At 33.7% G+C, this 71863-nt stretch overlaps 7 protein-coding genes across 10 annotated transcripts; 5 read left to right on the top strand and 2 right to left on the bottom strand.

Moving 5' to 3' along the window:
- The first annotated feature begins 12308 nt into the window (after positions 1-12308).
- LOC142527021 (protein NRT1/ PTR FAMILY 5.4) lies at positions 12309-17880 on the top strand. Its single transcript, XM_075631722.1, has 4 exons — positions 12309-12643; positions 12724-12941; positions 13169-13689; positions 16689-17880. The coding sequence occupies exons 1-4, from the start codon at positions 12577-12579 to the stop codon at positions 17593-17595; spliced, it is 1713 nt and encodes a 570-aa protein (XP_075487837.1). The 5' UTR covers positions 12309-12576; the 3' UTR covers positions 17596-17880.
- Positions 17881-24324: 6444 nt separating this feature from the next.
- Positions 24325-25892, top strand: LOC142526611 (uncharacterized). The gene has a single exon (XM_075631113.1). The coding sequence runs from the start codon at positions 24645-24647 to the stop codon at positions 25536-25538; it is 894 nt and encodes a 297-aa protein (XP_075487228.1). The 5' UTR covers positions 24325-24644; the 3' UTR covers positions 25539-25892.
- A 544-nt stretch (positions 25893-26436) lies between these two features.
- On the bottom strand, positions 26437-29775 carry LOC142526610 (putative ADP-ribosylation factor GTPase-activating protein AGD11). The gene is made up of 9 exons (XM_075631112.1): positions 29651-29775; positions 28965-29045; positions 28586-28670; positions 27995-28070; positions 27751-27914; positions 27436-27667; positions 27175-27291; positions 26988-27083; positions 26437-26761 (listed from the first exon to the last, which is right to left on the bottom strand). Exons 1-9 carry the CDS (start codon positions 29697-29699, stop codon positions 26480-26482), a joined length of 1182 nt encoding a protein of 393 aa, XP_075487227.1. The 5' UTR covers positions 29700-29775; the 3' UTR covers positions 26437-26479.
- A 2932-nt stretch (positions 29776-32707) lies between these two features.
- Positions 32708-36970, bottom strand: LOC142527460 (E3 ubiquitin-protein ligase DIS1-like). 2 transcript variants are annotated; one of them, XM_075632276.1, is made up of 5 exons: positions 36794-36970; positions 35836-36006; positions 35456-35697; positions 34562-34948; positions 32708-33240 (listed from the first exon to the last, which is right to left on the bottom strand). In XM_075632276.1, the coding sequence occupies exons 3-5, from the start codon at positions 35663-35665 to the stop codon at positions 32920-32922; spliced, it is 918 nt and encodes a 305-aa protein (XP_075488391.1). In that variant the 5' UTR covers positions 35666-35697; positions 35836-36006; positions 36794-36970; the 3' UTR covers positions 32708-32919. The 2 variants fall into 2 exon arrangements, with proteins under 2 accessions (XP_075488391.1, XP_075488390.1); XM_075632275.1 differs by lacking the exon at positions 35836-36006 and having other exon boundaries at positions 36794-36968.
- A 6775-nt stretch (positions 36971-43745) lies between these two features.
- Positions 43746-54707, top strand: LOC142526749 (uncharacterized). 3 transcript variants are annotated; one of them, XR_012815344.1, is made up of 11 exons: positions 43746-43920; positions 44026-44180; positions 45256-45540; positions 45790-45919; positions 46901-47008; positions 47120-47222; positions 47296-47421; positions 51119-51312; positions 51779-51903; positions 53249-53700; positions 54379-54707. XR_012815344.1 is itself a non-coding variant. In XM_075631319.1 (10 exons), the coding sequence occupies exons 1-9, from the start codon at positions 43868-43870 to the stop codon at positions 51867-51869; spliced, it is 1245 nt and encodes a 414-aa protein (XP_075487434.1). In that variant the 5' UTR covers positions 43746-43867; the 3' UTR covers positions 51870-51903; positions 54379-54707. The 3 variants fall into 3 exon arrangements, 2 of the variants coding, with proteins under 2 accessions (XP_075487434.1, XP_075487435.1); XM_075631319.1 differs by lacking the exon at positions 53249-53700; XM_075631320.1 differs by lacking the exon at positions 53249-53700 and having other exon boundaries at positions 54358-54707.
- A 2148-nt stretch (positions 54708-56855) lies between these two features.
- LOC142527246 (annexin-like protein RJ4) lies at positions 56856-59586 on the top strand. The gene is made up of 6 exons (XM_075631988.1): positions 56856-57012; positions 57674-57819; positions 58361-58582; positions 58687-58899; positions 59016-59105; positions 59238-59586. Exons 1-6 carry the CDS (start codon positions 56940-56942, stop codon positions 59436-59438), a joined length of 945 nt encoding a protein of 314 aa, XP_075488103.1. The 5' UTR covers positions 56856-56939; the 3' UTR covers positions 59439-59586.
- Positions 59587-68043: 8457 nt separating this feature from the next.
- Positions 68044-68676, top strand: LOC142526069 (polyphenol oxidase latent form, chloroplastic-like). Its single transcript, XM_075630342.1, has 2 exons — positions 68044-68052; positions 68332-68676. The coding sequence occupies exons 1-2, from the start codon at positions 68044-68046 to the stop codon at positions 68674-68676; spliced, it is 354 nt and encodes a 117-aa protein (XP_075486457.1).
- Positions 68677-71863: the final 3187 nt, after the last annotated feature.

Here is a 71863-nt window from a genome sequence, read left to right as displayed (position 1 = left end):
AATTTTTATTTTATTTTCTAAAAAAAATAGTGTGAATTGATGATGACACAGATTTCCATAATACAGATTTTGGATATATGGTCTTTTGTAAATTTTTTAAAAAAGACTTAAAATTTATAAGCAAGTTATATAAATTTAATAAACTAAATAATTTGATTATTTTTAAAACTCAATTCCATAAAATCCCATGAAATCATACCCATTTTGAATGGATTTCAATTAGTTAAATGAAATCCTGTGAAATCCCATCAAATATAAATCACATTTTCAAATCTCATTTGTCAAACATTAAAATAATATTTTCAATTCTAAACCCCAAAAAATTCCATCCAACTCCATACTGCCAAACACAGTGAAGAGGGTTCACAGTTACATGACTATACAAATATAGATAATGCAATAATCGGATAAAATCATAAATATTATTAAAACGAATATCGTTTTGACATAAGAATCAATAAAACTCAAATCACATTTTGGCTCGTTGACCACCTGCTCTGACAATGCATATTAAATCACTTTGTTCAAGATCTCCGACATCATCTCTCGACCATAGCTCAAGGATTACCGATCAAATTGCTCACGAGTTGGCACGTAGGAGTTTAATTTGGGCAACAATGTAACTTTTGAGGATGCTATTCCCCCTTTTTTTCTGAAAATTTATGTAACAATCGATTTCAAGATCTGATTAGTGCAAGTTAAGGTTTTTAAAAAATGAAGAAGGGCTAGGATACAACAAGCTAGAATTATTCTTCTAAAAAATCTTTCAAGTTGACATGATGTTTAATATGAAGAAATCATATATTAATGGTGGATCCGAGTTTTGAACTGTGACACTCTTATACGATAATGACTGAAAATGAGAATTAGAAATGATTTATGACGTGTCACACTATACTTTTACAACAACTTTAATTATGTTCGTAAAGCAATGATAAATACGAAATAATTGCTATATGAACTCATTACGCAGTCGCACTACAAACTTGGAAAAGCACAACTTTGAATATATTCATATTCGACAATCCACTGATGAACTATTTAAATAACACAAGCTCACTTATGTCAAACTCACATGCATTAAAAAAATAAAAAATATATATTAAATTTACAAAGAGAAATCATGTGGAGAACTGGATTACTTACTTTTCAAAGATATTAAATGTACAATAACTCATATATGTTATTTATAATACTTGTGAAACATCGCGATAGGAAAATATGTTGATATTGAAAGTTTATTCAAATAGAAATGTAAATACTCTGCACCCAATTCTTCAATATATAACTTGCCGTGCGAGGCACCAATAATATCCCCATGGGAGATTAGCTCAAAGAAAAGTCATCTCGAGCTCTCGCATATATATGGGGACGTTTGTATTGGTGTGTGGCTTAAAAAGATTAGAATTGTATAATTATCATCAGTTATAAAATTTGGTAAGATGTCAATCACTCGTTCCTACACCATCTAAAGAATAGCGACATATCAAGTGCTTCGATCAATTATTTAGTTCGGATATTAGTCGATATGCTACTAGCACAAAAGAAGACGGTAAATAGTGAATAGAGTAGGTCTCTTGTGAGACGGTCTCACGAATGTTTATTTGTGAGACGGTCAACCCTACTAATATTCACAATAAAAAGTAATACTCTTAGCATAAAAAGTAATATTTTTTTATAAATGACTCAAATAAGATATATGTCTCACAAAATACGACATGTGAGACCGTCTCATACAAGTTTTTGCCTAGTGAATAATATTTATGCTTTGATTGCATTCCACCCCTTTTAGTCTGATACTGTTTTGTCATCTGAAAATTTTGGCTGCAACCTGGCAGACATGTTTGATCTTTGAACTCGTGCTTCACTTGGTTGCCTCTAAAGTTGGAATAATATGGTCCCTTAATGTTATAAATTCCATCGGGTGGATCCAATCAAGGACGGATCCAGATATTAAAGTTGAGGTGGATTTGAACTTAATATAATAAGTTAATTTATTTATATATATATATATATCAAATATGAGATATTAATATGAACATAGTTAGCAAAATGACCTTGGTATTTTTTTTAAAAAAAAACCTATTGTTCGTAGCGTATTCGAAATAGGAAAGTTAATTTTCAAAAAAGAAGTTTAATCAATATAATTTTTCAAAATTTATATATTATTTAAATTAATATGTAACCCGTGTAATATAAAACAAGTTTCAGTTAGATTCAAAATTTACATTTTAAAACTATTTTTAATATATTTTAAATGTACTTTCAAAATTAAATTCTATTAAATAAAAGAATTGATAAAATAAATTTATCACTTTTATGAGTTATTTGCGACAAACCCTCTTTGAAATATCGAAAATCTGCATTTATTCACTGTGAAAGTTAAATATGTATTCTAGATATTAACTTTTATGAGTTATGTGCACAATGATATCTTTTTAAAAAATTAGACTGTGCTTAAATCTCTATATATATTTAACAAAAAAAATTTAGACTTGGCTCGAATCTCTGTAACTCCTTGTAAAAAAAAATTGGGCTGAGCTACAGCCTAGGACGGGTCAAGCATAGGTCCGTCCCTGGATCCAATAGATCTAATCGTTTCCTCCAACACAAAATAAATAAATTATAATTTTGTATGAAATTAATTTTTTTTTTTAAATGGTTTTCAAAATCTACGCCGATTCCTACATGAACAATTTCACATGCATGTACATACAAATTATTTTTTTAACAAGAGACAAAAATATTGTAAGTCCACTTGTCATATATATATATATATATATTTAGGTCCAGTTCGCCTTATTCTATTTCCAGAATTAAGTTTCTACATTGAATTAATTTCATTTGTTAACGTTTTTTTAATGGAATATTAGTTAACTTTTTAAATATCAATACTAGTGGATAAAATAAACTTTTTAGGTAAAAATATATTTTGATATTTAAGAAATTTTATTCTAATATCAACTTTTATCAATTTTGTATTAAAAAGCTTACGTGAATTTTTTCTATCTGGGAAAGAAAAAACAAATAAACATTGTTATGTCTGGAAATTTTAGAGAGTTAATTGTATCGCTTTGATCAATGAAAACTAGGGAGAATTCGTTATTAGGGAGAAAATTAATGATAATATTTGATTATGTTAACGAAAGGGAATATGATTTCGTAAAATTAATCGAGAAACATTTGTTAGGATAAAACGCTTATTATTAGGTCAAAAATATTAGAGTAGATGTCATGCAAGCCAACGATTGGCTAGGGAATTTACTGACTCAAGTGAAATAAACAATCTTTATTTTAATATAATTAAAATTTTATGGTTTTGTTTTATTTTATCTGTATAACCATACAATCAACATAGATAAAGTTCTTGATTATACTTTAATATAAATAAATCGTAATTCGATCTTGAAACTCATTTGTAAATAATATATATTAAATTTGTTCCTAGTCGATTCAGTTGCCTAAAATAAGAATAAATGCCGCTTGAGTTTAACACTAATATATGTGATGTTGTGTATCGTGTTTCATAGTAAGGGCATAGAGATGCCCATTATGCAGATGAGTAATCATACGATGATTGTGCCGAAAAACCCTCCCTCAAACTTTCAAAGTGTTTATCATTCATCGAGAGGAAAATTCTGTGGTTGTGATTGTACATGATTAGTCCTTACGACCCGGGACAACACTGAGGCTCTACATACTATGGTTGTGCTTTGACTCGTTTACCGACTCCGCGAGGGTCACAAGATGGCGAGGTTGGGCGCAATTGCGAAATGTGTAAGAGCTAGTGCATTGTAGTCGGGGATTCACCGCTCACATACGGGTGTGGATATCCTATGTGTTATAACGAAATAGTGCATTAAATTTCTTGCCAAAGTATGGGATAGGGGTGGGCGTCGGTCGGTTCGGTCCGATTTTTATCTATAACGGTTCGGTTTTTCGGTTTTCGGTTTTTGGTTTTGAATATATATGGCCCAAAACCAAATCATTTTATTGCGGTTTGGTCCGATTTTTGTGTAATACGGTTCGGTTTATATGGTTGGTTATATACGTTTTTATAATATTTTGTTAAGACATAAAATTATAATTCACTTGATGCTTGATGTATGCAACACATAAAAAATAAACAATGATAGTAGATGAGTAGAACATATACGATTACAATACACTTATGACTTAACAATCTAAGCTTCAATAACAATTTGAAATACAATTTCAAACAGTAGCTCTTCAATAATAGGATTTACAGTCATTAAATTCTAATTTTCAACTCCAAAATGCACATAGATTTTGCATCTCAAATCTCAATACATTTAACAATATGAGCTTCAATAACAATTTGAAATTCCAATTGTCAATATTGGACGTATGACTAATTTCCATTTATTAGCCCATTATACAAAAGCCATATATTTAAATATAATATGGTCGGTTCGGTTATTTCGATTTTCTGGGGATCAAAATCGTAAACCGAACCGAAAAATCGAATTTTTTTAATTGTGAAACCGTAACCGGTCGAAAAACCGATAAAACCGAACCATTTAAACCGAATTTTTTGGTTCGATCGGTTATTTCGGTTTTAACCAAACTATGCCCACCCCTAGTATGGGATGTGCATTAGGGAAAGAGTTCTCTAGTTGTGCATATGATGACACTATGAATATTTCATGATTTTATCACATAGCTATTGAATCCAATATGCAACCCTCGATGGACCAAATGTTGCAGATTCGATCAGAATATATGAGATGAAGGGATCGTACTGTACGTTAATCATAACCGACTGGTTCTTGCAGGTACTATCAGTGATACTTAGGGAATCATGAGGCGATGCTACTAGACACTCTTACCATGATTCGATGGGTTTAATCAAAAAATGATTTCTGACATTCTCATGACCAAATATTGGTGCATGAAATGGGGCAAATTGGGGTAAGCCCGAATAATGAAAAATGTCATGAATCACAAAGAGTTGTGAACCCACAGCTAGCTGTATCCCTGAACCATTGAGAGTCACACAAACACTGGGTCATTTTGTTCCCGTTGAGAGAATAAATTCAAGAACTTGAATTTATAAAAAAATTATAATATAGTAAATTCAACGAGTTGAATTTATGAAAATTAAGTTTTGAGAGAATAAATTCAAAGAATTGAATTTATGATATTTAAAATTTTGGTTAATTAATTAAATTAGTTGGACTAGTCCAATTAATTAAACAATCAAATTAAACTTAATTATGGAATCTAAATATTATGAAAATTAGGTCATGAAGGCATGGTTTAAGTAGGATGTCACGCCTCGGGACGGGGGTTGGTTGACACCGGCGTTGCTCTCAAATTTACATTCGAAAACAACAAGCCTCAGAAGTACAAAATTCAGAAATCAGTCTTTTCATTCATAATACGAAATAATTCATTGTTTGATACAAACTCGAATCACTAATGTTTTACAGCGGAAATGTAAAACAGACATAACATTGCTTCTACAGATGCAGCGGAAAAACATAATTTAAAACTGAGAATAACAGTCTTCTTCTTCATCATCCCCAAAACGAATTCTGCTCCTTTTCTTCTAACCTTTCTTCATCGTTTTTATCTGAGATGTTTTGATGGGTGAGTGATATGGTTGTCACTCAGTAAGCGGGGGCGGGAATAACTCTAAGTTTTCAAAACCATTTTTAAAAGAAACAGTAATACGAATAACATACAGAAATTCTTATTTTCAGAACATAAATCGGTATTCAATATTCAGTATTCAGTAATCAGTATTCAGAAATCAGAAATTTAACAAGTAAGCACTGAGCACGTTCGTGAATTTCATGGCTAAACTGATATTAGTCCCCTATATGTTCTCTCCTCCAAGGGATGAGGCCGGTAATCAGTAATCAGTAATGTTCAGAATATATATTTCTACCATTAGTTCACTAGGTTTCAGTGCTTCAAAATTCAGATATCAGAAATCGATCATACAGAAACTTTGCTTTAAAACATAAATCATCAAACTGGATTCAAGATACTATACATAAGCCCACTTACTGTAATTTGCTAGAGTTTCGGTTGAAGTCTACTGGAATCTGGTTCTTCTTGCTACTGGATTTTTCTGCTCGAACAAATGTGCTCTCTTAACTCGAATTTTTCAAGTGATAACTCAAGATTTGTGTAACACCAATTCAGAGGTTTGAGGGTGTTATATATAGGAAAAATTCTGACTGTTAGCTTCCCAATTAATGGCTATAATATGCCATTAACAGCCTTGATTCCATGTTAAATGTTTCAGTTACAAGTCATATGCTGAACCAGTAACTGTCTGCTGGATTCTAATCTTCTGCTGCTGGATTTTTATCTGTTGTCTGCTGCTGGATTCTAATCTGCTGGAAAAGTACCAGCTTCTGAAATATTATCTTCTGCTGGAAATTTTGCATTGCTACTGAAATGCTGGAAATTCGGGTTCTCACATAGGAGACTTGAAACCATAGCTTCCACTCACTCCAAAAATTCGAAAATCCTACTCTCATAGCCTCCAAAAATTTCAATCACCACCTTGAATAATTTCAAGGATTTTGAGCTGCCTCTCGTTTTAATAAATCTCAACGCAAAATCTCTTCTAATTTTATAGTGCAAGTTAAAAGAAAAATAAATAATCCAGTCGTGGACCTGATTCGAGGATTAAAGAAAAGAGTTTTGAAAAAAGTTCTAGGGATTTACAACAAGAGCTACGTCCGCTAATACCGGAGTAGTTGGTGCCAAGTGAAAAATTCACTAAATGTATATTACTAAACATCCTGTATATATTTATTTAATTTAAACCACACGAGTATCCAAATAATTAGTAACATGTTGTCAAACCAAATATTCATGTATCAAATTTGGTTTATTTTACGTTGCTTCATATCTAAATCTATTTGTTTTAAAATTTTATAACTTCCGCTGCATTTTGGACACGAGAAAAACGATAACCCAACAAAAAATTATAGTTGTTAGCCAAGACATAACTTTATTTTCTTATACGTGTAGCAGCGTAGAGTGCACCTAATTAGGTACTAATTGGTAGGGCTGCTTGGCCTATGAGTCGAGGGAAGTGCATGTCTAGCTTTGGTGTTGTCTCATGTATCATAGAGATCAGTCTTATCATTTCCTTACCATCAATCATGTCTCAGTAGAGACAGTATTATCCGTTAAAATCTGACGTTACTATTTTACGGCCAACCTGACCAACCAAAGCAAGCGACACAACGTTAGTAGCTTGACACACGAGAGCTTCCCATAAGGTCTTCCATCACAGTACTACTCTTACTAATGCATGTTTAACCCAACATTCTCCCCAAAAAATACATAAATATGCTATTGGGAGACTTGAACTCACGATCTCGCTGTGATATCAATTGTTAGGATCAAGTGTTTACCACGAGACCAAAAGATATGGTTCTTAGTCAATACACAACTTTATTTTTTTATGCTTGTGGCAGCGCAGCATGCACCTAATTTAGTGCTTATGGGTCGGGCTGTAGGCACATGAGCTTGGTAAGGTGCATGTTTATATGTTGATGTTGTTTCATATATATCTCTTAGAGATCAGTCTTATTAATTTTCTGATGCCGACCTTGTCCCCAACAGAGACATTATTATCATTTCAGATCTAATATCACTCTCTTGTGACTCACATGATAACCAACTAGATCAAGCGACATAACGTCAGCAGCTTGACGCACTAGAACTATCAAAAAAGTCATTTATCTAAGTATTATTCTTACTCATATACATTTGACCCAATAATATTTTGAAAAATAATCTACGCCTATGTATTTATAAGTGATCAAGCTAAAGAATTAATTATTTAAAATCATATCGGTCAATATAAAAATTATTAACAAGAATTACAATCCAACTCAAACGACAGCCAAATGAAAGAAATTTTAATTTAATAAATTACGTATTTCACATACCAATCAAAATTAGCCCATTCAAGCAACATCCTTTCGTGACGAATATTATTTACCCAAAAAAATATAATAATGTATTAATTAAATTTGCATGCCATTAGTGGTAGTGGATTTAGCACTTTTGGACCCTAATGTGCGTCAACAGAAAAAGAAGTATAAAACAGTATTAATTTAATTGTCTTAATTAAAATTATAGAATGATTGATTTGATATGAAATGAAATGCTAGATTGCACTATAAATATCAGGTGCATGTATCTATCGCCACCACAAATATCTACAATTCACAATAAGAAAATAATAATAATGATAATATCTCCTAAATTAACTCGTACTATTTTATATCATGAAAGACAAATTCTTGAAAAAAATTTCATAATTGTTCCGATGATCGAATCATTTTATATTGAGTTAAGTGTGTATAAATGAAAGTAATATTTATTGAGTTAAAGTGTGTATAAGTGAAAGTAATATTGAAATAGACGAACTTCTAAAAAGTTCTCATGTGTCAAGCTACTAACATTTCGTTGTTTGCTTTGGTTCGTTAGGTAAGCCTTAAAATAGCAACGTCAGATCTTAACAGATAATATTGTTTCTGTTGGGGACAAAACTAACAGTAAGAAAATGATAAAACTAATCTCTAGAGAATATGAGATAATATCAGCAGATAGACATGCACTATCCAGGTTCATAGACCTAACAGTCTGACCCATTAACACCAAAGTAGGTGCACTCTGCGTTGCTACAAGTATAAAGAATTAAAGTTGTGTCTTGGTTAACAACTTAACTTTTGACCTAGTGGTAAACATTTGATTTTAACATTTACTTTAAAATATTGGTTCAAGTTATCGAACCGTTTCAACCAAACAGTCGGACTAGAACTCCGTTATATTATATAAAATAATAATATAATACTCCTAAAAAATAATAATATAGCAAATAATACATTTGAAATTATAAAAATCTTAAATATGTATATAAATAATAAAAAATATTTATCAAAGTATAAAATATAAACAACAACATATATATATATATATATATATATATATATATATTAAAATTTATTTGATTTATTTTTTTGTTTTATATATATATATATATATATATATATATATATATATATAAAACAAAAAAATAAATCAAATAAATTTTAATACTACTAAAATAATATTTATAATAAATTTAAAAATAATAATAATCACACACACACACACATATATATATAACCGGGAAAAAATTTAATATAATAAATAATTAAATTTTAAAAATGTGAATTGTTCCGATCAATTTTTAATTGGTTCATCAATTCAAGAGTCGACTTGACTGGTGTTTTACCTGTTTTGACTGATAAAATGGTTTTTGGATATGGTCATGACCAAACTCGTGACATACTCTCGATCAAACCAACCGGTCCATTCCGATTCTTAAAACAATGATTGTCGTGAGACCCATATTCTACAATGTATTTAACATTAACCATAGATAGTAGAAAATATGTAGTTTAGTATAGCAATATTTTGATCATTGGACCATGTAAATAGTGATATCATGAGCATATGAATCTATAAAGTTTTAAATTAGTGATATCATGAGCATATTTACTAGGTTTTAAACTATAATGATTTTTTTTTTCCGAAGGAACTCTCATCGAACTGGTGCTTGTACGCGACAATTATGTAAAAACGTAAACAACAAAATAAAAATCTCATCCCCTCCTACCTCAAGTTGTTCTAAAAAAATACACACACATCTATGGCTTATATCAAGATGAAATCTCGTTCGGTTTCGAAACTTAATTGTAAATAACTTATCTTCTACTCAAAAAGATGGGAAATATGTCAACTTATTGTTTAACCAATCGATGGAAAATTCAACTGTGTGGTACTTTTCAACTTTAAACTATTATTAGATTAATATTCCAAAAATAAGTTCAAAGACATTACTAAATATTTTGAAATATTGTCAAAATATTAGTGTGGAATGGAACGAATTGGTTCCATGTTTCTAAAAGCAATGATGTTGAGATTGATCTCTATTTTTTTACATGGTATAATTGTGTAATTGCCTATATAATTTATTAATTTTTAAAATATAATATTCTATAGTTAGTGACAAAATGTAATTATTTTATCTAGATCGAAGACATTCATAGTCATCTTGGACACAAGGCATTGGTCAAATTGAAAAATAATTACACGATTTAGTAGCACGAGCTGTGGTTAACAAAAAGGTCAACTACTGTAAACCTAGATGAAAAGGACATAGACAAGACATTAGGCCAATATTGTCAAGGGAACATGTTTTGTGCTGCCATTGTCTAAATATATTGGTGTTAAATTATATTTTGTTTATATGATTTAAATGTAAATTATTTGAAGATGTGTTTAAGTCCATGAGTTTAAGGATATGAGTTTTAAATTTATTTGATTATTTGGTTGAATTTATGTCAGATGAATTTCAAAGTTACTTGTTTATTAATTTATATTTATATGTGATGACAATCGTAAAAGATTCAAAATACACTCAATATAGGCGTTATCATTTCAAATCCATTCTTCTAATCTCCACTTTCAAATCAAAATTTTCATCTTAGTGGAACCTTATATAACTTGTATGACATTATTTGAAATACATAAATTGTGAGAACCCGAATTTCCAGCATTTCAGTAGCAATGCAAAATTCCAGCAGATGCTAATATTTCAGAAGCTGGTATTTTTCCAGCAGATTAGAATCCAGCAGCAAACAACAGATAAAATCCAGCAGCAGACAACAGATAAAATCCAGCAGCAGCAGCACGAAATTCCAGCAGATAGTTACTAATTCAGCCCATGACTTGTAACTGAAGCATTTAACACGGAATAAAGATTGTTAATGGCAGATTATGGCCATTTATTTGGAAAGCTAACAGTCAGAATTTTGCCTATATATAACACCTTCAAACCTCTGAATTGGTGTTACACAAATCTTGAGTTATCACTTGAAATATTTGAGATAAGAGAGTGCTTATTTTCGGGCAGTAGAAACCAGTAGCGAGAGCAAGCCTATTTCCAGACTTCAACCGAAACTCTCCAGCAAATTACGGTAAGTGGACTTATGTATAGTATCTTGAATCCAGTTTGATGATTTATGTTCTAAAGCAAAATTTCTGTATGATCGATTCTTGATATCTGAATTTTGAAGCACTGAAACCTAGTGAACTAATGGTAGGAATATATATTCTGAACATTACTGATTACCGATTACTGATTACTGGCATCACCCCTTAGAGGAGAGAACATATGGGGGACTGATATCAGTTTAGCCATGAAATTCACGAACATGCTCAGTGCTTACTTGTCAAATTTCTGATTACTGAATAATGATTACTGATTACTGAATATTGAATACCGATTTCTGTTCTGAAAATAAGAATTTCTGTATATTATTCGTATTGCTGTTTATGTTAAAAATGGTTTTGACAACTGGGAGCAATGTTATTCTCAGTTTTAAATTATGTTTTTCCGCTGCATCTGTAGAAGCAATGTTATGTCTGTTTTACATTTCCGCTGTAAAACATTAGTGATTCGAGTTTGTATCAGACAATGAATTATTTCATATTATGAATAAAAGACTGGTTTCTGAATTTTGTACTTCTGAGGCTTGTTGTTTTCGAATGTAAATTTGAGAGCAACGTCGGTGTTAACCAACCCCCGTCCCGGGGCGTGACATAAATTACCTCAATACATGTCATGTGTATGATACAATATTAAGAACATATATTTTATAGTAGGTTTCTTATGAGACGGTTTCATGAATCTTTATCTGTGAGACGGGTCAATCATACTGATATTCATAATAAAAAGTAATACTCTTAGTATAAAAAGTAATATTTTTTCATGAATGACCCAAATAAGATATATGTCTCAAAAAATACGACCTATAAGACCGTCCCACACAAATTTTTGCATATATCTTAATAATGTAACAGAGCACATGTCACGGTGCATCTATAATTTTTTTTATATGTGCAATAATTTTTATTTTATTGATAGGGATATTTTTATATTTCAATTAAATTTTTTATTTTTTCTTCAGAATGATAAATTAGTTTTGAAGAAAATTATGAAAAAAAGACCAAAGCAAAATATTTAACCAACATGAGAAAGATTGACATAAATATAATCGGATTTGGATTATCTGTTATAGCTGAAAACACAGTACTTGATGTCGTGCACTTTTTATACAAGATGATCAGTTGATAATCTGATGGACCCCACACAGTGTCAGGTAAATTTAAAAAATTGTCAGACGAAATGAGATAATCAGTTGAGCATCTGGTGTAAAAAGAGCACACTACCCGTGCTGTGTTTTCAGTCATAGTAGAGGATCCAAATCCGTAAATAATCCATGCCATTAAATTGATTTAAATGTCAGATTATGCGAATCTGAAAGAAATTGACAACCAACCCCCCTAATAACTCGGGAGTATGTGCTTTTTCTTTTACCAAATTCAACGGAGCATTGATCTGTGCTTTCTCAAAGTCATAACAAATGGGACAAAAACATAGTAAAACACACTTTTTTCTTGTGTACAAATAAAAATAACCTCAATATTCTCATCCTGCTTGCCTTTCAACAGATAAAGAACCATATCATGGATGAAAATTCCCTAGAGGAAAAACCCAAAAATGGTGGTTGGAAATCAGCCATCTTCATCATTTGTAAGAAAATTAAAGATTTTATAATTTTATTTAATTTTTTGTATACATGCCATATGAATTTGTTGAATTTATTTGGCCAGTTGTTGAGATAGCTGAAAGATTTGCATACTATGGAGTGGCCGGAAACTTATTTATGTATCTAACAAAGGTGTTGGGGCAAACCACGGCGGCAGCCGCCAAGAACGTCAACACCTGGCAAGGTGTCTCCGCCATCTTCCCGGTGATTGGTGGCTTTCTCGCCGATTCTTATGTCGGCCGGTACAAGATGGTCGTCATCTCCTCCACCATTTATCTTTCCGTGAGTTTATTTCTATTTTTTTTTTCAAGTTAATCGGACATATTCAATTTTAGTTTCATCATTGATTTGTGTTTGGTTGTAGGAAAATATCATAATTAAAAATTACTGAAATAAATGGAACAGTAAAATACCATAACTAAATTACTGATAAGTACTCTATTTAATTACAATCTCGATCTCATTCATATTTGTAAAAAAATTGCTTATCAATTGATTTAATTTAACAGGGATTAATTCTGTTAACCTTAGCGGCCTCTACAGTGCCTTCGGGGCTCCGCCATACGGTTTTCTTTACATCATTGTACGTTCTTGCAATCGGAGAAGGTGGGCACAAGCCATGTGTACAGACTTTTGCTGCTGATCAATTCGACGAGACTTTGCCCGAAGAGAAGGTGGCTAAGAGCTCTTTCTTCAACTGGTGGTACGTCGGGATAGTGTGCGGCGCCGTTGCGGCGGTGCTGGCGGTGATCTACGTGGAGGATTATGTGGGCTGGAGTTTCGGGTTTGGCATGCTGGCTGTGGCAATAGCGGCGGCTCTTGCCGTGTTCTTGATTGGAAGTAGGACGTATCGCCGCCAGGCTCCTGTGGGAAGCCCCTTTACTAGGGTGGCTCAGGTGGTGGTCTCCGCCTTGAGGAAGAGGCGGTTGCCGGAGAGGGAGGTGAAGGGAATTTGTAACGAGAGTGAGGGTGTCAATATGAAGGAAGGTGGTGGATTCATTCGGGTTTTGGCTCCTACGAGACAGTTCAGGTATTTGCTTCTCTCTTCTTTTTTTATCTAATTATTATTATTATTATTATTTTCATTATATTAGCTCTTTTTTTTTAATTAGAAATTGTTTATGTCATTATATTATCAATAAAATAATATTTTTTTAATGTAAATATTATCCTCGTTTTGATTTTGTAAAACTATAACATCATCCATGATTTTAAAACAAAAAATAGTCATAAATATTATGTATTCTAAAATAACAAAGGCTAAAACTTGTATGAGACGCGTCTCTTATTTTGGTCATCCATGAAAAAAATATTACTTTTTATGCTAAGATATTACTTTTTATTGTGAATATATGTATGGTTGACACGTCTCACATATAAAAATTCGTGAGATCGTCTCACAAGAGTCATACTCAATAACAAATTACTCTGCTTAAATAATTGTCTTAATTAATACAATCATCTCAATTAATTATAAAAAATCTTGTGAAGAAAGTCTCAATATAGTTTAATATAATTTCTAGATTTTTTAATATTAAATTAAGTTTAACATAAAAGAATATTGTGCATGTAGACAGATCCCATATTATGGAGTAAGATATAAGTTTTAAATATTTATCTTATATTATTAAATTTACCCGAAGTAATACAATTAAATTAAAAGAAAGTTTTATGCCTGTTAATTTTAGACAACACAAAAATGTACGTGAAAAACCGTCTTTCGGATAAATATTGTAAGTTAGATTTCCGACCCGACAAAATTAATGAAAAATATTATTTTTATTTAAAAAATATAACTTTGCATTAACATGATCAATATGTCTCACTGATGTGAAGTAGATTCGCAATATCGTCTCTAATTAAACTCGCTATTTACATAATTGTACTAGCTAGGGGAAATAAATCCATTTATAAAACAAATTTGAAATGAAATTTGTGGTTTTTCTGTTTTGTGGCTCGATTATTTTCTTAATATTTTCTGAACAACAATTAAAATTACCTTTGGCCCACATGTACTAAATTACATTATTATTATATTTTGACTAAACACACAATCGGCATAGAATCAATGAATTCATAGATTTACTTTATTTGGGTGGATCTATTTGTGGATTAATTACTTTATAATTATATCAAAATTAGCATTAAACTTTACAAGATTTGTTTTAGAGTCAACCCATGTTTCAAAATCTGAGCTGGCCGTCGTGTTCGACCAACTACATATCACTGGTTCGATTTGAACCACACTTCAAAACTATTTTAACAATCAAACCGATCATAAACGGGTCAAAAACCGACCTAACCAATTCATTATTTAAAAAAAAATAATAATTTTTTTTAAAATCTAATTGATTTTTAACTTTAAAATATCAAATTTTATTTTTGGTTATATATATACACACATGATTATTTGGTTTAATAGAATCTAGTTGATTTTTAACTTTAAAATATTATAGCTTATTTTACTTGTAATTTTTTTGTTTAAAATATATATAATCACATTTAATATTTGATTATAGGTACATTGTTGTTTAGATTTTACATTTTAGTAAACATGTTTTTTTTATATACAAATTTAAGATTTTTAGAATTTAAAATATATTATTTATTATATTAAATTATTATTTTATATAATATAAAAGTGTTTCGATCATACTGATTGATATTATTTTAAGATTGACCGAATCGATCATGAAAATATTAGAGTGATCATAAGATAGCGTTTTGAAATGACGTAGACTCATTTTGTTCATATATATTTCATAAATGGACATCAAATCAATCCTCGACAATCTGGTTCACTTATTGGTTCATCCATTAAGACAAGAATCATCGAACCTATATATATAGCCAAAAAATAGCAATGATTCAAAATTGGCTATATTAATATTTATTTTTGTAAAAATCAAGATAATTCGGAATAAAAAAAATAGGTCTCTTGTGAGACGATCTCATAAATCTTTATCTGTGAGACGGGTCAATCCTACCGATATTCACAATAAAAAGTAATAATCTTAGCATAAAAAGTAATATTTTTCATGGATGACCCAGATAAGAGATCTGTCTCACAAAATACGACACGTGAGACTGTCTCGCACGAGTTTTTGCCAAAAAAATTTAATCTAGTTTTTTTTTTTTCTCAGTTTAGGTTAGTTAGCATTACAAGTAACGTGACCGACTAAAAAACTAATCCACATTGAGTCCGATCACAAAAAATTCGGTTTTACTTTACTTGTTAAAGTTGGTTGGAGGACATAAAACGTGTCAATGTAATAAACTATTTAATGAATATCACAAGAAGTCATTTTGTATTCAAAATATATAGAATTAAAAATACTTAAAAACTTTAATAAACATTATTTAACCAGTTAAATCAAATGCATGTGAAAATATTTCACATTTAATTTAAATATGCTTTTCTTTATTAAATTAATATGGTTCTCCTAAATTTTATCTTTGACATAAATAAATTTTAGTTTAATAATAACTAATTCAAAATGTGTATTGCAAGCCAATAGATACTTCATTATATGATTATGAATAATTTTTTTTTAAAAAAACTATTGTATGGTGAAACAAATTGATTTCTTGTGTGGGAAATTTTGAATTAATGGTTTTTGAGTTTAAAAAAATTATATTTTCTTAATTTTTTTCGTGGGAAGGTTTTAAAATTATTATTATTTATTTATTTCCCTGATTTAATAAATTACCCTCACTATCTTGAGTTAGATGTTTTCTTTTTTGTGTATATTTTTGTTGCAGCAAAACTTTTTTAGGCTCTATAGATTATCCATTCACCTAAAAATCTAAAGGAGATCTCATTATGTATGAGTAATCGACATGCTAAACACACACATACACACACACAGATAGATATATATATATATATATATATATGTATATGTATGTATGTATGTATGTATGTATGTGATACGTCCGGCAGTTTGGTGATTCCTAAATTGTTTGGACAAAATAATATATTTGGAATCCATCCACATTACAAATGTGATCGTATTCGCCATTTTGCAGATTCCTCGACAAGGCGACGTTCATGGACGACAGGGATGCATCGAGTGATCAGAAGAGGAATCCATGGAGACTATGCTCGGTAAACCAAGTAGAAGAAGTAAAACTAGTTCTCCAACTCATCCCCATTTGGCTTAGCTGCTTAATGTTTGCCGTGGTGATAGCACAACTGAGCACTTATTTTACCAAACAAAGCAGTACAATGAACAGATTCATCACAAAAACCTACCAAATCCCACCAGCATCATTCCAAGTTTTCACGGGCCTTACAATTCTGACATCCGTTATACTATATGAAAGAGCCTTCGTTCCCATTGCAAGAAGATTCACAAACCACCCAACCGGAATAACAATGCTGCAACGAATCGGGATCGGCCTAATCTTCTCCATTCTGACAATGGCAGTTGCTGCATGTGTCGAGTCCAAAAGGGTACGAGTAGCTAGACAAAACGGATTATTAGACATGCCGAAAGCTGTGGTTCCAATGGCTGTTTGGTGGCTGATCCCACAGTACATGTTGTGTGGGATTTCTGATGTGTTTACGATTGTCGGATTGCAAGAATTATTTTACGATCAAATGCCGGCTGAAATGAGAAGCATCGGTGCAGCTGCGTATATTAGTGTGACCGGGGTTGGAAGCTTTTTGAGTACTGGTTTGATAAGTATCATGCAAGGGATAGGCTCGAGGACTGGGCATAAATGGCTTGGAGACAACATTAACAGGGCAAAACTTGAATATTTTTATTGGGTTCTGGCTGCACTGAGTGCTGTTAATTTTTGTGGGTTTGTTTATGTTGCAAGAAGGGTGGTCTACAAAAAGATTGGAGTTGAATGCGAGGCTCATTCCAGTTCCAGCGAGAAAGAATCAGATTATTGCATATCAATGGAAGATTTGAAACAGTTAAGGTGAACTTTTTCCCGGCGGACCGAACCTTTAATAGCAATTTAGGTTTATTAGGGCATACTACTTTACAAATTCTTAAACGTCATAGCTTTGTATGCCTCTTATGACTTTCACGGTATACATTATTCGATATGAATTTGTATACGGATTGGAATTCGATACATTTGTCATAATAAGACATGGAACGTACGCACTTCAAATACCATTAATTTCTCGAATGATAAATCCCATCACATGTAGATTCCAACACACTTGTAAGTAATCAGGGAAATGAATCCCAGATGAGTCCACGTCGAGCATAAGTTCTCACCCAAAATAATATGGCAACATATAATACCCAGTACAAGAATCAGAATAAAAAAAAATGGCTGGATAAAAAAAAAGTAGTGAACTAACGTGATTCTACTGATGAGCTTGACCATGCGGCGGGGGGCCAGGAGGCAACGGCGGAGGAATCCCTGACTGAATGCTAAATTTGTCTGCATTCCATGTGGATTCGTATTTCCAGACTGCAGTAAGTAGTGAGCGTCCAAACTTGAATAGAGGGGCACTATAGAAATCTGTTAACAATATGACTCGAGAGTTAACCGGTTAGTCTTTAACTAGTTTGATGAAATATTGTATAGAACTTCTACAATTTTTTTAAGATGCTACAGTGTTTGATAAAACTAAATAATTTTTTCTTAAATACTTATATTACCTATAAGATTTTGTTAAATATCCCAGTAACAACTGCATAAGTAGAAAGAAGTTTATTTTGAAGTTGAAGTTAATAAACACTTATCTTCGATCAATAATGTCACAAAATAGATTAAATGAGCTAGTTATGTTGTTGATTGACAAAGAAATGATTCGAAAACTGGATTATACAAATTTGATATATTTTTTTCCTCTAAAATAGCCAGACAATTATTATTTATGTAATTATTTCAAATATTTATTGATTTGTTTTTTATGTAAGATATTGTTTCTTGTGTATTTATTATATTTATTATTTGCTAACTGACTTTTAATATTATTTATAGCAACCAGAGAACCCATTTTAAAATTTTTGATTCAAGCCCCATCAAACACATGTACTGCTCTGTATGTAACGCACCAGATTCGATGGCTGTCCTCACCGTACCAAGACGAGTCTTTCCAGCATGCTTATGTCCTCACTCACACGCTCACCCATCCAAGATTGGAATATTATATAAGGTGCAAGGAAATAAGATAAATTAATTAATGGATATTCCTAAAATTCAATGAGCAGGTTATAATTATGCATAATGAGATAAAGAATTAAGGGAGGAATGAGGGTAAGATCACATAAAGTAGTAGTAGGCTAGCTTATATGGTTCAATTTTCTACTAGATTATATGCCTAAATATTGTGATTCATACATACAAGATGCTTACAAGGTTAATTGGAAACAAATCAGCCAAGTTTGATCAAAAATTGTTGGATCTAGCCACCCCATATTTTCGAACCAATGGAAGGGTAGGAATCAAGGAATAAATCTCATAATTTGATAGCTAAATAAATCAATCAATCATGGAATGGATTTTGGGAGTAAAAAATGTGGGATTGAGGCCAATTTTGGACATGATTTAGGCACCCAATTTAGCCTCATCCCATCACCTATAAATAGTCCATCATTTCTAGCCTTCCTCACACCCTAAAATTCGAAATCTAGAGCTGCAAGTTTCGAATTCCAACAGCATACTCTAGGCGAAATTGTTGCTGAAAAATCGTACAAGAGTTAGGCTAGAACGTGAGCCAAACTGCCGCTCGAGCTAGGAGCAAGAAGCAATCCGAGTTGAGTGTGATTCGAACCTTCTCGTTTCCATTAAGAAATACGGTAAGTGGACTTGTTTTAAATTTGATTTTCGGTTTTGCATTTTTTGTTTTTGAAAATTCGGACGAGTGCAAATTCTTTTTCTACTCCCTTCTTGTATTGATTGTCGTATGGTTTTGGGCACTGTGAGGATTTGACTGGATATGATTATGAATCCCAATATGACATGTTTTTTGCCCTTACATGGTGGGATTGTAGCCGTATATGGCCTTACCCTCCCATTTCCAGATAAGCATGAAGAACAGCTCGAAGAAGAAGAGTCAGGCCAGTTTTGGGACCGGTGAAATTTCGAGATTGTAGTTTGAGTTTAAATTCAATTTAAATTGTAACACTTCCGTATTAATTCTGTCATTTTCAGTTATTGAGTTGTAAAGACAATGTTATTTCTTTGTATAAACTGGCTTTGTTTGAGCAGCATTTTGTTGATAAGACTGATGTTGGTTACTCAGCGAGAAGAGATCCGACGGGCTCCCATAAGCGTCAAAACTAATAGAGGTGGTGGTGCCTTCTGATCTCCTTGAATAGTTGAATCAAAAGATGGAACAGATAGAGGCATTGGCAACTCCAATTCCTGGGATTGTTCCCTCATTCCGAGGCAGCCCCGCTCCAAACGTACCAGGAGTTGTGGGGAACTCAGGTACTGGGAAAGGACCAAGAACCCGGTCTCCATAAACAGGAGTTTGCTCGCTGATACCAATCAAAAAATTAAAACACGGCTTTGCTAGATGTCACATGAGCTATAAAAAACTAAAATTTCCAACGGTTATCATCCACATGCCTGAAGAAGAAACATGTTCAACATAATATAGCCCCAATTAAAAACATACACATTTTTAACAATTTGATATTAAGAGGATATCTTCACCTCTAGCTCAATTTATATTGTAACGCTTCCGTATTATTTTATCTTTAGGTCAGTCTTTACCTTAAGCTTCCTCATTAATTTATATCCTTCCCAACCTTGAAAGTCTTTATTCATGTTCCACCTATTTGCAAATTCTTTCTTGAAGTTCTTATACTCCAACCACACATTCTCAAATCTGAAAGGAGTCGGGCCATAAGTTCCTTTTGAAGTGTCCAAAATCGAAGGAAAGTGATCATTTGATGTAATCCTAGGCAATGTTGTTTGTCGACAACAAAGGGAAGGAATCCAACCACCCTCCTGAGAACAAAGAACTATGACTCTGCAACAAATGGGAGACGCCCTCATGTTAGACCAGGTGAACTTTGCATTCAAAAGTGGTGGATCACAAAACTCCCACAACTCCAACTCCTTCATCAATGGATCAAAGCATCAAATACTGCTAGTCAAAATTTTACTATCCAATTTCTCACTAAGATATCTGACCACGTTGAAATCTCCACACACACACCAACGCTCTTCCCATATCATTCTTAAACCAGCTAGTTCATCCCAAGAAGCTTGTTTGTCCCTTGATTTGTATGGCCCATAAACAGCTGAAAACCACCCATGATCACCCTATATGTAAAGGAAAAACCCTTTAACGATGATGTTTAAAATTTGTCGATAAAAATACTTTTAATTTTTCAATAAAATTTCAACAAAAAATCTTTAATGATAAGTTATTTAATTGAAGTATTATTTACGTATCAAAAAGTGTTAAGTATGTCTCTTGTGAGACGGTCTCACGAATCTTTATATATAAGATGAGTCAACCCTACCGATATTCACAATAAAAAATAATACACTTAGCATAAAAAATAATATTTTTTCATGGATGACTCAAATAAGATATTTGTCTCACAAACTACGACCCATTAGATCGTCTCACACAAATTTTTGTAAAAGTGTTGATAACACTTCACGGTTTCTGTTTAATTTATTACTAGACTTAATTACCTCTATAATAACTTTTCTTTTATTGTAAAATTAGATTTACCTTTCAGAAAACTCAAATGTAATAGTGTATGCCAACAGGCAACAAATTAAAATTTTAATGTTTCAAAATTTTAAAATTCTAATACTTTATAAATTTTTCATGTTTTTTCCATAAAATATTAAATAAAAAATATTCACGTTTATACACAATATATGTCATTTTTTTCACAAAATACATCAACAGTAACATGTACGAAATGTTGATTTATCAAAATTCTATAATATAAAGTATATTTAAGATCAAAAGTAAATTTTTTATGTTTTTTTCTATTTTTGATAATGTAAATAATATATCACGATTAACAACGTAATTTTTGTAATGCGTAAAGATATTTTTTTGAACTCTATTTATTTTTTAAAATAAAAACTAAATTTTAAAACTAATTTATGTTTATTTATTTGAAGAATTTTAATACACAAATATATTAACCATAAATTGATTAATATATATATATATATATATATGAGCAGTGATACTCTGCTCTATCCAAGCTTAGATCGACCAAAACATGGGTCGACCAATGTTTTGGTATACTAAAAAACTTGGGTCAATCAAAACTTGGATCCACCAAAACAGATGATTCCACCAATGTTTTGGTCTACTCAGTTTTGGGTAGCTTATTTTTAGAAATTAAAACCAGTGACATTTATTAAAAATTAAAAACAATTAATTAAATCGGCTACTACTTTTGCTCTAGAAGAAGTGGTATGATAGTGTTCTATTTTGTTTTGTAAAAAAAAAAATAAGCAACCAAAGTCTCTGTTTGCTAGCTGTCTAATTCTTTTTATCTTCTATGTTAAACAAACTTGGAATAAAATAGGGAAACAAAAAAAGTGTGCTCATGTTAGAAATGATTTAGTGCTACAGGTCATTCGTTTGATGTCATTCAATCTCCAAACGCTTGTAATGTCTCCCTGGCCTACATTTGAGAACCACACGAATATGACACAATGATACAGTTTTTCCCGTTTTACATTGCGACTGTTATTCAACCAATAGAAGATGGCTTTCACTATTTCCCACAGTATTAGTCGGCTAAGACACTTGCTTTTTCAACTGTGCTCAGTATTATTTAATAGCTTCTGTGTTGGGTCCAGAAGTATTGACATTTTATATTTAGCTACTTGACATTTTATGGTTTGCTACAAGCACTGGCTCCCCTTTATTGACGGTGAAAAAAGGCTAAATGATGTGGATTGTTTTCTTCGTATTGGCTATTGGCTTTGCAATGATTTAAAGTTATATAATTGGATATCGTCGATGCTACTCTTTACAATTGCTTAAATTTATATAATTTATCGTCGTTTAATGTTTTAAACGTCGGCTTATTTTTTCATGATATTTGGTTCTTCCTCTCAGCTTCAAGTCGGTGTTCAGGGACAAGGGTCGACCTACTATTGTAACAATGGCTGCACGACATCGCTTTTTTGTACTTTCTGGTTATACACTTTTGCAAAGTGTAATGTAAATATTATGTGCATTATGCTGTAGTTATGTTATTTTGCGAAATATGTTATTATACCTATAGTTCATTGATATTTTATTTACATAAACATGTAAATATCTTAGACTCAAAAAAAAAAAAAAAACAATCAAACAAACAAATACAACACAGTTGTTGAATTACCTCCTCACAAATTTGCATCTCATTATCCTATATTTTTTTGTATCCTATTTAAAAAACGTCACGTATTTCAAAAACTCCCAACAATTTTTGTTATATATAAAATTCTCAATAAATATAACTTAACTTTTGTAACATATTTATCTTTTACCTAAGTAAACATTAAACTGCTTAGTTAGATAACATAATTTTATTTTACGATAGTTTTTCCTTTCAATTTTCTCTCCCTTTAAAAAACTTCATTTTCCACAAGTACTACATAACTTTAATATCTTTTTCTCTTTAGTTACATTTAAATAATTTTGTATTATTTATTTAAAAAAATTATTCAAGACTATAGGTCTTTGTTCATAATTTTCATCTCACTATCTACCATTAACCTTATCATCTACTTCCAAACTTACGTAGATTCCTACAAAATATACACAAGTTTTTTTCATATTTTATTTATATCTTCAATATATGATGTCATATATTTTTAAAGTTTGCAATTTACATTGGTTTTATAAAAATTATAAACATCTACTATCTTAAACGTACATTCGTATTATATACATCTATGTACATGCAAAAAAATAAATATACAACTTTTTTGTATTCTTTTGCTTCTATATTAAACAATTATCCTCTATACTATATGATTCTCAATTCAGCGCAATAATTATCCTAATTTCCAAAGTACTTGTTGTTTCTTATCATAATTTTTTATTTAAAAAGTGACGTAGACAAACGATAGGATCACATATTCGAGCCATTTTACTTTCTTTTATATTTTGAAAACAAACTTGCTTTATTCATATTAATATAACAGTAGCATTAATGTTATATTTCATAGCATTCTATTCATTGTCGTCAACATCACTGTGATAAATAAAATTAATGTTGAAAATATTAAATATATTATACCTAATTTAATTTATTTTATTAGTCCCTCGTTATATTCATCTATTTCACTGCCCTATGAAGTATATTAACTCTTATATCTACATACCTTAGAAACTCAAAGTTACGAACTTCATATTTTTTACTTTGTTGCGTATATGAACAATTTGAAATACTAATCATATGAACACGGATAAAAAAAAAAATTTACTATACTCGTAAGACTTACATCTTTTTAAATTACGTTTTTATACAACACCTACACAAATACAAACTTCTCGTCAGTTACTCTAAAAAAACAAATAAATACTCACACGCTAGACGACAAACTTGAGTAAAACACCTAGAATTGAGGTGCCCTACCCTAGCACATATAAATGGCGCATGACTTGTAAGGTAAGTCATGCGGCATGCGGTTTAAGTCGATTATATAATTAATTATTTAAAAGTAAAATTTTAAAATTTTTGACGTATTCGACAAAAGGATAAATAAGAACCCAAACCCCAAAACACGTATTACCTGCGTGTTCGGCGGGCGTTGTCGTCGGCAGTGACGTCACTGCCTTTGCTTCGATTCAACTTTCAGAAATTCTCACTTCTGCTCGCTTACTTTTCCTCGATTTTGTTTCAATCCTTCATTTTCATTACATCTCTGATTTTTTTCCCCAACTGGAGATTCCATTTCCAGCCAAGAACCAGCTACAATCAACACCCCAGCCGCCCGCCGCCGCCGTCCCTTTAATTTTATAAACCTCAGAAATCCCGTTCAGATCCCTTGATTCTTTGGAGTTTTTTTTTTGTTTACTTGATGGCTGATTGCAAGAACCATGCAATGGAATTCCCGGAAAAATCCCAAAAAGACAACAGGAGCAGCTCCTTGACGATTTTCAACCGGTACGGAACTTTCAAGGCCTCGTCTTCGGCGGGAGGTGAAATGACCAATAAGCCTCTGTTCGGCCTCTACAATTCCCCGTCTCTGCAGCAAAGCGGCTCCATCAAGAGTTTGTACAGCTCCTCCTTTGGCTCGATGGTCTCCGCCGGTAATTCATTGAAGGGAAAGGTTAGAAAATTATGCTCGATTTTCGAATCCCCAAAACACCCCTCAAGCCCCAAAAATTCACAATCTTTGCCACTGCCCTCGCCCAAGCCGATAAAGCCGACCAAATTGCTGCTAGCAGCATCGGATTCTTCAAATTTCATTTCCAAAGGTATCCCTTCTCCAGTCCCGGAATCTCCCTTCAGGCTACCTGGTGCTGAGGACAGAGTTGTAATTTACTTCACCAGCCTACGGGGAATACGAAGAACATTTCAAGATTGCCACAGTGTACGCATGATTTTTCATGGGTTATGTGTGAATCTCGATGAGAGGGATATATCCATGGATGTAGCTTATAGAAAGGAGTTACTGAATGTTTTGGGCGAAACTAGTATCAGCTTACCTCAAGTGTTTATCAAGGGAAAGTACATTGGGGGAGCTGATGTGATAAAGCAATTACTAGAGGCTGGTGAATTGGTTAGGCTTATAAAGGGACTCCCTTTTGTTGCTCCGCATCCGTGTGATACGTGCGGTGATGTGTGGTTCGTTCCTTGTTCGAATTGCAGTGGCAGTAAGAAGGTGTACGATGAGGATGAGGAGAAGCCGAAGAGGTGTCCGGAATGCAACGAAAATGGGCTTGTTCGGTGTCCACGCTGCTGCTCATGAGCTGTGAATGCGAGTAGATTTTAAGTTAACCTTATGAAAAAGGGTGTCCTTATTTGTTTCTCTGTATAGGTTTTTTTGTTTTTTTTTTTTTTTGGGTCATCTGATTATTCAGTATAAACGATGATAACCTCATATCCATATGCTGAAGGAATCAGCCATGTGCATTGTGGTTTATGTATGGAACGTAGGTGAATTGTATGATTGTTCACCTTGGTGGTGTACATTTTAATGCTCATTATGTAATAGTTGCCGTTGTGCTGTGGCATGTACTTATGGCTGATATGCTGCCAGTGTTTTGCAGCTTGTGATAGCATTTTCATGGTACAGTCGTTTATATATTGATGATTTTGAAAACTTTTGTCGAGGCCCCTCAGATCACAGATGGTTTATTGTACCAAGATCATTATATTTTTCCTCTGTTTTATAGGACTCAGTTGAGTTATTTGTGTTGCATGTAAGCTGTGAGTATGAATGTAAACCAATCAAGTTTGCGAAATTTCACAGGTTTGTGGTACTTCTCTTGTTAAAAATGAGATTTAACTAAGCTGAAAATAAGGAAGATCAAGCTAGCGTAGCGTGAGCTTCGAAGTTTTGATTCATGGATATGCTCTTGAGCTCAGGTAATGAGTATGGTTCACGAGGTCAGGAGTTTTGAATGTATTCCATATAGAAAATCATTAGTTTGCATCTGTAGTGACTAGTGGTATATCATCAGTTGGCGACTTTGTTCTGAAGTTTAAAATATGATAATAAATAAGTACAACCATACACACAAAATATCGCCATACAACAGTTGGTGCTATACCTGTTGTCCTCTGAAGTGAGAAGAGGGCCTCATGTCATCCAAAGTATAAATAAAATAGGACGCTACGTGGCATGCTCGATGGATATTTTCGCCACTAGTTGGAGAAACCGAACCGGGGAGGACTTATAGTTACTTGCTATTGTGTAAGAGGCACACATTCAAGCTCAATGTCTAAAACTCCTCGTTCTACGTTCTGCAACTTAATAGAGATATCTTGTTTCACCCTTCCATCTTCTAAAGTTATAACACCATCTTTTACTAGTGTGTTCTCTTTGCTTGCTTTCCACTTACCGAGTTGAGTTGGCTCGTTAATCGAGGAGCACTCAGAAGCTTTTGCAGCAGACACGAGTGGCTGGATATCTATCTCTGCTTCCCCCATAAAATCATCTGTTTTGAATTTATCCTTGTCGTATACAAGCTGGCATGCCATCACAAAGTTTCTTAGAGTCAGATTTTTAAAAACAAAAACAAACTGGAAAGTGGTGCATAAAAAAAATTAGCCTCAAATATCAATGCTTTTATTCTCAGAAGAAAATCACATTGCACCACAAATACCAATGTTTTTATTCGTCTATGTTTCAGTAAATTATCATTTATCCAGAAAATTAAATACACATTTTTCATTATGCATACGGGAATCTTACCAACTTTAGAGGGGGAATGTGTTCTGGAATCGACAACATTAGCCTTTCGTTCCAGACCGGGTTGAGATTATTCTTTATGACCCTCGTCTTCATTGACTGCCAAAAAACAGGTCATTTAAAAAACCGTGATGCATAGATCACTACAACAACTTCATGGACAATAAAACGAGAACAACAGAATAAGTACTTGATTTCCCAGTGAGAGGATGACGTATGGATCACTAGTCATCATATCTCGGACCGCTAGGTTAGTACCTCTCACGACGTTAACCTTGATCAATCCTACGAATTCGACCATACCTGCCTACACCACACAATCGAACATGATCAGGAAACGTACTCTTCCAAGCCAGAATTTTTAAGTATTAAAATGAATCACAAAGTGCAAGCTTATCTTTATTTGTCATATCTTAATTCAGTAACGGTTTCTTGCTGCAAGAACATTTACCATTGAGTTAGTTTTCTTTGGCGCCTTGTGTTCACCTCTTCTCCAGCTATTACGAAATGCCTGCCCCAGACCTTGGATTCTGTGACCTGTAGTTTGTTTTTCCAAGTGTTTCTTATTATCAATGGCAGATTGAGATTGACAGCTTGAAGAACTCGCGTGGGATGTTGAAGAAGATGAAGGGAAAGAGGATGATAAATCATGGTTCGAAAATTGTTGCATTTCATATTTTCTCCTGTGTATCCAAAAGGGAATCTACTTGAGAAATTATAAATACATTGAAACGATCTTAGGAGGGATGGACTTGTAACTAACTACCTTATGAAATCGGCACGCTCCTCTATCGAGGAATCCGGTCTCGGTTTTTTAAAATCATATGGAACATAAGCTTCATATTTCGAGTTTACTGCAGCATTTCCTCCCATTTCAATCAAAGAATCTACTTGCTCATCGTTCCATTCGTCAAGCTTCACAGATAAAACCTGCAAAATAGACATGAAATAGAAGAAATCACGGTTGTGTAATTGTGATAGATTCGACAAGTTAACCAAGTGTTCCACACCTTTGATATATGCACTCCAAGGCTCCTATGTACACCAGAGCATTTGATACAAATGAATGCTCCGATGTTCAAAGATCTGCTCACGACAGTTGAAATATAAACACAAGTTTTGTTATATAAATAAAAACCCAAGAAATACAGCAACAAAGTTGAGATCATTCAGTAATATCAAATTACTGTATAAGTTATTTTAAAATTTTACCATAACATAATTGGTTAGAATATATATAATATAACATAACAAAGAACATATTATGGAATTAGTGATAAGTTTATCATTTATAATGATTTTGTTTAGAGGCATGAAAAAGAAGGAAAATATATCTTGCGAAATAAGATGACAATTTTTGGTGTAATTTTGGGAGATGGAGAATCATTTCCAAGAAATGAATCCAAACCAGGGCCCTAAAGTAGACAATAAATCGTGTGGAAATTTTGTCAGAAGGTTTACAGTACAAGGTTCCAAGTTTGGTGCGAGGTATGAGTTTGAGACCAAATTGTAACAAACCTTTTTTCCAGTTCGAAAAAAAACATGTGGAAATTTACCACCAAGAATAATGGAAAAAGATAAATTATGAGACTGAGACTTACACCCATTTTGGATCTCTCGAACCACAATCTGCACATAATTGATTCCCGGGTTCAGATAACATACTCTCTAGCCTACGCTGTGTACCTGATTGACACAAAATTTCAACAGAGTTAAAAATCAGCATTGCACATTAATGAAGATAGAATGAATTTGGCATCTATTTACTACAACAAAATAGTTTATCATATTCAATTTCCCTTGTTTTCCCCAGATTACTCTAGTTGTGCTAGCCAAAGCTTCATTCAAATTTGTCCTGATCCACTCCAGCACAAAAAAATCCCAACTCCGCGGCTGGTAGTTATTGTCATGAGTGGAATTGAGAACCTTTGTATTGCACAAGGATATGGTCCGGTGACCTTTTTCAGTTTGTACACTTACTCGAAGTATTCCGCCCTTCCTTCGGACAGTTACGCCACTTTGGCGAGGTTTCCTTTTGTAGGAGATCGTAAAGACAAGAACCTGGTCCATTTGATGCAAAAATGTTGCGGTGATTAATCTCAGAAAACTTACTTTTCACAACTTATTACATAGTTCACCTAGAACAAAAATCTACCTATAACTAAAACAAGTTTGGATTTACATGCAAATGATAAATAAAACTTCAACACAAATACACAATTGCCAAGTAATCAGTGATGATACTAGCGATGGGAAAACATTAAAAAATATTTGTACCAGGTCATATGCTCATATCATGTAGTCTGAAAAATCAAAATGACAGAAACAAATCGGATGATGCCTCCCAATGCAAGTCGCATACACATTCAATCGACGTGCGACCAGAGATGATAAAAAATAACAAAGATAAATTTACTTTATAACTTTCAGAGGCAGCATCTCGCAGAGAAATCATACTTCTAACGATAAAACTCAGTTTTATCTATCAACAGTTATCATAATTTCACACTCCTAAATGTCAATAAAATGAAATATACCTCAGCTTAAAACTACAGGATCTCATAAAATAAATTATAGGTCGCACTCATCAATCATCCCCATTCTTAGAACAACAAAAAACTGCAGAAAATAACATGAATACACAACAATAAACACAAGAAAATTACCAGAAAGTGAAACATCATCTGTTTCCGCATTTCCTTGTTCCACAGACATTTCAACCCCAAGAAATTCAGACCCAAATCCGAAATTCTTGGTGCTTATAATCTCAAATAAATCATTTTTTGTTTGCTTCCTTTCTGCATGAGTCAAAGGGGTCCTGACGGATTATTCATTTCTTTAGACGCACAGATCAAAATGTTAGAATCAAGAAAATGTGGAAAAAATATGATTGCAGCAAACTTTAAATAAAAATCAAGAAATTTTTTTTTACAGGATCAAAGGGTGTTGGTGTTGTTCAGCTGAGATTGGTTCAGAAGTGGTTGGATTAATTTTACATACGTCCACTGGCTATTACACATCAATGCATTATATGCAAGGACAAAACATACACAAATTCTTGCGTTGATCTTTTAAATATTTGGTGGGATTGGATTGGATTGGATTGGGTTGAGTTCTTGTTGATTCTGGGAAGGAATTTGCTTGCACGAGGTATCTTAATTTTGTAATTATTACATCAATAAGGATTTAGTTACTCTTTTGGGAGACCAAGCAAAAGTTAAAGGTAGATAGATGATCGCCAAACAGATTAACAAGAATCCACTAAACGCGCACTTGTGTCGCTTCACGCTTTCTTAATTTAGTTAATTTATAAATTTCTTCAAGTCGTTATTGTTTTAAATTTTAATATATTAGACATTACATTAATTTAGTTTGATAGCTAACTTTTACCAAAATAACATATTTTTTCCTAGTATAATAAAAAAATAATTTTGATGTATCAGAAATACGGGTGCATGAAAGTCGATTTTTTGCATCAGGTTGAGTATTAGACCTTTCATCTTTGCTACATATATTTATTTGCGAGACATATTAATCATACCTATATTTGATATAAAAAGTAATATTTTTTATCGTTTACCCAAATAGAAGACTTATATAGCAAAATTGACTCATAAGACTGTCTCATTAGAGTTTTCATGTTTATAAAAATCCCACATTTTAATGAAATAGATCTAAGTTTTTGCAACAGATCTTTTCCTATCTAATAGATTGAGTCTGGACACGCTTACAAACATGGAGGAAAAGGCCGCTGTGCAAAGTGGGTTGTGAGATCCTAATCAAATCAGTGGCTCAAGCGAAACCAACTTCTTGTGTGTATACCTTTTCCTTTCTTCCTCCTTGGCAAATGGAATTCAGAGGATGATCAACTCATTTTGGTGGGACGGAAAACATAGTACAGTCAAAGGTTTGAACTGGATCAGCTGGGAGAAGTTGTGTGTCCCGAAATAATTTGCTGGAATGGGTTTTCGAGACTTCTGTAGCTTTAACATGGCAATGCTAGGAAAACAAGGATGTAAACTTTTTAGTGCCCTTAATGCTACAATTTGTCGCCTTTACAAAGCTAAATACTATCAAGAGGGGATTTCTTATATGCCAATCTGGGGCATAATCAAAGCTTTAGCATTTTGGCTTCCCAAGTGGTGTTAAAAAGAGGCTATAGATTGAGGATTGGGGATGGAAGTCATATCAATATTTGGAAAGAACCGTAACCGTGGATCCATGACCCCTCAAATTTTCATGTAGATCTATCCATGATTCCAGAGTTACACGGTTGGACAGTGCAAGACTTGATGATTCCGGGCTCACAGGAATGGGATCATGATATTATCGAAACCATCTTTATGGATAGGATGCTAGGGCGATCACTGCAATTCCACTCGGGCTGATACAACTCCAAGACACCCGAATCTGGCACTTCAGCGAGAACGGTTCTTACACAGTTAAGTCAAAGCACCAAGTGGTTATGAGCTTGAATGTAAACCTTGTTGAATCAAACAAGGTCCAAGGAAATTGGAAGGCAATTTGGAAGATGGAAGTTCCACCGAAAATAAAACTCTTCATCTGGCCTGCTTGTAGAGACTGCCTCCCTCATCGCACTAATCTTCTGAAGCGGGGAATTCATGTGTCATCTCTATGTGTGATGTGTAACGTGGATCTGGAGACATCATGTTACACATTTATAGTCTGTCCTTTCGCACGTGAATGTTGGGTCAGAGCTAAATTAATCATGTGTCATCTCTATGTGTGATGTGTAACGTGGATCTGGAGACATCATGTTACACATTTATAGTCTGTCCTTTCGCACGTGAATGTTGGGTCAGAGCTAAATTAATTCAGGTTGTGGATTCCCTAGCATGCGCTGCTGAAGGATTCTTGGCATGGCTATTCAACACCATCCAAGAACTTAGTGGAGTAGAGTTGGGTAGGTTTGCAACTATCCTCTGGCCAATCTGGAAGTAAAGAAACTCTTTGTTATGAAACAACCGCATAGAATCCCCATCTAGAGTGATAACTGCAGCAATGAGCTTTCTTTTTGAATGGATGTCCTTATTAAGGAGCAACAAAGAAACACAAGGGTTGGGTACAAGGAATCACTCTTGCATATGGACACCACCCCCTATCGGTGCTGTCAGATGCAACATCGATGCAGCCTTCTTTGAAGACATAAAATCTGTTGGGTTAAGCATGGTGCTGTGAGATGATGTGGGAAGATTTCTTATGGCCCGAACAGCCCTCGTAAAGAGACTTTGATGTGCCAAAGAAGAGAAGCAATAGGCCTATTGGAAGCCCTTTCTTGGCTCCGCAACCTAGATTATTCAAACATCATCTTCGAGGTGCACGCGAAAGATAGTATATCATGCCATGAAGGAAACAAATGCTGATACTACTGAGTTTGGAGGCATCATGAATCTGTGTAGAGACATTGTAGCTACGAACTCATATTTTTTTGTTCACTTTATCTGTAATCAAGCAAAAGAGATTGTTCATGTATTAGCTGAGCATTCTCATTTTTATGTTAGTCCCTTTGTTTGATTGAATACGCCATCGTGTATTAGTAACCTTATCAGTTCGTACTAAAGCTAATTATACTTCTGAATGATTTTTTCGTAAACAATAAGATTTAAGTTTTTTGCTTTTACGAAAAAAAATTAGAACATTATATATATATATATATATATATATATATGAGTATTCTAATTCACACACAGAAAAACCAGGCGACCATTACTTAATAGCTCATGTTTCTTGACAACTTTAGCAAGTTATTTCAGGCACAAAGGTACAAGATGAGCCCATAAGATCCATATCACCCATAAATGTCCTAAAGTTCGAGCAAAGTTAGTTTGCCTCCTAAACTTCAGACAACAAGATCCACTGTGCTTGAAGAGCAAACCCTACTTCTACAATGAAACAACAGCTAGCTACGAGCATGTTACTGCTCTTTCCAAATCCGGCCTGTAACCCTGAGCTTCAGTTCTTTCCTGTCTCCACCAGAGAAAAATAGTGCCATGTTACGTTGAATGATCAGCCCATCAAAACTATCGCGTACCTTTCGATGGCAGTCTCGAATACTTCTTGGCACTCCTTGCCATATCGCTTTCCTCCCATTTCCTCCAACCTCAAGACTGTAGCTATAGTTTTTTGCGTCGTTGTCATCGCCCATGAACCGCAAAAATGCTATATACACAGGTGCCATTCCAAGCTGAAATGCTTCAAAATGCAGGCAGAAATACTGCCCAAAACAACTGAAAACCTGGGTAGACAAAACGAGGAAAATATAAGCATGTGAACTGGAATATTTGATCATACACAGAAACCGATCTAAAAAGTAAGTTAGGGTAAAATGACTTGAACTATCTAACATTGAGACTAGAACTGCAATCGAGGACTACCTGAAGGTACATTTAACATTAAAGAAGCAACAAGATATCAAAAGTAAGACTAGTGGAGGCGAAATAATAATACCAGGAAAAAAATCAGTCATGATGGTGGCATTTGGTTGTTGCTTTAGCCCAAATCAATTCAACTCAATTCAAAACTTGACAGCGATTATTTCTAATATTTCTGAGATATTATTCAGATATGATTCTAAAATGTTATACAATATGCAATAAAGTGATATACTGAAAAAGATGAAACAAATAAACGATGCTAGTATGAAAGAAAAAGAGAAGAAATATGCCATTATGTAATAATTGTGACTTAATTAGTAACTTGAAGTGCAAGATAATGATTTGATTGAACATTTTCTAAAATAATATTTGAGAGAAGTTTTTAAAATATATGGGCAAAATTATGAATTTTTAGTTCACGTCAGAAGTACCCAAATAGAGGCGTATGTCTATGATAAAACATAGGCTGCTAAAAAGTCCATCCCCAATTTTACACTTAAAAGAACAGTGCCAAGCAACATCTCTACAAATTAGCGAGCGCCTGATATTACCATCATACAAGGTTCTAAAATTCGCTAGGCGCTAGCCGGGCACCAGACCAGCTCCAAGAGCCTAGGCCGCCTAGGCGCTACTAGACGGATTCCACGGTATCAAGAGACTTGTAATGGTTCAATAATTTTCAGCCCAAACTTTGTTAAAATCCAATTGACACTTGGTTTATTCCTTCTGCTTCTTCTGCTCAGGATAATAGGTACAAGAGAAATTAAAATAAAGAAAAAAATTACTTTTATGGTCTGATTCGATTTTCTTATGTGAGTAGAAATAAGCAGACAAAGATGAGAGTGGTGTGCTAGGAAAAGCGCAAGCCAACAAATCGTGGTTTCAATTGGGTTTTCAACCAAAAAATTAAAAGCAGAAACCTATAATTCTTTCTTATGTCATGTATTGGTTTAATTGGGCTTTCAAAAATTAAAAGCCCAAAACAAAAATCCCAAAAAAACTCGAAACTCCTAGGACCGCCTAGGCCTACCTATACCCGCTTAGGACCGCCTAGACCCACCCTTGCCTCCTAGGATGTCCGCCTAGCACCTTTTCAGTGCGGTCGAGCTAGGCAACAATTTTAGAACAATGTCATCATAAATCAAATAATAAATGAAGCGGCAACAAGAAAAATTTAATCACCGTGAGCATCCAAGTGGCATTCTCGACCTCATGCGGATTTGATTTGACGTAGCGATGGTTAAAAGTACTGCCATTATGCATATCAACTTTGTGATCATCTTTTAAGTGGTTCACGAGAAATGGAATATCACCAATAACTGAGCATTCTGAGCCCGCATAAGGACAATTGTAAGGTCTAAAAGTGCATTGGGATTCATGTTTAAGCTTGCTGTAGTAAGGATAGATTCCTACACACCCGTAATCTTGATATTTACATGGAAGCTCGAGGGATGCAGCCACCTTCTCCAATGCAAGGCATCTGATGTTACCAAGTTCATGCCTGCAAGTAGGGCAACGGTTGTGAACCCTTGGTTTGCAACCAGAACACAATGTGTGACCGTTGGAACACTGCAGCAACAAAATGGCAGGCATTGATTACAAAAACCCGGGGACCAAGAAATATTAAAAGCACTAACAACATAAAAACGGTGTGTGTGTGTGTGTAATGGTTGTTTCATCATCATGTTTGAAGTGTTTCTTCTTTCCAGGTTCTTAATAAGAAAAAGATTCACCCTCAACCCTATCCACATCCCACAACACACCCAAAACCAAACAGACGAAACACAGTTTCACATACTCTAGCCCACCTATTTTATGTGGCAAGCCTAACCCGTTTTGACATCTTCATGCTATTCCCATTAATGGCAAGATCTGCCAGATTTTGTTGTGATGAAAATAGTCATCTTCGTGTCATTAAATATACATATAAGTATCTAAGATATAATGAAAATCGGTGGCAAATCCAGAATTTTGCAGATGGCACTGAGTCTACAGACAGAGGTATAAGAAAGTGACAAAAAAAACCGATGTCACAAATCTCATACTTTTATAATTTCAGATAGAAGATTGATGTACCTGATAAATGGGTGGGTACATAGCATTTAAGCAAACTGGACATTCCAGCAGCTCCCGGACACTACTTGAGGCTGTTACATCAGATTTTGTAGCAGTTTGACCACTTTCATTGACAAGTTCTCCAACATCCAATGTGTCCTTGTTTTGGGGTGGATCAATGACCTCAGGATTACTTCTCAAGTCATCATAATAAGATGCTCCACTTGCCATTGGAAGCAAAGATGATCAGTACGTACACAAGCCTGTAAATTGATAGAAATAAACCAAATGTAAGACATTACATGAAGTCATGAAAATAACACATTTAGCCTAAAAAAATCATTCGTCTACGAATATTGACACTTGTTTGCACTAGTTATACAGGCACAGAGGGTTTATACCTAATGCAGCTGGGTCCAGTGTTCTGTCAATGATAAAGCACTTCGCGATCTATAATCCTTTGCCTTTTACAGGCAATCTAATTGTATAACATTGTCGAATAATGTTGGGGAACCTGCATTTTCTTATAATGAAGATGGAAACCAAGTTGCCTGCTGCCTCCATAAACGCAACTGCGTTTGACAAACCATCCAACAAACAAATACTCCATTCAACAAAAAATATTGCATATGAAGTATTTCAAATACAGGCACATAAGAAAAGTTCAAGGACTGGCACAATCAAAATTTAAAGCACAGTTTGTAGTATTTGATCACAAAGTTGAAGACCCTTTGGTGTCTAAACCCCGCACCTGCTCATTATAACAACCCAACAGTGCTCTCTCGGTTCGACAAAAAGAAAACAAATGTTTTTAAAAACTACATTTAATCCTTTATTTAAGAGAAAGGATAAAAACTAGGATGTACTGGAAATAACATCTCCCAAGGACTTTTGGCATCTACTACCAAAATAGTAGAATTTCACATCTAAAGGACAATTTACTAACCACGAAAATTCCTAAATCCTGAAACATAGCAAACCCAACTTTTCTCAGCATATAAAAGATCTTGTTTTCCCGCATTTTGTATTAATAATTGACATGGAAGTATAATTTATCAATTTATTCGTAAATACCCAAAAAATGCACGTGAAAGGGCTTCTTAAGCAAACCCATGAACAAAAAAATTTTGAAAAAAAAAACGCACACTGCAAAGTAAATGACCACAGATATAAAAGGTTTCATTCAAAAGATCACTTAATCCAAAAAAAGGTGTAAACTTTACCCCCATCCCCAACCACGCGAACAACCAGCCAAAAAGGGGGGAGAATCATTTGAGACCAGAAATTGAAAAAAAAAATAGCGTGAAAGAAGCAAAAAATATCAAATGAAGAAATAAAAAATCCACATCGATGGATTACCTCTAACGAACCACTGCTTGGAATCAAAAACTCATCCGAAGAGGAGGGAAACAAAACAAGGGTTTTGCTTAATCTACCAAATATTAATCCAATTACTTTGAAATTGGCGAAAATACCAAGAGGAGAAAGTCAGTGTGTTGGCCCGGTTAGTATACAGAGGATGGTACAAGAACATTAAAATTAAGAAAAAATGAAAAATACGCGAACCGAAGGATTTTGTTTGTATGTTTGAGATGTAAATGAGAGGAAATTTTAGTGGGGTGTATTCAGTGATGAAATTTAATGATATTTTTAAAATGATAGATATATTTGATTAATTTTTATTAATTTTTTCATAATTTTTAATGGACTTTTGTGGATTTTTTAGAATATTTTTGTAGACATTTACAAATTTTTTTTATTGATGGTACCAATTTTGTATTTTTATAAATAGATATTTTTAAAATTTCTTTTAACTAGTAATTATTTGACATAAATAACATCTTTATTTTGAAATAAATTTTATAATTTAAATAAATTTAATTATTTAAAAAATAAATATATTTAATATATGAAAAAAAAACACTATTCAATTTAACAAAATCAAAATTTGAATCCTATTTCCGTTCAATATACATGAATAATTAATCAATAAAATTTTAATTTATGATCATGTATAAAAATTTGAATATATAAAACAAATTTTTATATCAATATCGGTAAATAACAAATCAAAACAGCATGAAATTTGATAAATTTTAAGTAGTCTTTATGAAAAAAAAAAATCTAAGGTTTGTTATTATCGATATGATCAATGTCACTTCACATTCTATTTGTTATAGCATCTCTCCATGCATTTATATTTGCTCGTTGTTATTATTGAGTGTCAAAGATTTGATCAAAGTTGTTATCTTCGTAAACTTGTTCTGATGAAGCTTGTGGAACTTATTCTTTGGTTCAACTAGAAATTAATCAGATCGACACTCTTTCCGAAGAAAATTGTGCAATCCAGCACAAGCCAATACAAGCTCCGCATGTGTTGTATATGGAAATGGAGGAGTGATTTTAAATATTTTGAGCCGCGATGTAAATATACCAAACATTCTCTCAATAACGTTTCTCAAATAGGCATGACGAAAATTGAACAGCTCTTTTGCATCTTCAGTGTGACGTTCTTGGCCAGTGAATTCTTGGAGATGATAACGAACACCTCTCAAAGGAGCCCAAAATTGACGTCGACTTGTATATTTACAATCCACTAAAAAAAATTATCTATCGAACATATTTGTAGAATCAAGTCACCAATAGATAACATATATAATCTTGGGAAATTACAAAATTTTAAAATAAGTAGCATAAAGAACAAAAAAATATCTTGTAACACCTTAAGCCCATTATTTCTTCATAAATTATTTGTCAGCAATGTTTGAATCATGGGCAATTAATTTTATTATTTTTAACTCAAAGACTCTTATCTTAAAATAATCCTCTCATACTTTGTCTTTAGCAGTGATTTTTTTTGTCACAGAATCTCATCCAAAACCAGAGTTATGACGTATAAGCTTACAATAATTGTTGTTTGAATCATTTTAAACGACTTTGATATTGTGTAATATTCTTTTCATATCCAAGGTTTTCGTTCAGAGCATGAAGTATTTCTTGGTCTACTGTTTTTTTGTTAAATATTAATTGATATCGGAAGCATACCGATTCTTTTTCCCCTAATATCCCTCCTCTACACTAATCGTATTCTTATGGCAAAAACATAAGAAAATAAAAGTTCAAATACAAAATTAGATGGAGAAATTATTACTCGAACATAAATATTATAATTTATGTAAAAATTATTATCCAAATTTATGTAATCAATTTTTTAATTGTTGAATAATTGGTCTGAGAAAATATAGAAATCGAAATAGATTATGTTTTTAAAAAATCGAAAGTCAGATGTACATACTTCCCCATATCACATTATAAGCAAAAATTTAGAGCACGCACATAAACAAACAGAAATAAACAACGAACGGGGAAAAAGAGACATGGAAATCATAATGTTTTTTGTAATCAAATCAATGATAATTCAAGAAAGGAATCGTGCCTCCGAAATTCGAGGAACCCTCGACTTGTCTTTAGAGAGGAGAAAACATAGTCTTTGAACGAGGAATAGATATATATGAGTGATAATGATATTTTGTTTGATTCAAGAAAAGAATTGTACCTCTGAAATTCAAGGACCCTCAACTTGTCTTTAGAGAGAAGAAAAACGCGGTTTTGAATGAAAAAGAGATATATATGGGTGATAATGATATTTTGTTTGATTAAAAGTATACCAAAATATCTAGGGTGAGTAGATGACGATTTTTGAGTTTCTAAAGTTGTACATATAGTTTTAAGGTTTGTATGTAAAGAATTATATTAAAATAATTGTAAATCTATATAAATATAGGGTACTATAGATTTTTAAAAATTCAAGTTTGAATACCTCTAGATTTTTTAAAACTCTAGAAAAATATAATTTTGATACCACTATAATTTTATAGAGTTTATAAAAGTCTATGATCAATACCTCTAAACTTTTAAGCTCTACAAAAAAGTCAATAAAAGTAGTTAAATTTCTAAGATTTAATACACACCACTTAATTCAAATTAAAGTTGTCACGAGTGGATTTCATTTTGAAATAGATAAATCAAATAAGTATATACAAGTATTTACCATTTTTTTGTAATTTATTAAATTAAATAAATATTTTAAATAAAGATAAAAATAACTATTTGGAAAAAAAATTATCTAGAAATTAACTACAATAAATTTTTGCAGAAAAAATATAACAACGTTATTATTATTTATTATAATGTTTTCTGATACTTAAAAAATATTAGAAATCAACAGTCTAATTAAACTGTTTGTCAATATATCTAAAAAAATTACTCGAAGTAGAAAAATAAATAAATTTACCTTAATCAGTTCGACTAATTCTCATGTGAGGTTGTCTCATAGATCAATATTAATGAGGCGGATTGATTCGATTCATATATTGAGTAAAAAATAGTAATTTTGACATGAAATAATTTTTTATGAGATAAGTCGGGTATAAGATCCGTCTCATAAATTGACTCACGGTCTCATGAGAGTTTTTATGAATTAGTTTTAATATTTTATTATATTTAATAAAAGAAAATTGTATAAAATACATTGTATGTTTATATCATTATTTTTTAAAATGATTTGAGGACTTATTAGGTATTTTAGGAATAAAGAAAAAAATATGAAGTGTATTTTTTAAAAAAAAATTGACTATAAATAACAATATCTTAATTTTTTATTTAATAATATCATTTAATTTCAGTGACAATTTTGGATTTTGTGTTATTTTTATATATTTAATTCTCCATACTCTCTAAAATATTAAATAAACTGTAAAATTTTTATATAATATTATGTTTTTCGATTTTTTAGTAAAAAATGTCATAGTGAATTTTTTGTATATTGGCTATATATACATCGATATTATTATTATTATTGAATTAGAACTTTATTCTAAATATTTTTTAAAATATTCAAAAAATAATTATAAATTTTAATCAAAGTTTTCATCTAATAAATGATTTTTTATTTTCTGAAAATAATTAATTATTTTTTAAAATTTTGATAGACAAATAATATATGAATTTTAATTTCATTTTCTAATATTTTTTATTAATAACAATTTCACTCAGTCGATAAATCAAGTACATTAGTAAATAATTCAATTTGACGACAATATTGTTATTTTTAATTGAATATGATTTCAAATGCTATAAAAAAATTTATATAATAATTAAATATATTCATTATATCAATAGTTTATGGAATGATATATTTTCGAGTTTGGAACAAAATTTTGCTTTTGAGATCTAATTGTGATCATTCTCTCAATATAAAAAAAAGATATTAATTTATGCAAAGTTTCCTTTACTATTGTTCAACCAATAAATAAATAAAATGGCAGAATCATTTTAAATTTAAGTAATTTATGCGTGTGAGTGCATGTTCCTAATTTGAGTTGTTTTTTTTTTTTTTACTACATCTATAAATAAACTGTAAATACCATTTCCATATTGTGTATCATCATTTTTATGAAAAGAATAAAAAAATTCAAATATAACATTTTACATGAAATTTTATGACAAAGCAATGATGTTTCTGGTTTCATACAAAAGTTTAATGTGATTAAAACCAGTATACATCAAAAGTTATAGCTGATAGTAACATTGCATCTTAAATATTTTAAATCGTATAACAGCTCAAATACCATATTTCGATTACTCTACCAACATGAACAATTATTTTGCGCTCCAACAACCTCTATCCCAATAATTGTACTCTTTCAATGAGAATCGAACATGTAACATTGTCTCTGATACAAATCGTAGGATCGAATGTTTATCATTTTACCAAAAATTATATCTAGTGGTGTAACTCAAATCTTTTTAACCATATAAACGTTCAAGCATCACGTTTCGATTGCTCTAACAGTAGAGACAATTATTGTACCAAATAATATAGATATATATATATAATGTGATTCCTCCTTCAGCAGTCAAGTTTCTCAATTTGTTTTGCTATATATATAGGATTCCTCCACTCTGAGCCACTAATATGTACAAACAAATTATGGGAGAGGTGACAAAACAAATTGACAAATTTGACTGCTGAAGGAGGAATCCTGCATTTGAACGTGTGGAAGTGTTCTTGTTTTATTTGTAAGATGGATTTTTCTTCTAGAATTGGTGAATAAGTTGGTTCTTTTTAGAAATATAGAGTTAAAAATCGGGTTTTTTTAAAAAAATAATTTAATTTTTAAAATTAATTTGAAAAATAATTTTAAAAAAAAGGTTTGCAAAACTACCACAATCCGCGTTTACGAAGCGCGGACGCTGCTCACGTCCGTGCTTCGTAAGCACGGACGCTACACACGTGGAGTCACGTCCGCGCGACGGAATATTTAGCGACGGAATATATAAAAAAAACTGTCGCGGATTCAAAGCTAAAATTGAATCCGTGACGGTTTTCGACAACCGTCGCTAAAATTGATTCAGCGACGGTTTATTAACCGACGGTTTAGTAACCGTCGCTAAAATGAGATCAGCGACGGTTTTATTTGCTATTCCGAAATTTTGGAATTTTCACTTACGTCGTACATTGCATGCTACGAAAAACTATTTTTGTTGTTGTGAAGACATAGAAAAAAACAGACAAAAATTCATCACGAAATAAGTTTTTTCAGGAACCTCTACTATTCAGACTGGTTTTTTCAGGAACCTCTACTATTCAACATAGAAAAAAACAGACAAGAAAGTCAGTCATCCCTGAATCACTGAAAAAACCAGGTTGAATAGTAGAGGTTCCTGAAAAAACTTTTTTCATGATGAATTTTTGTCTGTTTTTTTCTCTGTCTTCACTACTACAAAAATAGTTTTTCGCAGCGCGCAAAATCATTTTCCGCAGCTCATATTGTATGCTGCAAAGATGGAAGCCGTTGAAAGTTCAAGATTATCCGCAGCGTACATATGCATGCTGTTAATACTATTATCTGCGGCGTGCCGTTAATACAATTATCCGTAACGTGCAATGTACGACGTTAAAGGAAATTCCAAAATTTCGGAATTCGCGACGGTTATGAGCCGTCGCTAATTCCATGTTAGCGACGGTATATACCGTCGCTAAAATAGCGACAGTTAACAAACCGTCGCGGATTCAATTTTAGCGACGGTTTTTTTATATATTCCGTCGCTAAATATTCCGTCGTGCGAACGTAGCTCCACGTGTGCAGAGTCCGCACTTACGATGCAGAGACGCTGCTCCACTTGAGCAGCGTCCGCGCTTCGTAAACGCGGATTGTGGTAGTTTTGCAAACCTGTTTTTTTAAAATTATTTTTGAAATTAATTTTAAAAATTAAATTATTTTTTAAAAAAACCCTTAAAAATCTAATTATTTTCACCGACTTGTACGAACTCAGCTTTCATTTATTTTCAATACATTTTTCCTGTTTGTACATCAATAATGTCAATTAAACATATATACATTTATTTGTTTTCTTAAAAGTATTCTAAAATAAACATCATTCAACATATTATTTGATAGATATGTGAACACAATAAACATGCATTCAAAACTAAAGCCGTACACTTATTTTTATTTTACATATAATAAGATTCAGTGAGATGATATTTCGTGGAAGATGTCCAATGTAGTTCAACGAATCTAAGGGAAGTCACGTCATTTTTTCATATGACATAAAATATTGTGTAATGTATTGATAATCTATTAACTATTTCGCGGTTCGGTCGACCCTACCCCTGCGGGCACTGCCTGCAGGGGTCGATCCAACGGCTCGGATTTTTTCGAGCCAATTTTTTTTTTTTACAGGGAAGTGGGCCCGGATCACTCATGTGGAGTGATCCGGGCCGTTCATTGCCCGTGCAGGCACTGCACGGGTAGGTTGAAACAAACCCTATTTCGCGACGTTCTCGCCCAATCCATCGAAATATTCGTCTTTTTACCAAAATGATCCTATATTTTGCTTTCCCAATATAAATCCATAAGGTATTCATAGAAAGTTAGACAGCACACCAAAACAATTTTTTAGGACACAAAAAAGCAATGCTACCCAACAATATTGCAGACTAAATATAAATCTAAATTTTAATTATTTTTACCATTTATTAAAAGTATGTTATTGATTTTTTTTATTTATTAATTTTATGAGATGAATATTCAACTTGATTTAATTCATAAAAAATATCATTTTTATATCAAAAAATTAATTTTCATGATAATTATTGATCTGATCAATCTATCGTAACATCTTTATTTTATATATAAAACCGTTACTTATAAGCTTTTGTTTACGGATACAATGTTTTTATTCTAATTATAATAATAACATAATTTATATTTATTCTTCTATTTCACTGTCAGAATATTTATTTATCTAAGCTTCTAAAACGATGAATATTTCACACTATCAAAAACCCTAACTCAGTGAGCTATATTTTCGATTCGTTAATCTGGAAATCAGGTTCCATTTCCCGCTCTTTTCCTACAGAAAATTATGCCCGACATTCATTCGCTCGTGAATGAATTCATTGTCAAGCTCAAGAAACGGTAAGATTTGTCCCCTCGGCAAAGTTATAGGCTATGTGATTTCATTTGATATAATTGACTTGTTTTGTTTATGTTTTGTGGTGTGCTTGTTGCGATTAACCGCAGAAAAGTTGAAGGTTCGAAAGCATGTGCAAAATTAACTGCGGAACTGCTCCGTTCATTCATATCACAGCAGAGACTGCCGCAACGTAACGAGTCTGGGGCTCTCATTGAGGTCGTGAAATCGGTCGGAGAGGAACTTATTGCTGCCAACCCTGTAGGTATGTAAATGACTACTTAGAGTTGATTTTATTGGACAAGGTGTTAATGTTTCTTTGTTTTTTATTAGTTTTATTTGTTAAATGATGCTCGTGTCTATAATTTTGATGCTCAGTAATATAAAAACTAAGTAAAGCTTATAGTTTGGTATTGGTTTTACTCGACATTGATATGAAATAGAAAGACTTTTTTTTCTTTTGTTAATTTTCAAAGCACCTGTACATGTACAATTCAGCTATAACGAAGCATATTGACGAAGTATAATCTGTAACTGTTATAGAAGTTTGTGGATTAGTCCCAATATATAGTACATTTTACCCTCTCAGTCACTTAGCGATGTCTATATTTCTTTAAAAACGTAATGGAATGTTTGCCAGCTTCCGATTAATTCCTACGACAAAGGCTTGATGAAATTGTGAAAGTTTGGATAAGTTGAGACATGGAGAAAATGAACGAAGGAAAAAGGATTCTAAACTTCTTTCTTGTTATAGAGAATGGTACTCTTTCCAGATCCAACATTGAATTTATTCGCAATAATTATTGATGAACTTGCCATCATTATCTAGTTGATAGTATTCCTAGCTGTGAGAGCCTGTACTCTGGAGGCTGGAGGGGAAGGCAAGTCTTTTTTTAATATATTTTTGGTGGATTATTTACTTTAGGATGGATTCGTAACAGCGAGGCACAAATAGTTTCTTGATGTAAACCTCTTGCAATGTTCTTGATTCAATTGTTTCAGTCACATACAAAAGCAATGAATCGGTTCTAATTTTAATTTAACATTATTCCTGTCTAAATACCGATGAAGGATTATTTATCAGGTAGCTGCAACATATTTGGACTTAACCATTACAAGGGTTTTTCAATTCATATATGAGATGAATGAAGATTTTACAACTTAATCAATCTTGAAAAACCTCTCATACAAACCTTTTTTACTAAAGATTGCAAAGGAAACCATTTATTGTTTGTGAATTACTTGAAACTTGCATTTATTTTCGCGTTTAAAGCAATTTCTTTTCCTCTCAAGTGTTTTATGTTGAAGATCTTGATGGTTCTGGATTATACTGATTTCAGAGTTAGCTGTTGGCAATGTTGTACGGCGTGTTCTACATATTATACGCGAGGAAAATCTTTCTCTAACTACTGCTGCTGTCGGCGGGTTAAGTTTGTCAGCTGAAAGTGATGATGAAGATGATGTGCATGATGATTATCCAGCACTTTCAGCTACCATGGTAGCTGCTGCTGCAAGAAGCGCTCTAAGGCCACCTTCACTGCAGACTCTGCTCGAGGATGTGCCCAATGCAATTGCTGTGCCTTATACATATTCTTCTGGCGGTGATTCTGAAGGAAAAAGCAAATGTATATCTATCTCCTCTCATATTATATGGTTTTTCATTATCAGATACGTGCCATGATACATTGTTGTTAACGAAATTTTATTGTCATAATAAGATTTGGCCATTAGTTTTTCCATCAAAATGTTTTTAATAATGCTCTGAAAGGAATTCTAATCTTCCTGTCGGACATAAGATGATACTGCAGCAGCATAATTTTTGTATCAAATACCTTTGTTGTCAGAGTTGATCAGTATTGTCCTCTTTCTTTCAGCGGCTGATAAAAATTCAGTGACTCGGAAGCTCAAGCATAATGTTATCGAGGCAGTCAATGAACTCATTCAAGAAATTTCCACTTGCCATGAACAGATTGCTGAACAAGCAGTGGAACATATACATCAAAAGTATGTTCCTTAAATCATTTTAAAGGAGCAGTTTATGTCACTTTGTACTTTCTTATTTTTTTCAATCATAAAGGACTTCCGCAATCATCTCATACTATTGAAGTGTCTGTTTAATTATATATGGTTTATAATGCCTTATGGTCCCACAACATTTCCATAAAATGAAACATCTACGTAAGTAGTGTGAGATAAATTTTGAATAGGTAGCTTCCATATGTCATACTTAATTGATAGTGGTCTCTACCTGTACTTTTTTTGTAAGTGATTCATGTGTGTGACATACCATGGAAAATTGATTTTGGTTTCTTTACTGGTGGTGTAGACTGTTTATTAATCATTTAAGGACAAGAAATCGATTTTTTAGTGATCTAATGTATGTATAGGCATTGGATTAAGATGGTTGTTTTTCTTATGTAATATTGTGAGCTTTGAGTTCATCCATGGTAAACTTTGGTGCATCATTTCTTTCTATTAAAATGTAATACAAAGTACTTGACTTAACCATATACAGTTCTCAGGATCTGTTATTTATTTACCCCTTAAGAACCAATTTTTTTAATCTAAACTGTTATTCAATATCATGAAATATGAAATGTTGATACTGCATTTTTTTAAATGAGAAACAGTGGCATTCCAGCTCTTACTACTACTTACCAATGCTAGATTGTGGCATTTAGTTTTCCTCTCAATCTCTTTATGCTTGTTCCTCTCCATGATTTCCTTTCCAAGTTCCTATTAAACATGGAATGCTGAATTTAGGAGTGTAAATCTTATCTTCAGCCCAGTTTTTAACCTTTTATAAGAGATTATGATTGTTGCAATTCATGTCGAACTGTCAACCATAAACTGGTTGACAAACTGGCAATTGTCTGCCCATTTGCTTTGGCCCCTAAGATTCTTGTTTTTTTCCTTTTTATCGTAGAAACTATGATTAGTTAATTTGAACGAACATTTATGTTTTTTGCTTTTATCATGTTTCAGTGAGGTGATCATGACTCTAGGAAGTTCAAGGACAGTAATGGAGTTCCTGTGTGCTGCAAAAGAGAAAAAGAGGTCATTCCGTGTTTTTGTTGCAGAGGGTGCTCCGAGGTTAAATATGAATATCTCCCATCATGTGACTCATGTCAAAAGTAGTTCGGTTTTAGGCTGTCTTTTCCCTTTCCCAATGCCAATTTTTCTTCACATATATTTTCATTTCAGATATCAGGGACACGATCTTGCAAAAGAACTGGCTACAAGAGGGCTACAAACTACAGTTATTACTGATTCTGCTGTTTTTGCTATGATTTCTCGAGTCAACATGGTGTGTTACAGTTTCAGCAAGAGAGTTTATAGTTTCTTCATTCTGCTTTTACTTCAAGTTTCTTCATTTGCAGGTTATAGTTGGAGCACATGCTGTCATGGCCAATGGTGGGATTATAGTTCCTGTGGGGTTGAATATGTTGGCCCTAGCTGCTCAAAGGCATGCTATCCCTTTTGTTGTGCTTGCTGGGATTCACAAGGTATAGTGTTGCAAAGCCTATCTTCTGAATACTCTGATTTATTTGTTTGGATTTATTTCAGTCTACTTTATTTGTTAATGTTACGTGTCATATGAGAGGCTTCCTTGTTTAGATTTCAATCCATAACTCTCTTAAAGCTTCCAAATTACTAACACGTTGAGTAATTTAAACAGAAGATTGACCTCCTTTGCTTTGTAATTTCTTATGAATTTGTAATGAATTTTCATGATAATCTCAGGTGGAGCTGTGGCTTTATCATAGAGAGTTTAGAAATCGGTCTTTGCAATCCACTTTGTCAACTTCTATCATGCAACTATAAGATTTACCCATGATTGATTGTTTGTGACTAGAAACATCTTACCCAATGTTAGTAAACTTTGTTCTTTGCTTTTAAATGCAAGGGTTTACTATTAGAAATATGTGTGCACGCACAAGATGTCCTTATATTTCGTGGCCCACAATACTTTTGGCCAATTCGACATTGGATCTAGTTTCAATGCATTGACTCAGACAGAGGCAAGGAAAACATCTTGTATTAAATGTAAAGCTGGGTCCGATACCATTTAGATTTGAGAATTTGTGGTTGAATTGTAAAAGTTTTAAATCAGCAATATCATCTTGGTGGAGCAATATGGATGTGAGGGTTACAACTTTGAGGAAACTTAGGTGTAAAAAGTGATCTTATGAAATGGAATAAAAAGGTTTTTGGAGATGTAGGTGTGAGATATGTGGTGTTAGAAAATAAAATTCGACAGTTGGATGAGCAAGCTAATGAGGATTGGTGGACAAATGAGTTAGTAGAGAGATGAGGGAAGCTAAATGTGCACCAGGAGAGCTTATGTGACGTAGGATTCAGATGGATAATCAAAAGACGAAAGTTAAGTGGTTGAGATAAGGAGATCGAAACACAAAATTCTTTCATTCTTTGCTAAATCATCGTAGAAGCAAATCAACTATCAATAAATTGGAATTGGTTGATCGATTGGTAACCTCAGATGGTGTGCAGATCGAGTCTACCATAGTAAAATTCTCCAGTAATTTATATATTAAATATGATGTGGGGAGTAGTTGCATAAGAGCGGAATGGTGCCCTATTGATGGTGAGCTTGGATTATAATTGGAGATACCTTTTTCTGCGGATGAGATTAAAAGAGCAGTATTCGAGAGTGACGAATCAAAGGCTCAACCCAGATGGTTTTACAATGGAATTTTATCAGCAATGTTGGGATACTGTAAAAAAAGATATGCTGAAGGTTTTTAAAGAATTCTTTAAGGGGATGTTATAAATGATATCACCAATGAGACATATCTGTTTGATCTCGAAGAAACAAGATGATGTTAAGGTAAAAGATTTCAGGCCTATCAGTTTGACAACCAGCTTGTATAAAATTATTGCTAAAGTCTTGTCAGTAAGATTGAAGAAGGTTTTAAACAACACAATAGTAGAGACTCAATTTTCTTTTATCGAAGTGAGAAATTTTAGATTGTTATCTTGTAGCTGATGAAGTGGTGAAGGAGTGTAGATGTAAAAAAATGATTTAAAGTTGATTTTGAGAAAGCGTATGATAACGTCGATTGGAGCTATTTGGATTTTGTTTCACCAAAAAAAAGTTTGGAGAGAGATGGAGAAAATGGATTAAGAGAAGCTTTTCGATTGTTTCATTCTCAGTCCTTATCAATGGTAGACCAAGGGGTAAATTTAAGGGTGATAAAAGTTTAAGACAAGGTGATCCGCTTTCCCGTTTCCTATTTAATCTGGTAGTAGATGTGTTGGGTAGATGATTGATAAGGCCAAGGCAATGAATCTTATCCGGGTACTGCAATGGATAGAAAGTACAGATTTCACACATCCAATTTGCGGATGATACTTTGTTCTTTGTCAATAATTATCGCCATGTGTGTTTTCTGGTGGAGATATCGAACTCATTATGTCAAATGTCAGGACTAAAGATCAATATGGAAAAGAGCATTGTAGGACCTTAATTGTGTAGAAGGGGAAGTTGAAGGGTTAGCCACAGAGATTGGATGTGGAAGGGAGAATTGTCCCATCAGATATTTAGGGGTACCACTAGGTTTTCATATGGTTGTGTGGGATCAAGTCTGTAAACCGAAAGAAAAAAGGGGTTTGGGTATTGGAAACATTTGTCTAAGGAATAGGGCATTTATGAGAAAATAGTGGTGGAGGTGTTCTGTTGAGGAGGAACCGCTATGAAAGAAAGATATTGTGAGCAAATGCGGGTTACAAGATAATGGTCGAGACGCATGTTTAGACAAATATGGTACATTTAGAAGTCATTGGAAGTTTGTTTCGAGAATTTATCCGGCTTTTCACCAGTTTGTGAGGGCAGTGGCTAGAGGGGGTAATAAGGTCTGATTTTGGGAGGATAGGTGATGGGGCGATATTTCTTTTGAGGATCTTTTTCCTATTTTATTTCAGTTATATTCGGTTCATAATAAACTCATTTTTCGTTGTGCTCTCCAAGCCAGTTCATAATAAACCCCATTTCTCGTTTTGCCCAGGTGAAGGATTTTTCCTCCTTTTCTCTATCTTGCGAGTTGGGGCTTACGTTTACAGAGGGCTGAGGACGAGGAAGTGGATGAGTTGAGCTATTTGTTAGGATCTTTAGAGAGGGTCATATTGGTTGAGGAGTTGATGATATTAGAGTTTGGGACTGGGGTCCTTCAGGTGTTTTCTCAGTTAAATCCTTCTATGAGTCTTTCTTTCCGATCAATGGGTTTCCTTTATTTCCACTCTTTCATGTCATTTGGAAAGTTCCGATCCCACCAAATATTCAAGTCTTCTCGTAGATCTCGGTGCTTGGTAAACTGCCTACTTGTGAGATGGTGCAGAAGAAGTGACCTTTGTGTGCTTTGTGTCTGAATTGGTGTGATGTGTCAGAATGAGGTGGAGTCTCAGGATCATCTATTTATTCATTGTTCCTTCACGAGTTGTCTTGGGTTTAGAGCTTTGGAGGAGATGAGTTTGCTTTGAGTAGCTTCAAGATCTTTGCACTAGCTATTTTCAAGAGATATTGGACGCGACCTTGGTAGAAGGGGTATAATTTTTTGGAAAGTAATACTTCATTGTATTTGTTGCTCTATATGATTAGAACTGAATAGACTGATTTTTGACATTTTAGAAGAGTCGATTGAAAAGTGTTGAGACGAGATTAAGATTTAGGCATATAACTGGATTGGGAAGAGATTAAGAACTTTTCGGTTTCTTACTTAGTTAAATTGGAGTTATATATGTTGTTGATTTGAGCGGAACTTTTGTTTTTTTATTTCTTTCTATGCAGATAAGTTGTTTGTTGTTTGTTGTTTGTATTTATTACTTTCCATTAATGAATATATTATAGTTTCTTATAAAGAAAAAATAAAGAGAAGAAATTTAATATAGAACAAAATATAGAAGCTACCGTAGCAAATTGGAGGGGTTGCAAGGTGTAAAATTTTGGGATGATTTTTGGGATGTCGGCTCTGCACATTTCATTTATACAGTGTCACATAATATTTATATTGATTGACATTATTATTAGGCCATTGGCTTTAAATATACATGAAAAGTGAGGAAGTACCTTGAAAGGTTCGTACTGTTCTAGTTCCATCTATTAGACTTCTTTTATCCAAATGCAAAACATTGTACTAAGTATTTCAGGATGCACTTGCTTCATCATAATTTTTTTATTGACTACAGCTGTGTCCTCTATACCCTCATAAACCAGAGGTCCTACTGAATGAGTTAAAGTCTCCATCCGAGCTTCTGGACTTCGGAGAATTTTCGGATTGTTTGGATTTTGGGAGTGGCACTGGTTCACCTCTACTTCACATTGTCAATCCTGCATTTGATTACGTGCCACCAAATCTTGTTAGCTTGTTTATAACAGATATGTAAGTTCATCTTATTTGATATTCTGTACTTGGAGAAACTAGCATACCAATTAAATCGTAAAGAGTTGCTAATTGAAATAAGAAACTAATTAGTGGTAATGATTGAGATTTAAATTATGTAAACATGGTGATTTTGATGGCTTAGCTTAGGAAGGACAGATTCTTTGTTAACGGAGAGTGGCGATGGCAGAACTTGGCCACACAATTAACTTACTTTATCTTTTATACTTGGAGGCATGGAAAGCATGTGCTCCGTTGTCTGCTAAGGGTTGTGAATATAACTGTTCTGGATGCAGTAGATAGAGTATGGCAAGTCTTCAATAGAGCTCCACTAAATACTTACCTAAAATCACTTTAAGAATGGATTTCATAAAGACAGTGTGGTGAAATTGATATAGTATAAATTCATGTGCCCTTTGTAAAGTTTTTGTTACCGCATGTTCTTATTTATGCTTGTTTTTCACAGTGGTGGGCACAACCCTTCATACATGCACCAGCTCATGGCTGAATATTACTCTGTTGATGATTTAGTTGTGCGAGGGAAATCAGCTTCTTGAAGTCTTTTAATCTCCTTGTTTTGAGAACTTGTTGGTAAGTCTTTATTCTATTTTAATTATGTCAAACACAGAATCATTCAAGCTATGGAATAAAAAAGATGAAAATTATCTAGTCTAGCAACAAGTAAATCATAATTGTATAAAAATTGTTCTATTGTGATAATTTGATGACAAATCAGTACTAAACAAATTTTCCAAATTTATCTCCCTTGGCTTGCAAATTTACGAGTTTAGTTGGCCTTTCCAAGTGCCTAGCGGAAAACATCGGATGCCTTGGGGGTATACTTTTTGCATGCGCATATGCACAATGATGGACCCACTTTGGACATATGTTTCTCTCTAATTTGGGATCCCGTGTGTAGATTGCTATTATATATTACATGAATGATAATTGGCTCGTTTTTTTGATTGTTAAAAGAATATCTCACAAAATTTTAAATGATGACCCAGCTGGACTATTGTTCACTAAGAAGTCAAACTGTTCGAGTCATCTAGATTGAACCCGATTGTAGATTGCTATTATATATTATTTTTGCAGGCTAAAATAATTTCCAAGGGTCATTAAATTGATTTAGATAGTAGCTAAAAAAAAACCATAGATGGTACAATAATATTATCGAGTTAATATGTTTTTCTGTAATCGATCATATGAGTTATTTACAATATAAATAAGACCTCAAAATTTCATATAACCATCGACAGAATTGTCTGAAAATGTAAAATGTTATTACAAGTCAAATCAAAGTAGAATCACATTACATGTTTAAAATTTTTCCTTAATTGCAGTTGAGAATGTGCTTAGTGTATATTTACTCTTAATATCTTTCTTTCATTCTATTATAGATACTGTAATTATGATACATAGAAAAGATTTGAAGAAATCAACTGCTTCGAATAATTGTGTGGATTTTTGGATTCGTTGCATTGGAAAAACAATTTCATGTCTTATAAATCATCAAACAGTTTGTTTTTGCAAGATAGATTACCTCCTGTAATTTTTAATATGTAACCATTTTTTTTTATTTTTGAGAAATATTAATTTATTTTTCCCATGCTTGTGTTTGTGTCCTGGCTCTACCCCTGCATCCATACTCTCTCTGCGAGCAAGCTTGATCATGCATACCCTGCTACATTTGCTAGTTTTAGCATGAAGTTTTGAGTATCCTGAAGACACCATTGTCTTTTTATTTCATGTTTCTATTGATTCAAGTCAATGGTGGCATGATCTTAAACCCTTTGTTTTGTGTTTTCTGTTGAAAACATGAAGGGAACCACATATAGGAAAGGATTAGGTGTTCTAGCAAAATAAATGTATATGCTTATGCAGACTTTTGGGTTTGATTTAGTTAGATCTTCTTATGGGCTTCCTGTAATGGCAGTATGTTTGGATAGAGGACGAAACATACTAAGGTGATTGGTGTAAGCAAAGACCTATGGGAGTCGTGGGACAACAGCTTGATGAAACTACGGGCTGGTGATATCGAAAACAGTGATCAGGAGGATCTTTCCATTAGGGTTTTATAAGTTGCTCTTTTTGTGTGGATCTGTTCAACAAGTATTTAATGATCATATGAACAAAAATCATTTACTTTTAGTGTGATGGTTTATCTGTAAGGAATGGGCTCTTTTATACTGTTTTAGCATGTCAATAACGAACTACTAGAATGCTTCAGACCAAAAATTGCAGCAAGGAAAGGAGATAAGAGAGAGGAATAAAAAAGATGAGAACGAATAATGTAGTGGGCAGGGTTGAAGAAATCCTCGCAAGAAATGTTAACTCTCGAAAATGTTAGGCTCTTTTTGGGTGGATGATTCTGCTCTAACTGAGAAGGTAATAAACGTGTTTACCTTTTAGGCTTCTTGTACTTGGAAAGGATTGAGTCCAGCTACTGAATCACTTATAATGAATTAATTATTTACCGTAACTGGAGATGCATTCCCTCAATTTTGGAACTTGAAGAAGTTTAAATCTTCTGAAAGCACCAAGATGCTTGTGAAAAATTTCTTATTTCTTTCCTAGATCTCTACCTTCTACCCTTGCTTCTTGATCAAAGTGATTTTTGGTATCATGCTTTTAACAGCAACATTAACAGCTTATTCCATGATGTGACTGTACTCTGTATATGTTGGACCCTGTCCAATGAGGTATAAACTTAGATCGATGGTTAGGTCTAACTAGAAACCCAGGCGGGAGGCTGGATTTAACAAGCCGTTGTAGGCTCTAATAAACAGACTAAATTTACTGGTTGAATTATGTGACATGGTGGTGGTCCTTGTCTTATTCTTCTCTCGTTCTCTATATTCCCAAACTATCAGGATGTCAATGGACTGAGGTTAGCATTTTTGGGATAATGGAATTTCTCATCAGTGAATAACTTACTATCTATTTTAAAGTTTTTGGCATATTGCTAATCCTCCGGCACCCACTGATGCTAAAAATTTACGCATTTTAAATTTTTATACGATATGGATAAAGCCTATTATTTAGTTGCTTGTTTCCCTCTGCCAGGGTCACCCAGATATCAGTGAACTTGAAACGACAATTTTGTATTCAATTTGGTGCGTGGAACAAACAAGATCGAGCTTGAGGTATTGGCTACTCTTTGGAAACAGCTAATATGTGGAGCAAGAGTGCAGACTGTAGAGGAAAGAACCAATGATAGATGGTATGTTTGGGTTATGTTTTGTCCAGTACGAAGTGAATGGTGAGATCAATTGTTAAAATTTTATAGGTGGGTCTAATCCTTTTAAGTAAAGGAGCCTTTCTTGTATGACGGTCGTGTCAAGAATTGTACGAACACATTAAACATGTGGAATATTTACAGCATTTTGCTTACAGGAATCGTGCGTACTGTCTCTCACTGAAAGGGGGATGTATAGCTTGTGGGAGTTGTGTTTGCCGTTTTTTTTTATAGCAGTGAAACTCGAATTTGTTTGAGTTCTCTTTTGAGAATGGTAGAGTTGATTAATTAATAATATGTCTAGTTTCGGGCAGGGTGGATTATTTATTAAATGCAAATTTCTTTGTCGAGACATTTTTTTTCTTTTTTTTTTTTCTTTTGTGTGGTAGAACTCGTTAGTGAGAAGATGAGGAGGAAATGGTTTTAGACTCTCATTGGAAATCGTGTTCTATTACTGTTGAAGTCTGGTAGTCGATATTTGACCGGATACCCATTTCGTTCAAAAGTTGAGAAAAATATACTGTTTGTTTTGACTTGAGGATATTATATCAAGGTATCGTTGTCTCAATTTTTTTATTTTTATGTTAATCTCATACATTTGGAATTAATTATGATAATTGAATTTATATTGAAGTTGATGCCTCAATCATAGCATTTCATTAACCCAAAAAAACCATTTTATAAGGAAATGTTTTCCCGAAAATTCCCCAGAAGTTTCCCTACGGAAAAATGTTGAGGGCATTTAGCTATTGTTTCATTGAGTTGTCACAACTTGGACATTATTTTGTTGATAATATTTAGTTATAAATTTATAAAATATGTTGAAAGATGTATATTCTATACAACATAACATGATTAATTCTATGAAATTATGATATAGAATAATGATTCGTAGAGAAAAAAAAGTAGTAAGAAAAATGATTATTCTATACATCAGGAATAGTTGCAGTGGTAACTGAATGTGAGAGATGATCCGATGGGTTTGATTCGCGCTGAAGAATACACCCGTCAATGATTAGCCTTCCTCTCCTATGAAGCAGGCAAAGTTGCCATTGTATATATAATGGGTTTCTAAGTTTTCGGGCTACTGGGCCTGAAAAACATGGTCAGATAACATTTGGATCGATAAATTTTAAATATATTTAATGTATTTTTGTTATTTTAAATAATCAAATCATGATTTCAATTTTATCTTTTAAATGTTTTTATAGTGTTAATCACGATGATTTTCAAAGTCGCCTAATAATCATGTCATTTGAAATACATTATATTTTTTGTAACTAAAATGTAAATAAGTAAATTATGAAATTAAGATTTGATATACGATAAATAATAAAATTATAATCAAAATCAATTCCACTGATTTTGAAACATCTCCCCAAATGCAACCGAAGTAATTAGTTTAAAATACACCAAAAATCAAATATTGATGTCATATCAAATTCATTTCACTAATGAAATACATATCTTCAAATCAAATCCTTCTACAGATACTATTATTTGTTCGTATTTGTTTTGATATTTTAAACATCAACGGCAACATCAATGTCATATTATTATTTTTTAAAACAAATAAAACCTATGAGGACGTAAATATACTTTATTTTATAAATATTTTCTTCCTTTTAGGATCGATGGTGGATTTAACTAAGATTTGTCTTGTTTTTATCGTCGATTGAAAATAAATGTTTGATCCAAGAATTTATTTTTGTTAATCTCGAATTCTTTGTTTTTTGTGCATCAATCGATAAATTACTTAAGTCGGATAACTTTTTCTTGAATAAAGTGTGTATATATATATATATATATATATAAATATGCATGTATAGATATATTAAAACACGAATTTAAATTATCTTCGGATATTTGAATGAGTTTTTTGTTTTAAATATAAGAGTTCTTTTATTATTATTGTTATTATTATTATTATAAGGTAGACAAATTAATATTTAGTACCCTTATACCCGGGGACGGAGCCACAAAATGGAGGTTCGGAGGACAAAAAAACTAAAAATTATAGAGGGCAAAAACAAATATTAAGAGGAAATGTGAAAAAAGTTAATATAATTAATTTTAGACCCATAATCAATGAAATTAAAAAATTGAGGGGGAGCCGTCGTCACATCCAGTCGAGAATGCCATTTAGTTGACCTGCACGCCCCCTGCTTATGCCGTTTATTTAAATCTACTTTAATAACATTCAAACCACGTACGTACATGTAACTTGCCAATTAATATTTCCAAAATCAAAATAAATTCAAAGGCGTTACCGCCAACATTCAATGTAGTGAATCAACAGCAGTATAAATTCAACGAAATATTGCAGGGAAAAGGGCACATATAGTATCGATTGCAACTAAGGATTTTATTAATTAAGAACTAAAAATAAATGGCTACCTTAATTTTCCCTGATCAACCTTGTCCTGTTGCAGATGCTGAAGCTCTTAGAAAAGCTTGCCAAGGTAATGGATCGAATATCATTGTTTTTCTCTTCCCAATTGTTTTAATTAATTCTATTCATCTGTCATTCTACAAATCTAAAGTCTTGGTTTGGCCATCTATGTATGAAATTTTAAGGTTTCTATTTAAAAAAAGTTCATTAATAATTATTTCTTTATGGGTTTTTTTGAGAGAGGGTTTTTGGATAAAAATTGTGAATAAGTAGTACAGATTAGCCCAAGAATATATATATATATATATATATATATATATATATATATCCATCAAGCGTGTCCATCTATGTGTCCACCACTGAGGTGACATTCATCCTATGCTTCATCGCATCTAAAAGGAGACTACAATCTCAGCTATGAGCATAAAAGTGGACACGGTATGTGTACATATATATATATATATATATATATATATATATATATATATCCATCAACCGTGTCCATCTATGTGTCCACCACTGAGGTGACACTCATCCTATGCTTCATACCTGCATATTGCATGCATATACGTATAAATACTTGTGCATATGTATAATGTGGGGATTGCATGCCCGGTTAAAAGTTACATTCATAATGCATGCCTAAAAAAGGAGAGCAAAACCATAATCTAAAATCAATTATATTTTGGATGTATTAATAAATTCACATACATGCCCAAATCATTTGACAGGGTGGGGAACCGATGAGAAAGCAATAATTTCAATTCTGGGACATAGAAATGAGACCCAAAGAAAGCTGATAAGACAAGCCTACGAGGATTTGTACCACGAGGATCTCGTCAAAACCCTAGAATCTGAGCTTTCTGGCGATTTTGAGGTACTTAATCTTTTCTACATTTTGAACATCCATTTTGTTCTAAATAATATTTAATCGAACTGGATAAATTTATGAAGTATGCGATTGGATTTCGATTTTAACCGAAATCTTATTTTTCGCTTTTTTTTTTCTTTCTATGTTTTATTTATTTAAAGTGAGAAGTTGCACATCTTTAGATGGATTAAGTTGATATTGTTTCTTCAGAAATTAGATAATAATAAGTATTTTATACAAAAATTGAACACATCTTGCTCTTGAATGATGATTTTGATTCAGTACGGTTTGATTTTACCATTCAATCTTTCGTTTTACGCTAGAAAAAAATTACATATATGACAACTTATTGTAATCTCTAAACCACGAATCAAAACCTGACGTTTCAGTTTCCGTTTTATACCCAGATTTTTTCAAATTTGATGATCATGATATCAGATTGGTTGATTGGTTTTTAGTCCATAGTTAGTAGTTCAAAACATTTATTTAGTTTTTACTAATTTTATATAATAATGTAATAATGATCGAATATTTATATATGTTTTAGAAAGCTGTATATAGATGGATATTGGATCCACAAGATCGTGATGCTGTATTATTACATGCTGCCATCAAGAAATCACCGGTCCTTGACTACCGTGTGATTGTCGAAATCGCATGCATTCGATCACCCGAAGAGCTTTTAGCTATCAAACGAGCCTACCGAATTCGCTTCAAGCATTCCTTGGAGGAAGACTTGGCGCAACACACTACTGCCCACATTCGTCAGGTAGGCATAACAATTGATTTAGTATCAAGATTTCGAGTGGAGATTGTGAATTTGACTTCACTAATATTGTTTTTTGCCAATTTTTTTTCCTTCTTTTTTGGTAGTTTTTGGTTGGTTTGGTGAGTATATACAGGTACAATGGTGATGAAATCAATGAAAGGCTAGCAAATTCTGAGGCTCAAATTCTCCAAAATGCTATCAAGGAGAAGGCATTTCATGATGAAGAAGTTGTGAGAATCATAACCACAAGAAGTAAAAATCAGGTTTTGGCAACTCTAAATCAATTCAAAGATGATCATGGTTCATCAATAACTAAGGTAAAAACATGCGACGAATTAACTTAAATTCAATGACATTACATATAAAAAAAATATTAAATTTACATTAAATTTGCAAATATAATGTTATAATTTTCTGTATTTTAATGTTTTAGCGTTTGAGAGACGACCCATCCAGCGATTACTTGTCTGCATTACGTACTGCAATTCGGTGCATTAGTGATCATCAAAAGTACTATGAAAAGGTAAATAATTCATAATTCTCAACTGACTTTTCACTTGTATTTAGTTTCAGGTTTTTTACACATCTATTTATGTTTAAATTATAAATACATATGATCAAGATTTGAAGATATGATCAAATATTATAACTTTAGGTAATTTGGAAAGCCTTAAACACAGTCGGGACGGATGAGGAGTCGCTCAGTCGAGTTGTAGTCTCATCGGCTGAGAAAGATTTGAAGGAGATAAAGGATCTTTTTCATAAGAGAAATAGTGTAACTCTTGAGCATGCAGTGGCAAAGGATACTTCTGGGGACTACAAAGCATTCATTCTCGCTTTGCTAGGAAATGATTAGCATTTTTTTAGTCACAATATCTTGAAAACTATCCATGATCACTTTGAACTCTTGTTTATGATTCAGGCATTATCGATGTTTTGTTTTGATCCAAAAGACTTGGTCTATGTTACTTTGTTATGATCCTAAGATTTGGATTTAAATAGATAAATGATCCTAATTTAAATACTCAGAGCAGAAATATTTCTTTATCATAATTTCAGAAAATTAGTGTTTCATACGCGCTTTTAAATTATACGCACATGTTCGTCTCGAATTTCAGGGAAAATGATTTTTTTGGTCCCCTTACTTGTACAATATTAGGTTTTGGTACACAAATTTCTAATTTTCGATTATTTTTGTTGATAACGTGACAAGACAATAATTTTCAATGTCACGTCAGTATTTTTCGATGTCATGTCAGTATTTTTCAGTGTCACATCAACATTTTCGGCGTCGCATAAGCCATTCGTAGCTAATGTGCGCGCCTTGAGATATTTGAATGCGAATGTTACTTGAAAATCTTGGTAAAACCACATGAGTTAATATCAGAAAATGATACTGAACCATTGGACCTTAACTTAATGTATATTATTTTTAGATGTTATTTTTCAATTGGTTTAATTTTTTAGATTAGTTTGTCAAGAAAATATGTATTTGAAGATTTTGGATATAACGAGATAATTGGAGAAGCTATTTTGTTGAATATATACTTGCTTGTTGAAGAAATTATGATGATAGAAATATATTATATATCTTGATTAATATTAGAAGAGTTTGAAAGAGTATGTCTATCTTTAGAGATAATGAAGTTCTCTATATATTAGAGTTTATATTCATTTTTAATATTGTCGGTGACCATATGCGCCAAGGGAGGCCAAGAGCTCTAAATCTTTCTAAGGAGATATCGTGCAGTACAAGCATAGGCAATGCCTATATAATTCTGAGAAAATATCAGGTCGAGTGCGCGACTTTTGGTGGAGAAAAACGCATACCTATCATTTTGTGACGCAACATCTGCTGTGACAAAATTCAAATAACGCCACTTTATCATTATGTTTTGAGAGTTTTTCTATTGCTAATGGTGCCCAAGTATTCATTGGTTGATGATTCATTTCTCAGGAGAGGAAGATGAAATTATCGAGAGAGAACAATCTGCATATTATGGAAGAGAGTTAGAGTTGATAGATATTAAAGACGAGTGGTACTCGCCAAGGGAAGTATACTGAATGTATTCATCATATATGTGTGATTAGAAAATAGGGTTTTTTTTTTCTATTTAAATAATTCTTTGTATGATTGTAACTGTTTATATTTAGTGGATTTGCTTGATAGTTCGGCGTGGTCTGTTGATTTAGGTCGGTTGGAAGGAACTACGTTAAAATTGTATATGTTCTTATTATTGCTTTCAGTTTACATTTCTTAATTGGCCTAACCATTAAAACTAAGCAAAATAAGAGAAACTTGAATCATAAAATTGTATCAAAGCAGGTTCATTATTTTTATGATGTTGATCTTAAAGTTTGGTTTTGAAGGCAATTATATGATGCATGATGGAGAATACACAAAGACATTACGAGTACATTTGAACAAATGGTGATAATATGTAATGAATAATCTAGCAAGAAAATCGTATGGTTGACATTCAAGGGAGCATTGTATCCATCTCAGAGATGGGAGGAGAAATTGATTGAAAGCCTCTCGGTTTGATTTTTTTTTTTTGAATCTTTATTTTATTTTTTTCAAAAGAGAGAGTTACATTTTTGTGAATTTTTTGGATATTGTTTTTATGATTCTTTAAAAATAAGCCGAAGGAGGAGATAGTTAAATGTTATTTTTTAATTTGCTTAATTTTTTTAGATTAGTTTGTCAAGAAAATATTGATTTGAAGATTTTGGAGATAACAAAATAATTGAAGAAGATATTTCGTTGAATACATATTTTGATTCTTGAAGATATATGGAGATAGGAAGATATTATCGTAATCGACACGAAAAGATAATAGAAAGATATTATCATAATCGACACGAAAGATAATATGAAAGAATTTATCTATCATAGATATAATGGAGTTATATATATATATATATTAGAGTTTCTATGCAATTTGAAAATTGCCGAGGTTGGCCATGTTCGCCAATGGTGGCTGAGATCTTTCATTGCTAAATCTTTATGAGGAGATTTCGTGCAGTACAAGCATAGGCTGTAAGGTCAAAATTAAGACGACGTAATCCAACGACATGCGAATCTAGGAATTTATGAAAAATAAACAATAGTTGATTTTTATTTGCTAATTAATTATGTGACATACTTGTTTATATGCTAAATGAGATTTTATTGTCATCATGCATAAAATTATATTTTTAGGAATATTCAAGTGACGACCGAGGAACGGGGACCGATGGCTGAAAATGTAAAATATTTTTATTAAATAGTTAATTTCAATTATTTGAAATATGGTCGATGCTTTTTAGTATTTTTGAAAATAAAGGGTTTTGAGGTGATTTAATACGTCGGGACGTAAATTTTATCGGTGTTTGTTTTTCAACTAAAATACGAACTTTTTGGCAACCCGGCTTATAAATTCACAGCTTAATTAAAGAAAAACTTTGGTAATATTTTAATTATGTCCTACCTAGACTAATGGGCCTAATTAGATGGCTTATTAGGCCTAAAAAGCCTTGTAGGTGATTAACTAATATTTAAAGTATTAAATAAGTAAAAACCCTACACACTTGACACAAATTATCGGCCACACTTTGAGAGAAGAATTCTGAAAACACTCCACCTATCTCACGGCACACACACAGCACACTTGGAGGAGGGTTTTCGAAGGTTACAAGTAGAATCAAGCCAAAGTGGTCTCCCGTTCTTCGTCGTCAACGGATATTCGAGCGTATATAACGCAAAGCACGCCATACATCTCCTTTTCTCATCCGTCATATCATATTATTGTTTGAATTATTGTATGCATGAAGAACATGAAATTATTTTCATAATTTTCGGTATATTGCATGTATGCATGAGGAAAGATGGACTTTTGATTCAAATTACTTGTTCTTTGCATGCTAAGGGGCTGCCATGATGCCATATTATGTTTAACCAAAGTTTTTAAGTAAATTAAAGTCCCACACACACACCCAAGTTTCGGCAGAAAGCAAAGGAGAACAAACAAGCAAACCAAAACCAGAAACTTGCTGTTGGGGCGATCGGGTTGCTTGTTCTAGGGGGAGGCTTGGTCTTGGCTTGGGCCAGGGCTCGGCTAGAGTCGTGCACGGGTCAGGGGGAGAGTCCTAGCCAAGCTAGGACTCACGCTAAGGGCTGGGAAAGAGTCCTAGCTGAGCTAGGACTCTACCCGAGAAAAACAACCCACAGCTGTGCTGTCTTCGCGCGGCTGCAGGGGGTTAAGGGGCTCGTTGCGTGGCACGGGCTGGGCATGGGTGGTTCACTAGGGTCCTAAGGGGGTGCAAAACATGTTGGTTCAGGGGCTGGGGCGTCGGCTTAGGGTTTAGACATCAAAAACATAGAGTCCATGCAAGTGAAAACTCTCGGCCAGCATAGGGTCTCTTAGGAGGAGCTTGTTTTTGGGTTTTGGGTTGGTTTCATGGTAAACTTAAGGTCCATTAGGCTAATTTATGGTGTTGGACAAGTTTTGGACCAACATGGTTCGGGGGTAACTCGTGAAAATCAGTAGTTGGCTCGGGGGTGAAATTTATATGTCATTTAGGGTCTTTTAAAATAAGAAGAATTGGAAAACGGCTCACGGGGGTCGAGTCGTGGTCCATAAGGGCTCAAATAATATAAAAAGACTAAATTTAGAATTTAGGAATTTTATATTAATTTTGAGATTTTTCGGGATTAAAACACCGTCAAAACAATTAATTAAAGATAAATGAAAAAGTCTAATATTTAAGCTAAATAAAATTATGAAAAATTCATGTAAGCTTAAATAATTATTTGTGACATTTTAGAGTCATGAAATCAAGAAAAAAAAGTCGAAAACGTAAAATGTCGAGTCCAGGGGTAAAACAGGTCTTTTTACACCGGGAAATTAGTAAAAGTCATGGCAGTGCCCTAAATGCTGTTTTTATGGAATTATGATTATTTTTAAATGTTTATGAAATGTTCATGATTAAATTATGATTTTTAATGTTTAAGAGATTTTATGATTTAAGGAAGACATTTAAAAGACATGTTGCATGCTTGGTTTCAAAAACAAAATGTAATGCTATTCATGATTTTTATAAAGTGATGAGAATGTAAATGTTGAAGGAAGTGAAGTGATTGTGACTAATTCGTTAATGTTGGCGACATCGTGAGGGTTATGGTCCCAGTGGGAGCCCGACGATCGTGTTTCCATCATTGCGAATATGTGGTAACGGTTTTGTGGTAACGGAAGAATGAGAATATCATGAGGGGAAAAGGCCCCAGAGGGAACCCATTTATGGGAAAAGGCCCCCGAGGGAATCTCGACGATCGTATTTCTATTCAATCATGATAGGCCAGGGCCCAGTTGACCGGTGAGAGTGTTGCTGGTGTCCCCCGCCGCCTAGTACTGCGGTTTCACGTAGATGGATCCATCGATTTTCATGTCATGTCATGTCAGGAAAGCCACAATTAACGATCTGAATTCAACAAAGAAAAAAGTAAAGGAAAATGAAAAATGTTTATGATCATGTTAAAAAGGTTTTATGTCATGTCATGTTGAGGAAAAAAGAAAAAGTTAAGGTTTATGTTATACATGTCATGAAAATGTTTATGCTTAAGGTTGATGCATCATTATGAAAATGTTTCTATTTAAAGTTCATGCATCATAAAAGATTTACGAAAATCTTCATGTTTGAAGTTTATGCATCTTCATGAAAACGATATTTTAAGTACAAATATTTTTCACTGTTATATGTTGACTGTATTACGTATTACTTGCTATAAAGATGATGGTGTGTCGAGTCTTTAGACTCACTAGGTGTGATGGATGCAGGTAAGGTTGAGGGTGGTCTTGACGGATGATTTGACTGGACTGATGGCGCACACAACCCGAGGACCAGCGCTTCTACTATTTCCGCATTATGTTTTATGATTACTGATTTTAGATAAAGATTTTTAAGACTATTTATTTATGTTTTTGAGAGATTTTTGAGAGGTTTAGTATTTGCTATACTTTTCAAACTTATTGCTTTATTTAGGTTGGGTAAAACAGTTGACGATTTCATTTTATGACTTTTGCACTTGATTTTTAAAATGCTAGTTGGTTGAGATTTTATTTTAAAGGGTAAAATATTTTATAAAAATCGAGTGTTTATAAAAAAAAAATATTCTAGTACTTTTAAAGCAATAAAAAGGACAGGACGTCTCATAGGCAATGCCTATATAATTATGAGAAATTATCAGATGGAGTGCATGATTTTTGGAGGAGAAAAACGTATAGTACTGATCATTTTGGGTTGCGACATCTACTACAACAAGATTCAAATTAAAAAGCGCCACTCTGTCATTATGTTTTGAGAACATTTCAATTGTTGGTGGTGCACAAACTTCATTGATTGATGTTCATTCATTGGGAGAGGAATATGATATTCTCGGGAGAGAACGATCCGCATGTTATCGAAGGGAGTTCGAGTTGACGAATGTTGAAGACGAGTGGTTTTCATCAAGTGAAGCCTACTTAATGTGTTCGTCATATACACGTCATTAAAAATATGTAGTCTTTTATTTGAAAGTCCTTGTACGATTGTAATTGTTTATATTTAGTGAATTAACTTGATGTGGGTCAGTTGGACCGAACTACGTTAATTATCTTTATTCTTAATTTTTGCTTACAGTTTTACATATATTAATTGATCTTATAATGAAAACTAAGCAAAATAAGAGAAACCGGATCAACAAGTGATATCAAAGTGAATTTTTATGATGTTGACATTGGAATTTGATTTTGAATGAAATTATATACATGGAGTCATCCTAATGCCACTGTACCAAGCCGTTGCAGCAACCAGTATGCCACTTTTAATTCTGATTTCTGCATTAAATCGACTTAAATATTTTAGGCCCATGTGAATCATTTTCTAGTATTCTCGTCGGTGTTCTATATGTAATCTGTTTAATAGCTGGCAATTAAATTCAATGCCATATTTTCTTAAAATAAAAAATAAGCAATTCAAATAATTTTTACTGCACAAAAAAATTGGTTCAAAATATTAAATTCATATAAATAATGTAAGACTCATTTAAAAAAAAAAAAAAAATCTTGTAGGCCTCCGCTTAACTCTATGTTAAGAGCAAAAACTTGTTACCACACATCGAATTGAAAATGCTAAAATGCAATGGAAAAAATTTCTTTCAACTTAAATTCTGATCTTGAAACATTAATTCTTTAAAGTTATTTTAGAGAATATAGAAAACCAAAGAAAAGACTTTTATTTATTTATTTATTAACAAAATCATTGCTGAAAATAAGGGGTAAGAGATAAGATAAAGGACAAGTCATAATCAAAATAATGGAGTTTATGAGAAAGAAATGACACAAACTGACGGGAAAGTGTTGGAGATCATCAAGAACAAAATATCAATGGGGTAGGAAGAATCATTAAATACTATTTAATGAGTTAGTTGGAGGACGATTACTATTTTTCACGTTTATTTTTAATTTTCAAATTTTATATTTCGAATTCAACAAAACTAGCATATGAAATAATTTAGGGTTTAGAAAAGTGTCTTCGATGTAGTAAGAATTTCCTACGTACACTACATATATTATGGTTTTATATTTATTAATGACCAACATTTGCTTCGTTCATATACAGTTTCGATCCGGTTTAAACTGTTGTTTGCCGGTTTCGGATTTGGTAATTTTGGTTTTTTGGGTCGATTCCGATCATTTTACAAAGAATATATATTTAGATAGTTGGTTGTGTTGTCCTCTCCTTAATTTCTTGGAAATAAATAGGTAAAATTGCAATATTGGTATTATATGTTTGTTTTTTGCATTTTTAATGTTTTATATCGTAAAATTTCAGTTTTAGTCATTACGACGATCACATATCATTTCAATCTTGAACACGCACCGTAGCTTTCTCTCTTATACGGACTCTTTTATCAGTGATAGTGTATGTAGTTTTGAATGGCTACCTTCAATTATTTGTAGAACTTTATGGGCGTGGCATGCATCGTTACCACTAGAAATTGAAATAATTCAACTCACGTGAACAAGTGTGTTTTCGTAGTTTTTGACTTTAGAGAAATTTTTATGCACTTGTCTATTTTATTTCTGGCTAAAATATTTGAACCTTAGGTGAAAAGAATTAATAAAAATTAATATGTTAATAAAATTATTTTAGATGTAAATTTAATGATCATATACTCGTAATCATATAATAATGAACAAAATGGCAAAATACTGGTCAGGACCAATTACTAAGTGACAATATATAACTTAAATGCTGCACCTGCCCAAAATATTTAAGACAAATATTCGATCCGGCAAATTGGTGAGGTGGTTAGGTCGCAAAATTTATAATACTGTATTCATAACCTAAATTATTTTTTTTTGAAACTGAGAAAATTGTGAGAGATGATCTCACGAGCCAATTTTTATTAGATAAATCTCTTATTTTGGCCACCATGAAAAAATATTATTTTTTATGTAAAAAATATTATTTATTATTGTAAACATGACTGATTTGACATGTCTCACAGATAAAAATATATGAGATCGTCTCACAAGAGATTTACTATTTTTGAAAAAAAATGTATTTTTAGTCAGATGTGTTTTACCTATTTGTCTTATTGATCACTGTCAAATTTCAGTACTAGTCATATATTTATCATTTTTTTTTATAATTTTAGTTTTTTTTTTTTTCATTTGGACTGCTGAGATGATATTGTTACTTCAACTACAACTATCAGCGCCATATCGTTGTCACGTTGGAAAAAAAATCTAAAATTATAATAAAAAAAACAAAGATAACATATTAAGACTAGAATTTGATAATATGAATGATCAAAATCGCACATAGATAAATATATACGACACAAAAAACAAATTTCCTTTTTTCTAAAAAAATCCATATTATTTGAAATATTTTGGATGTGGATTTCATAATATTACCAACACAAGATTTATCTATTTCTATCTTATATATATATGAATGGATTTCATAATATTACCAACACAAGTTTGAACTATTTCTATCCCAGTTGCGTACCCTGGCCGGCCAGCCGGGAAATAAATGTGCACCTATTATTTGTCCTTGTGCACATAATATATATATATATATATATATATATATATATATATATATAGACCTACGCTCGGTTGGAGAGTAATTGTTTGGGCAATTGCCCGTTTCCCATGTCCGGAATTTAATTGGATTTCATTGTTGGAGAACAATTATTTAGCAAATTGGTTGGGTCAGTTTTAATGTGCGGTCCTATTTTTATTTTTTTATTTTTAAAAAATAAATGTGGAAAGGGAAATTGAATATTACGTGATTGTAATTAATACATACACACGTTCCCACAAGATCTTGAAAATTATGTATACAAAAATATTTTTCAATTAAATATCATAGTTAATTAAGTTCCATCAACATCGTCACAAATTGTCTAGAAATAAACGATATCGAGTATGGACAAGGTAAAATCAAATAGTTTGTAATTTTTTTAAATTATTATTACAAAAGTGTGTATTTTTTAAGGAAGCACTTAGGAGTCATATATAAAAATAAATAAATAACACTTGAGTGAACACACATTAGCATATCGAAATTCATGAATTTCGATTATAGTTTTGATTCTAATAATGAAACAACAAATACAATCTTATTAAATCCATACATTACTTATGTACACGTAAGATATATAAAGTAGAATGAATTTCAAATGTCTACATTATTGAGTGAATTTCTCGTGATAGAAAACCAAGAAAGGAAAATCCGATGAGCTTCTGGTGATAGAAAACATAGACACTACCAAGTTCTTGAAATTCGATGTGTTCATTAACGATGAGGACGACCATATTACGGAACTAGATAAGGCCGCGTATGTTGGTACCTATGCTCAGATTCCACACACGACAACGAACAAAACTGCGACGACTTCGATTCGATTTAGGCTGACGGATGTGTATGAGGACATGGATGTGGCGGATGAAGAGGATATGTTACTCACATTGGTGCCTAGACATCAGCGACCAGGCGTGACCATTGGTGGTATCAAGATCATTGAGAATCCAGCCCCGAAAACTGTCTCTTCGAGTTAAATTATCCGTCGATTTCTCGGAAATTATGGATGTGGGTTATTGATTGTAATAAAGATTTTCTCCTTTTCCAAAGGGGCCATAATCTGTGTTGTAATAAAGGTTTTCTCCTCGTCGGAAGGAGACATCATAGTCTGTGTTGTCTTCAAGTTGGTTCTCTCGATGATTTGCATGGCTAATGGCTTCCACTCGTTTGGTTGTAAGCATGTGATACCCCCGTGAGAGTCCGGGTCATGGATGACCCGGAATATCAAATGAATTCTCAAATCCGAGTGAGTCTGCAGATGGATTCTTCTGGAGCGGGGCAGGTGCAAGCCCATACTCTACTCTCCGGACAGTCATAGTCTCGGGCTCTTGTATAAATCTCCCGGGAGGCATTCTACCCGGGCACCTCGATAACAGTGCCGCATTCTAGTGGTTCAGAAGATAAGATCTTATTTCGAGAAGCGCACCTGACAGAATCATATTGATGTGACTTGATGAAAAAGTAAGGTGGCGTAGGCACCGAAAATAAGGTACCTACTACCTTTTCTCCTATAAATAGCAAGTATGTAATTCATTTGAGGGACTTTGGGGCTTCCTCTTCTTCTCTAGTGCTGGAGAATGATTCATTCACCAATACATGTTAATGCACATATTTACACCAGTAGTCTTTACTTTTATCTAAGCCACACTGGTTATCATCTTCACTTGCTGACTTAAGCATCGGAGTGGCCACGCCGGACACCCCTCCGGCGCCCATTCACGAGTTCTTTTCTTATTTGCAGGTTACAGCGGAAGCCATATTGCAGAGATATATCTTCATCACAGATATAGTTCTTGCTCAGTTTCCTTCATTATCTTGGTAGCAGATCCGGTGGAGCACCCGACCCTGCTCATCCATTTTACCAGGATCGCATCATTGGCGCCGTATGTGAGAAATTGAGCTCAAGACGTAGATATGGTTTTCATTCAAAAATAAGCCCAACTTTGCTTGGCAAACATACAAGTCCGACCAGCTCGACACTCAGATATTATATGTGGATTTCATATGGGCTCAAAGCTCAGCAGCTATCCCGGATTGGCATGAAGAGCATTTACTATGCACTCAGTAGCATACAACTATATTAGTCACCTAATTTAGCTCAACCTGAGAAGTTTCACTCTACCGAAAATGAATTCGGATTCAATATTTCCAGGTTAGTGATTTGATTTTTAATAAAACTAAAACAGCAGGTAAAGCAAAATCTCTTAAGCCCGGGAGGTACGAGGCCCCGGCACATTATTTTAGGTCCGAGAGGTATGAGGCCCCGGCACATTCTTGAAAGTCCGGGAGTTATGAGGCCCCGACACATTCTTTTAAGTCCGGGAGATATGAGGCCTCGGCACATTATTTCAAGTCCGGGAGGTATGAGGCCCCGGCACATTCTTGAAAGTCCGGGAGTTATGAGGCCCCGACACATTCTTTAAGGTCCGGGAGATATGAGGCCCCGGCACATTATCTCAAGTCCGGGAGGTATGAGGCCCTGGCACATTATCTCAAAACCGGGAGATACGAGGCCCCGGCATCTTATGCAAAGCCCGGGAGATACGAACCTCGACAAATTATTTATAAGCCAAGAGTTCTCAAACCTGGCTTGGGGCTCCGCACCTCGACCACTCCCAAGTCCCAGGACGTGCTCCCCAGCCCAAGGCTCCGCACCTTGGTTATTTATAAGCCCAGGGTTCTCAAACTTGGCTCGGGGCTCCGCACCTCGACCACTCCCAAGTCCCGGTACATGCTCCCCGGCCCAAGGCTCCGCACCTTGGTTATTTATAAGCCCAGGGTTCTCAAACCTGGCTAGGGGCTCCGTACCTCGACCATTCCCAAGTCCCAGGACATGCTCCCCGGCCCAAGGCTCCGCACCTTGGTTATTTATAAGCCCAGGGTTCTCAAACATGGCTCGAGGCTCCGCACCTCGACCATTCCCAAGTCCCGGGACATGCACCCCGACCCAAGGCTCCGCACCATGGTTATTTATAAGCCCAAGGTTCTCAAACCTGGCTCGGGGCTCCGCACCTCGACCACTCCAAAATCCCGGGACATGCTCCCCGGCCCAAAGCTCCGCACCTTGGTTATTTATAAGCCGAGAGTTCACAAACCTGGCTCGGGGCTCCACACCTCGACCACTTCCCAAGTCCCGGGACATGCTCCCCGGCCCAAGGCTCCGCACATTGGTTATTTATAAGCACAGGGTTCTCAAACCTGGCTCGGGGCTCCGCCCCTCGACCAGTCCCAAGTCCCGGGACATGCTCCCCGGCCCAAGGCTCCGCACCTTGGTTATTTATAAGCCCAGGGTTCTCAAACCTGGCACGGGGCTCCGCACCTCGACCACTCCCAAGTCCCGGAACATGCTCCCCGGCCCAAGGCTCCGCACCTTGGTTATTTATAAGCCCAGGGTTCTCAAACCTGGCTCGGGGCTCTGCACCTCGACTACTCCCAAGTCCCGGGACATGCTCCCCGGCCCAAGGCTCCGCACCTTGGTTATTTATAAGCCCAGGGTTCTCAAACCTGGCTCGGGGCTCCGCACCTCGACCATTCCCAAGTCCCTGGACATGCTCCCCGGCCCAAGGCTCCGCACCTTGGTTATTTATAAGCCCAGGGTTCTCAAACCTGGCTCGAGGCTCCGCACCTCGACCAGTCCCAAGTCCCGGGACATGCTCCCCGGCCCAAGGCTCCGCACCTTGGTTATTTATAAGCCCAGGGTTCTCAAACCTGGCTTGGGGCTCCGCACCTCGACCACTCCCAAGTCCCAAGACATGCTCTCCGGCCCAAGGCTCCGCATCTTGGTTATTTATAAGCCCAGGGTTCTCAAACTTGGCTCGGGGCTCCGCACCTCGACCACTCCCAAGTCCCGGGACATGCTCTCCGGCCCAAGGCTCCGCATCTTGGTTATTTATAAGCCCAGGGTTCTAAAACCTGGCTAGGGGCTCCGTACCTCGACCATTCCCAAGTCCCAGGACATGCTTCCCGGCCCAAGGCTCCGCACCTTGGTTATTTATAAGCCCAAGGTTCTCAAACATGGCTCGAGGCTCCACACCTCGACCATTCCCAAGTCCCGGGACATGCACCCCGGCCCAAGGCTCCGCACCTTGGTTATTTATAAGCCCAAGGTTCTCAAACCTGGCTCGGGGCTCCGCACCTCGACCACTCCCAAATCCCGGGACATGC

This window comes from Primulina tabacum, chromosome 15 (genome assembly GCF_025594145.1).
Source record: "Primulina tabacum isolate GXHZ01 chromosome 15, ASM2559414v2, whole genome shotgun sequence".
Classification (NCBI taxonomy): Eukaryota; Viridiplantae; Streptophyta; class Magnoliopsida; order Lamiales; family Gesneriaceae; genus Primulina; species Primulina tabacum.
Note: the sequence above shows the minus strand (reverse complement) of the source record. Positions and strands in the feature narration are given on the sequence as shown.

Bases quoted from the DNA above. Each gene is read 5' to 3' on its own strand.
- LOC142527021 (XM_075631722.1), top strand. From the start codon at position 12,577: ATGGATGAAAATTCCCTAGAGGAAAAACCCAAAAATGGTGGTTGGAAA. The intron at 12,644-12,723 runs GTAAGAAAATTA...TTATTTGGCCAG, and splicing joins ATCAGCCATCTTCATCATTT to TTGTTGAGATAGCTGAAAGA. The intron at 12,942-13,168 runs GTGAGTTTATTT...TTAATTTAACAG, and splicing joins CCTCCACCATTTATCTTTCC to GGATTAATTCTGTTAACCTT.
- LOC142526611 (XM_075631113.1), top strand. From the start codon at position 24,645: ATGGCTGATTGCAAGAACCATGCAATGGAATTCCCGGAAAAATCCCAA.
- LOC142526610 (XM_075631112.1), bottom strand. From the start codon at position 29,699: ATGTCTGTGGAACAAGGAAATGCGGAAACAGATGATGTTTCACTTTCT. The intron at 29,046-29,650 runs GTAATTTTCTTG...CAAATGGACCAG, and splicing joins AGATGATGTTTCACTTTCTG to GTTCTTGTCTTTACGATCTC. The intron at 27,292-27,435 runs GTAAATGTTCTT...TGTGTGGTGTAG, and splicing joins CAAAGAAAACTAACTCAATG to GCAGGTATGGTCGAATTCGT.
- LOC142527460 (XM_075632276.1), bottom strand. From the start codon at position 35,665: ATGGCAAGTGGAGCATCTTATTATGATGACTTGAGAAGTAATCCTGAG. The intron at 34,949-35,455 runs GTACATCAATCT...TTGTTGCTGCAG, and splicing joins TGTACCCACCCATTTATCAG to TGTTCCAACGGTCACACATT. The intron at 33,241-34,561 runs GTGATTAAATTT...TTGTCTACCCAG, and splicing joins ATGCCACTTGGATGCTCACG to GTTTTCAGTTGTTTTGGGCA.
- LOC142526749 (XM_075631319.1), top strand. From the start codon at position 43,868: ATGCCCGACATTCATTCGCTCGTGAATGAATTCATTGTCAAGCTCAAG. The intron at 45,920-46,900 runs GTATGTTCCTTA...ATCATGTTTCAG, and splicing joins GTGGAACATATACATCAAAA to TGAGGTGATCATGACTCTAG. The intron at 47,422-51,118 runs GTATAGTGTTGC...TATTGACTACAG, and splicing joins TGCTTGCTGGGATTCACAAG to CTGTGTCCTCTATACCCTCA.
- LOC142527246 (XM_075631988.1), top strand. From the start codon at position 56,940: ATGGCTACCTTAATTTTCCCTGATCAACCTTGTCCTGTTGCAGATGCT. The intron at 57,013-57,673 runs GTAATGGATCGA...ATCATTTGACAG, and splicing joins TCTTAGAAAAGCTTGCCAAG to GGTGGGGAACCGATGAGAAA. The intron at 59,106-59,237 runs GTAAATAATTCA...TTATAACTTTAG, and splicing joins ATCAAAAGTACTATGAAAAG to GTAATTTGGAAAGCCTTAAA.